This window comes from Bombina bombina, chromosome 2, assembly GCF_027579735.1.
Source record: "Bombina bombina isolate aBomBom1 chromosome 2, aBomBom1.pri, whole genome shotgun sequence".
In the NCBI taxonomy this organism is placed as follows: domain Eukaryota; kingdom Metazoa; phylum Chordata; class Amphibia; order Anura; family Bombinatoridae; genus Bombina; species Bombina bombina.
Genome location: NC_069500.1, coordinates 119877902 through 119949990, shown reverse-complemented (window position 1 = coordinate 119949990; position 72089 = coordinate 119877902).

Here is a 72089-nt window from a genome sequence, read left to right as displayed (position 1 = left end):
AAGGTCAGAAAAGCCATCATAGGAGCTGACAAAAGGGAAATGCATACCAAAACAATTCATAGGGCGCATATCATCCCTAGAGTATAAAGTAAGTGGGTGAAAGATGCGGATAATGTTTGCATCAAATGTCGACAGCCAAACCCTGAATATACACATTTACTCGAGACCTGCCCACGAATGACAAAATTTTGGGCCATGACGGAAAGATGGGTAAACAAGATAAGTTCTACTAGGGTCAAACTGGATGGAAGGGCCATAGTGCTCTTAGACTTTCCAGTTAAACTAGGCACACAGAAGCTACTTATATATAACATAATCCTCACAGCGAGGAAATTAATTCTCAAAGAATGGAGAAAGACAGACCCGCCAACACTAGTACAGCTCAAAAGGTTGCTGCTGCAGCAGATGACAATAAAGCAGTTTGACACTATGGGAGATGCTAAAGTAAGGGTCAAAGCATTCATAAGAAAATGGAAAAGCTGATTCTACAGCAGCCAGAACAGGTGCAAAAACAGATAATACACCCTTTTCGCAATTCAGAATACATACTAACAGCACAACTGAGAGGGGAATGGAAAACACTGTAAATCTTATAAACAGGAGAAAGCGAGTCCCAGGGGAAGGAGGAGTCCACTGCTAAGCAGCAAAATGTCAAGGTATTTAACCGCAGAGCACTGCTTGAAACTTAGTCACAGCTGGTAGGAGTTTCTAACAGTCTAAAAGACCTAAAATACTGAAGACAAAGAAATGTTGAAAAAGGGGGGAGGGTAAAGTATTTCATTGGCCTTATGCTGGGGGGAGGACAGCGGGGAAGTAGATAGTCATAAAGGTGAGATGGTTTTCGTCAAATGGGGGAGGGGGGGGGAATGAAAAGAAAGTGGGGGACAATTTGACGGCAAGAGTTAAATATATGTTTTTGGAATTATTTGATGCTTATCAGGTTTTATTGTTACCATCTGATATCAGTTTGTGAATGTTGTTGAATTGTCACCCAATAAAAACTTAATAAAAAAAAAAAATGTCAGGAAAGACCTACTAGAACAGCTGAACTTTATTTGGGGTTAATCAGAGGCACTTTAAATGATGACAGGTGTGTACTGACTCCTATTTAACATGATTTTGAATGTGATTGCTTAATTCTGAAAACAGCTACATCCCCAGTTATAAAAGGGTGTTCACACTTATGCAACCATATTATTTTATTTTTTAATTTTTATTTCCCTTTACCTTAAAGATTTCAGTTTGTTTTTCAATTGAGTTGTACAGTCTATAGGTCACATTAAAGGTGGAAAAAGTTTGGAAATTATTTATCTTTGTCTAATTTTTTTTACATCTATGGAGATTACTGTACTATTATGCTTATAACCAGCTGTGATAGAAACAGCTACACTTTAACATAACAGCAATACTGAATGAGCCAAGCGTGCTGTATATATACTTAATGGTAACCATCCATGACTACAGGTAGTATTCATTTGAACCACATTTGAGCACCATGCATTACGCATCTTTTAAGTTTTTATCTCTCCAAATTAGGCAACATTGCTAAGAGGGATGACTAGGTAGCACTGTCACTTTTTACACATACTATGCAAATGTATATAATTGAATTAGGATGTTTAATTTTCCATAATTTTGTATACCCGTAAGTGACGTAATTACACTTCCTGTTTCATGGAACGGTGGAACGCAGGCTTGCGTTCCAATACAGTTTTTTGGTGCCACAATGACTGGAGGGGGTAGGTAATATTTGGTTTGAAGGCATTATGAGCACTATATATATATGTGTACTGCACACACTGTTGTTATTCTGATGAAGGTGAGCTGTTCTCTGAAAATGTTCAATAAATTGTGTTAATTTTGTGAAAGTCCTGAGAGTGCATTCTTTGGAGGATATAATTATTGCACCCAGGCAAATGGCTTCCAGTGGGTTGATCTGAAGATTTGATTGAGGTTATATATATATATATATATATATATATATATATATATATATAAAACCAAAATACCATCAGATATGTGTATTTATAAATAAATATAACATATTCTGCCATCTGATGAACAATGGAATGTGAAATATTGATATTTCATAGCAAACATAGAGAATATTCCAAGCATAGGAATCTCATATACTCAATTAGATAATGAAAAACTCGTAGCCACATATATGTGAAGGAGGCTACAGTAATATCCAAAAAAGGACAAGCAGAGATAGGACCAACGATGTAAACACTTACAATATTATGGCAAAATGAGGCACCGGATGTATGCAACAAGAAAAAGCGTCCTTTATTAAAAGGTATACATGGAGACAAGGGAAAAACTGCTTGTAAACCCTTAGGGCAAAAGTGGAGTAGTGGTTTCCCACGTACCCTGATGCTGACGCGTTTCGGCTGGTGCCGTAGTCGTAGCTGAAGGGCTAAAGCATTTACTTCAATTTAAACATAAAAGTCAACTGTGATAGGTTAAAACATATGCTACGTGGCTAAAACACACCTCCACCAAAAAAAACTTTTGTATCTGCCCATTTTTCGGATGTCAACACTTTCATATTTTAACACAATGTAAGTTGCAAAATATAAAGCATTACTGTCATATACATAAAAGATGAAAGAAAAAACAGCACAGATAATGCTTTCAAAAATAGTAAGTGGACAAAGCCCAATTAGAATTATTTGCATATAATCCACAATATCAATATATCCATATATATCATGTGTTACATGTGGGGAATGAAGGTTTAAAATCCTATATTTCAATTAGTTTATCCAAACTTCTATATTAAATACCTGAACACTAGAGAAACCATGGGAATAAGGTCAAATATATTTATTTGCACATAAAGAGATGGAGCTTAAAAGAGGGATTGAACCATTAAGCTAAAATGCTCAATTCTCTGAATACACAGGCTAACACCAGAAATTGATCAGATCAAATTCTGAGTTAAATCCTTTAGGCACTCTAGTGTTCAACCTGTGTATCCAGAAAACCTCCCTCTTTAAAAGCAAAGTTTCTCTGTCCCCTCCCCTATTGTTAGTATTTACAACCTCAATAAAGGTTTTCCCTTGTCTCCATGTATACCTTTTAATAAAGGATGCTTTTTCTTGTTGCATACATCCGGTGCCTCATTTTGCCTTATTTGCTCACTTTCATGGATATGTTTAAGGCACGGATTTCAACATTGTAGCAGCCTCACTTCCCCCGCACCGCATCAGCACTTTGAATTCTGAAGCAGTTGGCTCTCCTTAGCTCGTTTGGCTTACCCGCCCCCCATCGTGACGTCACAAACCCGGAACTTGGCCGAGCATACGCTGGCGTGCTGTAGGGATCTACTCCATCGCTCGTCTTCAACGTCGCTGGGAGCACACATAGTTGTCGCGGGAGAGGACTTAAGGTGCCATAAGGTGGGTCCCCAGGATCAACACTTGTTAATCCAGCGTGTGAATTGGTGTGCATTGTTTGGTGGTTGTATATCTCCACGACGAGACTATTCAGGGGGCGGAGTGACAGGAGAGTGTGCCATACAGGGGGGATTCAGTGGAGGATATCGTCTCTACATCAGTGACTGGTCAGCAGGTGCTGCATAGTATTTGTGTTTCTTTACTTACAATATTATAGCTGTACACAATATTAGTTCAACGCAGCACCCATATCCAAGAGCAGTCCTGGCATCCACTGTAGTGGAATAGGGGACAGAAACTCGCCCTTCTGCCGGATTCAGCTCGCCAACACAAACTTGCCAGTTTGCTAGTACCCCTCCGAGTCCTATGTGCAGTGTGTGAACCACAGCTCGGGTGTGGAAATTTACTCACACGATCAGCTGTTTCCTCTTGGGTCAGACTTGCTTCCGGGTATGGCGTGTGACATCATGCAAGGGTGTGTGGAAAGGTGTGTAGCTCATGGCCAATCAGCTTCTCCTCTCAGAAAAAAACCTAGATATAGGTATCGCTGGATAGCAGCATTCGGCTGTCGAGTTTGAGGACACAAAACAGGATTCAACTGGAATGTGGGACTCCTTGTAATTCCGGTGCAATGTGAATAACAAAGAAGGAAGTAGAATCCATAAAGTTAAAAATCCATTTTCTTTATTCGTTTTGAACAGGATAAAAATCCATAACACCACACAGGAACAGAGATTGCAGGCTGGTCTGACTAGTTTCGGTGAAGTGCTGTAATCATAAACCTGCTAAAGACTGATAGGTAAACAGTTTAAAAAGGGTACTTTGCAAAGTTACTGTTTAATTAGATGGGAGGAAAAAAACCTCCCATTTAACCCCCAGCTGATTGGGTCAATATTCACCTCTATTATTATTATTATGAAAGAGTACAAGTACATTGAGGGACTAATTTCCAAAGTTTTATACAAGAAATCACCTTGAAGGAACATTTAAAAAACATGTTAACACAAATAGCTCATATATTGTTGATGTACATGAAGTTTTAAACATGACAAATATATATCAAATTCAAAGTGTCAATAAGGAAACAGCATCAAACATTACAAATGATAAAATAAGTCTAAAACATCACAAGACACCTGAATTATCTTATTCTGACTCAATATTGAGAAGTGTATGTATTCCCAACCATTTTTAGCTTAGTACTATGCACATCAGCCATATCCATGATGATGAATACATATGCTATATCTACCATATCAGTGGGTGTTGAATAGAACTAGATGATAGCTACCAAATATACAGAAATGTGTAAAGGGTACAAGTAAGCATAGTCAGAAGTCAAGTTATTAACTTTTGGGAAAGTATATGTATACATATATATATATATAGGGGGATGACTACATCTCTGTAAATTTTAAATATTAAGTTTTAATTTAAATTCAACTTTATGAACACAAGCATAAGAGTGAACAAGGAGGCATCACTGCAGTACACAATAAACTAATACTGATGTATATAACTCAGGTGTATTCGTAGAATTTGAAAAATATATAAATTTATTTAACGCTGATAATTTATGGGATCGAACTCGGAATTGAAGCCACCTGGGTACGTAATTTAAAAATCTAAAAGGCTTCTTGTCTTTCTAAGAGCGCGTCTTTGTTACCCCCTCTAGGTGGTTGCCTGATAGCCTCAATTGCCCGCCATTTGAAGGCTCTAACATCCCCATCATGCACCTCAATGAAATGTTGTGATAAAGCAGAACAAGGTTTATTGTTTTTTATATAATCAAAATGTACAGGTATTCTAGTTCGTATGTCTCTCATAGTCATGCCCACATATTGGCAACGATGATGGATGCATTCTATGAGGTACACAACGTAGGATGTAGAGCACTTCACGCATCCTTTAGTTTCAAAAGTCTTGTTAGTGACACATGAATAGAAACATTTTCCCTCTACAAGGGATTCACAAGCCTTACATCTGCCCCCCCCCCACATTTGTATGTGACATTCACACTAAGCCAAGTGGTAGGCTGTTGTTTCTGTGGGAGCTGAGTGGGGGACAAGATGTTACCTAAGGTTAGATTTCTAGAGTATACGCATTCGAACCCTTGCTCAACAGTATTCTTCAGATCTTTATCCCCATATAATATAGGGAAATATTTCTTTAGAATATCACAAATTTCATAGAACTCTGAAGAATACTGTGTGATAAACAAGGTACGTTCATCCTTAGAGATCTATGATTCTAAATATTTTGCCTGTCCATTCTAGCCACTTCCTTAGCCACATTGCTGATCAATTTTGGCCAATATTCCCTCTCAGTCAATCTGTTTTCAATATTGAAACTTTCTTCCACAAAATCAGTATCAGTATTGCGAATCCTTCAAGCTCGCAAAAGTTGTCCCTTTGCAATACCCTTGAAGACATGTTTGGGATGTGCACTTTTGTTATGGAGTATGGTGTTGCCTGAGATTGGCTTCCGATATAATTTGGTGAAAACTTTTCCGGACAAACTATTCCCCTCAAGGGTAATGTCCAAAAAAAATGATTTTAGATTGGTGCCATTCAAAGGTAAAACCAACTCCATTCTCACTGTTGTTCAGGAATTGCACAAACTGTCCTGCATTAGTTTCATCTGATGTCCAGACTAAGAGCAAGTCATCAATGAAACGTTTATAAAAATGAATGTATCTTAAGTAGGAGTTACTATCCGCATAGACAAAGCACCTCTCCAGCCATCCCATGAATATGTTTGCATATGATGGGGCGAATTTCAGGAAGACTTCTAGTCAATTTGTTGTTTTTTTCTGGTCCTAGGAAAGGTGAGAAAGCCTCTGCCATTTCTTTAGCATCTTGGTTAAAGCTTTTGATTCACAAGGCTTATTTTGAGGCGGGGCAGTCTCCGCCTCAGAAAATTGCAGCTCATTCTACTAGATCAGTCACCACTTCTTGTGCATTTAAGAATGTAGTTTCGGTTGATCAGATTTGCAAAGCAGCAGCTTGGTCTTCTTTGCATACATTTACTAAATTTTACCATTTTGATATATTTGCTTCTTCTGAAGCATTCTTTAGTAGAAAAGTTCTTCAGGCAGCTGTCTCATTTTGATTCTTCTGTTTATGATTTGTTTTTTTCGTGAAATTTATGAGAGACTTATTTTATGTGTGGATTTATTTTTTTTCAGTGGTAATAGCTGTTTTTATTTTTTCCCTTCCTCTCTAGTGACTCTTCTGTGGTCTTCCACATCTTGGGTATTTCTATCCCATATGTCACTAGCTCACGGACTCTTGCCAATTACATGAACAAAAACATAATTTATGTAAGAACTTACCTACCTGATAAATTAATTTCTTTCATATTGGCAAGAGTCCATGAGGCCCACCCTTTTTTATGGTGGTTATGATTTTTGTATAAAAGCACAATTCTATTGCTAGTTCCTCTTTTTGTATGCTTTTTTACTCCTTATTTTATCACCTCACTACTTGACTATTCGTTAAACTGAGTTTTGGGTGTGGTGGGAGGTGTATTTAAAGGCATTTTGAGGTTTGGGAAACTTTGCCCCTCCTGGTAGGATTGTATATTCCATACATCACTAGCTCATGGACTCTTGCCAATATGAAATAAATTAATTTATCAGGTAAGTTCTTAAATAAATTATGTTTTTTAACTTTATGGATTCTACTTCCTTCTTTGTTGCTCACATTAATATTTCATGTTAGGTTAGCACACTTGAGAAAATTCGATCAGGTTTGCACAACTTGGGGTTTTTTTCCCCACTTTTTGTGCTCCATTGAAGTCTATGGGGGAATATGTTAACACAAAGTCGAAAAATTCCAGCAGCACAGCAGTATGATAAAAAAGAGACTTTATTCAACAAAATGGCAACATGTACAAACATGGACAAATCGGCTGACGTGTTTCGCGCCCCCTTGTGGTGCTTCCTCATAGACTGAGGATAGAACACATATGACCTTCTTATATACTAGTTATAGATGATCACATATTAACTATTTAATGTCAAAACTTCATTACAACAAGAGCATTAAAAGAATATATTTGAAATAAAATATGCCACAGTTAACAAGTTCTCAATATGCAGAATGACAAATTAATGGTTAACGTATACTTATATTTATAGCTTTGCTTTATACTACACAATTTATCAACTATGCAATTAAACCACATATAGCAGGAATACACTACACTGCCTAGAATGTGTGTATATATGTATATCATGTGGCAAAGACCAGGTATTGGTACCACACAATATATGAAAAACCATAAAAAGCCTGTTACGATAAAGTAAGGTTCAAATAAGTCCTATACCGCATCATAATATCACAAGGCAAAAAATATATAAAAAATATTAATAAACAAAATAAGTGTAAGCAGGAGGTAAACAATATTAGCCCATGACTTTACATTCTCCATACAACACTTAATGGATACATGACCCATAGTGTTAATACATTGACGTAATAAAACTTGATGAACCAGCCGCTATATGCATAATTGTACATCCATGTACATATACGCATATAAGTACATGGCCTTTTCTCAAAGACATGTCTCTGATTAAGTCAGAAGCATGTGAACTACTATGTCAATTGAATATACACAAAAATATTTTAAACAAAATAACTAATCCCATTCTAAATTTAGGCCATTGGGATTTCTAGTTTTGTGTTGGTATATCCAATGCAATTCTTTTTTTCCCAGTATCTTGTATTTATTTCCACCTCTAGGTGGAATTTTTGCCACATCAATGATTTTTACAGAGAAGTCACCAATACTAGTAAAATACTATAGTAAAATGTGTGAGGGTAAAGTGTCTTGCCACTGTTGAATCTTTGCAGTAGATTGACCTCTCGTCGTTTTTCCAACATATTGGACATGGCAAATATTACACTATAACAAATAGACTGCAAATGTAGTCTTACAATTGGCATAAAAAACAATTTCATAAGTTGTTTTACAAGCAAATGATCTAAATGTATTCGTTACATCCATCATGCTACATGTTAAGGATGTTCTTACACCACATTTGAAGTTCCCTCTCCTTCTCAACCAATTATCACCCCTGGTACCCATTGTATTTGGAACCATACTAGGAGCTAAACTAGATGCCAGGGTTAATGGTTTTTTTGGGACAAATTTTGCATTTTCCAATGTGTCTTTGTGATATGTTGTCACTCCCAAGTATTGGCAAGTTTTTCTTGAGAATTTTAACTATCTGCGGAAATTGATTAGTGTATTCAGTCATAAATACAATGCTATCCCTAAAAGAACTAGGAGTACAGCTTTCAGCCTTTTTTCTTTTTACCATGGTACTGACTTACAACTTATTTTTTTCTAATTTTATTTGATCATAACCCCTGGCAATCAATCTTTTAGTGAGTTCATCTGCCTGCTGCAAGTATATCAAGTCATCATTAGTATTATGCCTCAATCTGATATACTGACCTCTTGGTTTGGCACGGATAAGGTGAGGAGGATGACATGAGCTCGCATGAAGAATAGTGTTCCCCGCTGTGGGTTTCTAAAAGATTTTGACACAATTTTTCTATTTACAACATCCCCTTCCAGTGTCACATCCAGAAAGTCAGTTTGTTTGGGATCATGTACTCCAACAAATTTCAAACACATGTCATATTAGGAAAGCAAGAAACAATTCATATCCAACATCATCTATGATCATAATGAGATCTTTATAATAATGAGATCTTTATAATAAAGAATCTTATCTGTATGTTCACTGCACTTATTGCTGTACATATACTTTATTTCCCAGAATCGTACATACAAATTGGTGAAACATGGAGCGAATTTGGTAAAATGTATCTTTAAATGTTAGGAAATTATGGGTTAGTACAAATTCTAAGATAGAACAGATAAATGCCTTGACATTGTCCTCATATGCTGAGAACTTATCCAAAAAATATCTTACGGCTTTTATGCCCAAAGCATGAGGAATACAGGTATATAGAGAAGCAATATCCACTACTACATAGGAATAATTTTCTTCCACTCTTGATCCCTCAAACTTTCAAGGAGATGAGACGAATCTCTAAGATAGCTATATAATCCTTTCACTATTGGCTGAAGGATAGAATCCAACCACTCATATAGGGGTTCGAGTAAGGATCCAATGCCCGATACAATGGGCCTCCCGGGCGGCTGTTAAGGATTCTTGTGAACCTTAGGCAAATAGGGAAATAAAGGTACAATGGGAATTTCTGGTATCAAAAATATTAGATCCTCCTGTTTAAATACCATCATCAAGTAATGTTAACAGTTGTCTTTTAAACACTAATGTGGGATTACCACTGAGAAGTCTGTATGTGGAAGAATCACTGAGTTGACATAGTGGCTCCTCAAAATAATCACTTTTATTCAAAATAACAATGTTCCCTCCTTTATCGGAGTTCCTAATAACTATGCCATGATTATTTTGCAGGGACTCTAACGCCAATTTTTCAGATTATTTCTCACTGGTTTTTTGGAGAATGCCAAATTTAGAATATCACTCTCAACAGATTTTTGGAAGCTATTAATAGCAGCTCCCCTAAACTGTATAGGGTAAAATTCTAACCCACATTTCTTAGGTCCCAAAGGATGAGACCGTTCACATAACGTGTCATAACCTTACTGTTGGTCAATCATAGTGCCCAATATACATGCATCCTGAAATGAGATTTCTTGTTGTATTGGGGATTGATAAACATTAAGATTAACTCTATTGTCATCAATATCTGGTTGCAGTGAAAAAAACCTTTTCTTTCATGTAATTGGCAAGAGTCCATGAGCGCTAGTGACGTATGGGATATACAATCCTACCAGGAGGGGCAAAGTTTCCAAAACCTCAAAATGCCTATAAATACACCCCTCACCACACCGACAATTCAGTTTTACAAACTTTACCTCCTATGGAGGTGGTGAAGTAAGTTTGTGCTTGATTTTCTTCTGAAATATGCACTTCTCAGCATTTTGAAGCCTGATTCCTTTCAGAGTACAGTGTTTGTCAAAGGGATGTGAAGTGAGTATCACCTATTGATTCTATGGTTTTCCCTTTACGGGAAATCTTTTCAAAGGTTCTCTGTTATCGGTCGTAGAGATTCACCTCCTACTTCCCTTTTCAGATCGACGATTTACTCTCATATTCCATTACCTCTACTGATACTTTTTCAGTACTGCTTTGGCTATCTGCTATATGTGGATGGGTGTCTTTCGGTAAGTATGTTTTCATTACTTAAGACACTCTCAGCTATGGTTTGGCACTTTATGTATTAATATAACGTTTTAAATATATGTATTGTACTTATATTTGCCATACGTCAGGTTTATGTATATTTCCATTTGCAGACTATCAGTTTCAAAATTGGGAAACATATTTTGGAAGTTATTTTTTTTACCTGGGGTATAGTCTTTTCTTCAAATTGACTGCTATTTCTGATATGATTTCAAAGGAATGGAATAGGCCTGGTACTTATTTTATTCCTTCTTATAGGTTTAAAAAGTTGTATCCTTTGCCAGCAGTTAGGTTGGAGTTTTGGGGAAAAATCTCCAAAGTTGATGGGGCTATTTCTACTCTTGCCAAACGTACTACTATTCCTATGGAAGATAGTACTTTTTTTTAAGGACCCTTTAGATAGGAAACTTGAATCTTATCTAAAGTTTATTTATTTTCTGGCTACATTCTTAGGCCTGCTATATCCATGGCTGATGTTGCAGCTGCATCAACTTTTTGGTTGGAAAGCTTAGCGCAACAGGAAAAAGATCCCGATTTGTCTAGCATTGTTCGCTTGCTTCAACATGCTAATCATTTTGATATCATCAACACTGATGTTAAATCTATGTCTTTAGCTATTTTAGCTAGAAGAGCTTTGTGGCTCAAATATTGGAATGCTGACATGGTATCTAAGTCTAGATTACTATCTCTTTCTTTCCAAGGTAACAATTTATTTGGTTCTCAGTTGGATTCAATTATTTCAACTGCCACTGCGGGGAAGGGAGATTTTTTACCTCAGGATAAAAGATTTAAGGGTAAATCTAATGCTCCTAATCGTTTTCGTTCTTTTCGACAGAATAAGGAACAGAAAGCCAATCCTTCCCCCAAAGAATCTGGTTCCAATTGGAAACCTTCAAGTTGGAATAAATCCAAGCTTTTTAAGAAACCAAAGCCAGCCCTCAAGTCCGCATAAAGGTGCGGCCTTCATTCCAGCTCAGCTGGTGGGGGGCAGATTACATTTTTTCCAAAACATTTGGGCAGATTCTGTCCACAATCAATGGATTCATAGTATTGTCTCTCAAGGGTATCGAATAGGTTTCAGAGTAAGACCTCCTGTGAGAAGATTTTTTCTCTCACACATTCCAGCAAATCCAGTGAAGGCCCAGGCTTTTCTGAAGTGTGTTTAAGATCTAGAGCTTTCAGGGGTAATCATACCAGTTCCGTTACAGGGACTGGGGTTTTAGTCAAATCTATTCATTGTCCCAAAAAAAGAAAATTCATTCAGGCCAGTTCTGGAGTGCCAACTTTCAAAATGGTGACTATTCTGCCTTTTGTTCAGCAAGGTCTTTATATGTCCAATATAGACTTACAGGATGTATATGTTCATATTCCGATTCATCCAGACCACTATCGGTTTCTGAGATTTTCTTTTCTAGACAAGCATTACCAATTTGTTGCTCTTCCATTTGTCTTAGCAACAGCTCCAAGAATTTTTTCAAAGGTTCTCGGTGCCCTACTCTCTGTAATCAGGGTATTGCGGTGTTTCCTTATTTGGACGATATCTTGGTACTAGCTCAGTCTTTACATTCTGCCGAATCTCACACAAATCAACAAGTGTTGTTTCTTCAAAGACATGGTTGGAGGATCAATTTACCAGAAAGTTCCTTGATTCCTCAGACAAGGGTCACCTTTTTAGCTTTCCAGATAGATTCAGTGTCCATGACTCTGTCTCTAACAGACAAGAGACAAATAAAATTGGTTTAATCTTGCCAAAACCTTCAGTCTCAATCTTTCCCTTTAGTGGCTATGTGCATGGAAGTTTTAGGTCTCATGACTGCAGCATGACGGACGCAATCCCCTTTGCTCGTTTTCATATGGGACCTCTTCAGCTTTGTATGGTGAATCAATGGTGTAGGGACTATACAAGGATATCATAATTAATATCATTAAATCCCAATGTTAGACTCTCTCTGACTTGGTGGTTAGATCACCATTGTATATTTCAAGGGGCCTCTTTTGTTTATCCAACCTGGACTGTAATCACAACAGATGCAAGACTTTCAATATTTTAGAACTCCGTGCTATTTTCAGGACTCTTCAGGTTTGGCCTCTGTTGAAGAGAGAACCATTCATTTGTTTTCAGACGGACAATATCACAACTGTGGCATATGTCAATCATCAGGGTGGGACTCACAGTCCCCTAGCTATGAAAGAACTATCTCTGATTCTTTCGTGGGCAGAATCTAGCTCTTGTCTAATTTCTGCAGTACATATCCCAGGTGTAGACAATTGAGAAGCTGATTATCTCAGCCGTCAGACTTTACATCCGGGGGAGTGGTATTTCCATCCAGATGGGGTTTTTCAGATTGTTCAGATGTGGGGTCTTTCAGAAATAGATCTGATGGCTTCCCATATAAACAAAAAACTTCCCAGGTACTTGCCTAGGTCCAGGGATCCTCAGGCGGAGTCAGTGGATGCATTAGTAGTTCCTTGGTTTTACTAACCTGATTATATCTTCCCACCTCTAGTTCTTCTTCCAAGAGTGATCTCCAAGATTAGCATGGAACAATTGTTTGTGTTTCTGGTAGTACCAGCATGGCCTCACAGGTTCTGGTATGCGGATCTTGTCCGGATGTCCAGTTGCCAACCTTGGCCACTTCCATTAAGACCAGACCTTCTGTCTCAAGGACCATTTTTCCATCAGGATCTTAAATCGTTAAATTTGAAGGAGTGGAAATTTCTTAGTCATAGAGGTTTCTCTGACTCAGTGATTGCTACTATGTTACAGGCTTGTAAATCTGTTTCTAGGAAGATTTATTATTGAGTTTGGAAGACTTGTATTTCATGGTGTTCTTCTCATAAATTCTCCTGGCATTCTTTTAGAATTCCTAGAATTTTACATTTTCTTCAGGATGGTTTGGATAAAGGTTTGTCTGCAAATTCCTTGAAGGGACTTTGTTTTATTTCACAGAAAGATTGCTAAGCTTCCTGATATTCACTGTTTTGTGCAGGCTTTGGTCCGTATCAAGCCTGTCATTAAATCAATATCTCCTCCTTGGAGACTTAATTTGGTTTTGAAGGCTTAACAGGCTCCTCATTTTGAGCCTATGCATTCTTTGGATATTAAATTACTTTCTTGGAAAGTGTTGTTCCTTTTGGCTATCTCTTCTGCTAGAAGAGTTTCCGAATTATCTGCTCTTTCTTGTGAGTCTCCTTTTCTGATTTTCCATCAGGATAAGGCAGTTTTGCGGACTTCACTTAAGTTTTTACCTAAAGTTGTGAATTCTAACAACATTAATAGGGATGTTGTTTCCTCTTTGTGTCCTAATCCTAAGAATTCTTTGGAGAGATCCTTACATTCTCTGGATGTTGTAAAAGCTTTGAAATATTATGTTGAAGCTACTAAAGATTTCAGGAAGACTTCTAGTCTATTTGTTGTCTTTTCTGGTCCTAGGAAAGGTCAGAAAGCTTCTGCCATTTCCTTGGCATCCTGGTTAAAGCTTTTGATTCATCAGGCTTATTTGGAGTCAGGTTAGGCCCCGCCTCAGAGAATCACAGCTCATTTTGCTAGATCAATTTCCACTTTGTGGGATTTTAAGAATGAAGCTTCAGTTGATCAGAATTGCAAAGCAGCAACTTGGTCTTCTTTGCATACATTTACTAAATTCTACTATTTTGATGTATTTGCCTCTTCGGAAGCAGTTTTTGGTTGAAAAGTTCTTCAGGCAGTTGTTTCATAGGTTCTCTGTTGTCGGTCGTAGAGATTCATCTCTTACCTCCCTTTTCAGATCGACGATATACTCTTATATATATATATATACCATTACCTCTGCTGATTTTAGTTTCAGTACTGGTTTGGCTTTCTACAACATGTAGATGAGTGTCCTGGGGTAAGTAAGTCTTATTTTCTGTGACACTCTAAGCTATGGTTGGGCACTTTTTTATAAAGTTCTAAATATATGTATTTAAACATTTATTTGCCTTGACTCAGGATGTTCAACATTCCTTATTTTCAGACAGTCAGTTTCATATTTGGATTAATGCATTTGAATAAAACAATTTTTTTCTTACCTTAAAATTTGACTTTTCCCTGTGGGCTGTTAGGCTCGCGGGGGCTGAAAATGCTTCATTTTATTGCGTCATTCTTGGCGCGGACTTTTTTGGCGCAAAAAAAAATAAAAAAAATTTTTCTGTTTCCGGCGTCATACGTGTCTCCGGAAGTTGCGTCATTTTTGACGTTCTTTTGCGCCAAAAATGTCGGCGTTCCGGATGTGGCGTCATTTTTGGCGCCAAAAACATTTAGGCGCCAAATAATGTGGGCGTCTTATTTGGCGCTAAAAAAATATGGGCGTCACTTTTGTCTCCACATTATTTAAGTCTCATTTTTTATTGCTTCTGGTTGCTAGAAGCTTGTTCACTGGCATTTTTTCTCATTCCTGAAACTGTCATTTAAGGAATTTGATCAATTTTGCTTTATATGTTGTTTTTTCTATTACATATTGCAAGATGTCCCATGTTGAAGCTGAGTCAGAAGATACTTCTGGAAAATCGCTGCCTGGTGCTGGAGCTACCAAAGCTAAGTGTATCTGCTGTAAACTTTTGGTAGCTGTTCCTCCAGATGTTGTTTGTATTGAATGTCATGACAAACTTGTTAATGCAGATAATATTTCCTTTAGTAAAGTTATATTACCTGTTGCTGTTCCATCAACATCTAATACTCAGAGTGTTCCTGATAACATAAGAGATTTTGTTTCTAAATCCATTAAGAAGGCTATGTCTGTTATTCCTCCTTCTAGTAAACGTAAAAAGTATTTTAAAACTTCTCATTTTTCAGATGAATTTTTAAATGAACATCATCATTCTGATTCTGATAATGGCTCTTCTGGTTCAGAGGATTCTGTCTCAGAGGTTGATGCTGATAAATCTTCATATTTATTTAAAATGGAATTTATTCGTTCTTTACTTAAAGAAGTCCTAATTGCATTAGAAATTGAGGATTCTGGTCCTCTTGATACTAAATCTAAACGTTTAGATAAGGTTTTTAAATCTCCTGTAGTTATTCCAGAAGTTTTTCCTGTTCCTGGTGCTATTTCTGAAGTAATTTCCAGGGAATGGAATCATTTGGGTAATTAATTTACTCCTTCTAAACATTTTAAGCAATTATATCCTGTGCCATCTGACAGATTAGAATTTTGGGACAAAATCCCTAAGGTTGATGGGGCTGTCTCTACTCTTGATAAGCGTACTACCATTCCTACGGCAGATGGTACTTCCTTTAAGGATCCTTTAGATAGGAAAATTGAATCCTTTCTAAGAAAAGCTTACTTGTGTTCAGGTAATCTTCTTAGACCTGCTATATCTTTGGCGGATGTTGCTGCAGCTTCAACTTTTTGGTTGGAAGCTTTAGCGCAACAAGTAACAGATCATAATTCTCATAGCATTATTCTTCTTCTTCAACATGCTAATAATTATATTTGTGATGCCATCTTTGATATCATTAGAGTTGATGTCAGGTATATGTCTCTAGCTATTTTAGCTAGAAGAGCTTTATGGCTTAAAACTTGGAATGCGGATATGTCTTCTAAGTCTACTCTGCTTTCCCTTTCTTTCCAGGGTAATAAATTATTTGGTTCTCAGTTGGATTCTATTATCTCAACTGTTACTGGAGGGAAAGGAACTTTTTTACCACAGGATAAAAAATCTAAAGGTAAATTTAGGTCTAATAATCGTTTTCGTTCCTTTCGTCACAACAAGGAACAAAAGCCTGATCCTTCATCCTCAGGAGCGGTATCAGTTTGGAAACCATCTCCAGTCTGGAATAAATCCAAGCCTTTTAGAAAATCAAAGCCAGCTCCTAAGTCCACATGAAGGTGCGGCCCTCATTCCAGCTCAGCTGGTAGGGGGCAGATTACATTTTTTCAAAGGAATTTGGATTAATTCCGTTCACAATCTTTGGATTCAGAATATTGTTTCAGAAGGGTACAGAATTGGCTTCAAGATAAGGCCTCCTGCAAAGAGATTTTTTCTTTCCCGTGTCCCAGTAAATCCAGCGAAGGCTCAAGCATTTCTGAAATGTGTTTCAGATCTAGAGTTGGCTGGAGTAATTATGCCAGTTCCAGTTCTGGAACAGGGGATGGGGTTTTATTCAAATCTCTTCATTGTACCAAAGAAGGAGAATTCCTTCAGACCAGTTTGGATCTAAAAATATTGAATCGTTATGTAAGGATACCAACATTCAAAATGGTAACTGTAAGGACTATCCTGCCTTTTGTTCAGCAAGGGCATTATATGTCTACAATAGATTTACAGGATGCATATCTGCATATTCCGATTCATCCAGATCACTATCAGTTTCTGAGATTCTCATTCCTAGACAAGCATTACCAGTTTGTGGCTCTGCCATTTGGCCTAGCAACAGCTCCAAGAATTTTTACAAAGGTTCTCGGTGCCCTTCTGTCTGTAATCAGAGAACAGGGTATTGTGGTATTTCCTTATTTGGACGATATCTTGGTACTTGCTCAGTCTTCACATTTAGCAGAATCTCATACGAATTGACTTGTGTTGTTTCTTCAAGATCATGGTTGGAGGATCAATTTACTAAAAAGTTCATTGATTCCTCAGACAAGGGTAACCTTTTTGGGTTTCCAGATAGATTCAGTGTCCATGACTCTATCTTTGACAGACAAGAGACGTCTAAAATTGATATCAGCTTGTCGAAACCTTCAGTCACAATCATTCCCTTCGGTAGCCTTATGCATGGAAATTCTAGGTCTTATGACTGCTGCATCGGACGCGATCCCCTTTGCTCGTTTTTCACATGCGACCTCTTCAGCTCTGTATGCTGAACCAGTGGTGCAGGGATTACACAAAGATATCTCAATTAATATCTTTAAAACCGATTGTACGACACTCTCTGACGTGGTGGACAGATCACCATCGGTTAGTTCAGGGGGCTTCTTTTGTTCTTCCGACCTGGACTGTAATCTCAACAGATGCAAGTCTTACAGGTTGGGGAGCTGTGTGGGGGTCTCTGACTGCACAAGGGGTTTGGGAATCTCAGGAGGTGAGATTACCGATCAATATTTTGGAACTCCGTGCAATTTTCAGAGCTCTTCAGTCTTGGCCTCTTCTAAAGAGAGAATCGTTCATTTGTTTTCAGACAGACAATGTCACATCTGTGGCATACATCAATCATCAAGGAGGGACTCACAGCCCTCTGGCTTGGGTAGTCATTATCCCATACGTCACTAGCTCATGGACTCTTGCTAATTACATGAAAGAAAACATAATTTATGTAAGAACTTACCTGATAAATTCATTTCTTTCATATTAGCAAGAGTCCATGAGGCCCACCCTTTTTTGTGGTGGTTATGATTTTTTTGTATAAAGCACAATTATTCCAATTCCTTATTTTTTATGCTTTCGCACTTTTTTCTTATCACCCCACTTCTTGGCTTTTCGTTTCGATTGTACGACACTCTCTGACGTGGTGGACAGATCACCATCGGTTAGTTCAGGGGGCTTCTTTTGTTCTTCCGACCTGGACTGTAATCTCAACAGATGCAAGTCTTACAGGTTGGGGAGCTGTGTGGGGGTCTCTGACGGCACAAGGGGTTTGGGAATCTCAGGAGGTGAGATTACCGATCAATATTTTGGAACTCCGTGCAATTTTCAGAGCTCTTCAGTCTTGGCCTCTTCTAAAGAGAGAATCGTTCATTTGTTTTCAGACAGACAATGTCACATCTGTGGCATACATCAATCATCAAGGAGGGACTCACAGCCCTCTGGCTATGAAAGAAGTATCTCGAATTCTGGTTTGGGCGGAATCCAGCTCCTGTCTAAATTCTGCGGTTCATATCCCAGGTATAGACAATTGGGAAGCGGATTATCTCAGTCGCCAAACGTTGCATCCGGGCGAATGGTCTCTTCTCCCAGAGGTATTTCTTCAGATTGTTCAAATGTGGGGACTTCCAGAAATAGATCTGATGGCCTCTCATCTAAACAAGAAACTTCCCAGGTATCTGTCCAGATCCAGGGATCCTCAAGTGGAAGCAGTGGATGCATTGTCACTTCCTTGGAAGTATCATCCTGCTTATATCTTTCCGCCTCTAGTTCTTCTTCCAAGAGTGATCTCCAAGATTCTGAAGGAATGCTCGTTTGTTCTGCTGGTAGCTCCAGCATTGCCTCACAGGTTTTGGTATGTGGATCTTGTCCGGATGGCCTCTTGCCAACCGTGGACTCTTCCGTTAAGACCAGACCTTCTGTCGCAAGGTCCTTTTTTCCATCAGGATCTCAAATCCTTAAATTTAAAGGTATGGAGATTGAACGCTTGATTCTTAGTCAAAGAGGTTTCTCTGACTCTGTGATTAATACTATGTTACAGGCTCGTAAATCTGTATCTAGGGAGATATATTATAGAGTCTGGAAGACTTATATTTCTTGGTGTCTTTCTCATCATTTTTCCTGGCATTCTTTTAGAATTCCGAGAATTTTACAGTTTCTTCAGGATGGTTTGGATAAAGGTTTGTCTGCAAGCTCCTCCGTTTGAACCTATGCATTCATTGGACATTAAATTACTTTCTTGGAAAGTTTTGTTCCTTTTGGCCATCTCTTCTGCCAGAAGAGTTTCTGAATTATCTGCTCTTTCTTGTGAGTCTCCTTTTCTTATTTTTCACCAGGATAAGTATCATCCTGCTTATATCTTTCCGCCTCTAGTTCTTCTTCCAAGAGTGATCTCCAAGATTCTGAAGGAATGCTCGTTTGTTCTGCTGGTAGCTCCAGCATGGCCTCACAGGTTTTGGTATGTGGATCTTGTCCGGATGGCCTCTTGCCAACCGTGGACTCTTCCGTTAAGACCAGACCTTCTGTCGCAAGGTCCTTTTTTCCATCAGGATCTCAAATCCTTAAATTTAAAGGTATGGAGATTGAACGCTTGATTCTTAGTCAAAGAGGTTTCTCTGACTCTGTGATTAATACTATGTTACAGGCTCGTAAATCTGTATCTAGGGAGATATATTATAGAGTCTGGAAGATTTGTATTTCATGGTGTTCTTCTCCTAAATTCTCCTGGCATTCTTTTAGAATTCCGAGAATTTTACAGTTTCTTCAGGATGGTTTGGATAAAGGTTTGTCTGCAAGCTCCTCCGTTTGAACCTATGCATTCATTGGACATTAAATTACTTTCTTGGAAAGTTTTGTTCCTTTTGGCCATCTCTTCTGCCAGAAGAGTTTCTGAGGTATCTGCTCTTTCTTGTGAGTCTCCTTTTCTGATTTTTCACCAGGATAAGGCGGTGTTGCGAACTTCTTTTGAATTTTTACCTAAGGTTGTGAAGTCCAACAACATTAGTAGAGAAATTGTGGTTCCTTCATTATGTCCTAATCCTAAGAATTCTAAGGAGAAATCATTGCATTCTTTGGATGTAGTTAGAGCTTTGAAATATTATGTTGAAGCCACTAAGAATTTCTGAAAGACTTCTAGTCTATTTGTTATCTTTTCCGGTTCTAGGAAAGGTCAGAAGGCCTCTGCCATTTCTTTGGCATCTTGGTTGAAATCTTTAATTCATCATGCTTATGTCGAGTCGGGTAAAACTCCGCCTCAAAGGATTACAGCTCATTCTACTAGGTCAGTTTCTACTTCCTGGGCGTTTAGGAATGAAGCTTCGGTTGATCAGATTTGCAAAGCAGCAACTTGGTCTTCTTTGCATACTTTTACTAAATTCTACCATTTTGATGAGTTTTCTTCTTCTGAAGCTGTTTTTGGTAGAAAAGTACTTCAGGCAGCTGTTTCAGTTTGAATCTTCTGCTTATGTTTTCAGTTTTTTTCATTATAAAATTTAAACTTTATTTTGGGTGTGGATTATTTTTTCAGCGGAATTGGCTGTCTTTATTTTATCCCTCCCTCTCTAGTGACTCTTGCGTGGAAAGATCCACATCTTGGGTAGTCATTATCCCATACGTCACTAGCTCATGGACTCTTGCTAATTACATGAAAGAAAACATAATTTATGTAAGAACTTACCTGATAAATTCATTTCTTTCATATTAGCAAGAGTCCATGAGGCCCACCCTTTTTTGTGGTGGTTATGATTTTTTTGTATAAAGCACAATTATTCCAATTCCTTATTTTTTATGCTTTCGCACTTTTTTCTTATCACCCCACTTCTTGGCTTTTCGTTAAACTGATTTGTGGGTGTGGTGAGGGGTGTATTTGTAGGCATTTTGAGGTTTGGGAAACTTTGCCCCTCCTGGTAGGAATGTATATCCCATACGTCACTAGCTCATGGACTCTTGCTAATATGAAAGAAATGAATTTATCAGGTAAGTTCTTACATAAATTATGTTTTTTCAATATAGGAATTGGGTCTCCATGTTTTTTTTCTGGAAAGTTGGCCATTGATAAACTTTGTTGGTTTCATAGTCCAATCTATCCCTGTGGAATTTCCCCCCTTTGCGCTCTGCAAGGATTGCATCAAGTTTATCCACATGTTCCTTCATTAATTTCTTCTGTTCCAGAAATTTTTCTTGTTCCTCAAATGTGTTGAGTTCCTTTTTAATATCTAACATCCTCTCTTTAAGGTTGGCCTTTTTCTGTAGTTTACACTGTATCAATATTTTTAATAACTTTAGTGAGCATTCGGAAAGAGCATCATTCCACTCTATGGAATTCCCGTGGAATTCTGTTGAACTCTACATAGTGCTTAAAAGCCTCTGTCTCATGTCAATCTTAGATCAGTAATCTATAATTTTTCAAAGGCTTTAAATTGTGATTCCATGCAGGGACTGAATTCTTCATGTCGTTTTGCTGAGAATACACATTTAAACAACTCCTTCCTTGCCTCTGCATTATAAAGAGAACTCGATAAAACCGTGTTATCCAAATCCATGTTTGTACTTTGCCTTATTGCATATATCAATGCAAATACTGCTTTAACCTATCAGAGTGTGATCAGGTGCTGCGTGTTTTGTATACAAACTTAAACGAGTACACACTACCTTCTAGGAATCCGAGTGTTTCGTTACAAATAGCACATCATTTGAGAATATCTCTAACTCGTGTTTTCGAAATGCGACATTAGTTACCCAGAGCATTTATACATTACTTTTTCTTGTCTTTTTAAATACAGTTCATGCACAAATAAACAACAAAGAAAAGATTTACATACTCCGATGTGATGTGTCAACATGTAATCTCAATCCTTTCCTCGGTCCCGAGTTGCGGATCTTATTGCCTGTAAAGGTGAGTGAGACATGCCCTAATCGATTCCAATCTTGTGAGGGCAATAATAGAAGCGGCCGCTCCAAACCCACCCATAGGCACCCGATGCAAGGCTCGAGGTGATGACGTCAGATGCCACCATGACAGTCAACCAACAAGACGGCAGATACAGCTGCTACTATCTCCAAACACAGAGGCAGGGTGCAATGCCAGGGATGCAGTGAATCAACTGCAGAAGCAAATCCAAAGTGGAAAAAGTCCAGCAGCACAGTAGTATAATAAAAAAGAGACTTTATTCAACAAAATGGCAAAACGTACAAACATGGACAAATCGTCTGACGTGTTTCGCGCCCCCTAGTGGCGCTTCCTCATACATTGAGGATAGTACAAACATGACCTTCTTATATACTAGTCACAGATGATCACATATTAACTATTTAATGTCAAAACTTCATTACAACAAGAATTTATAAAGAATATATTTGAAATCAAATATGCCACGGTTATTAACATGTTCTCAACATGCAGAATGACAAATTAATGGTTAAAGTATACTTAAATTTATAGCTTTGCTTTATACTACACAATCAATTAAACCACATATAGCAGGAATACACTACACTGCCTAGACTGTGTATATATGTATATCATCATGCGGCAAAGACCAGGTATTAGTACCACACAATATATGAAAACCATAAAAAGCCGGTTACAATAAAGTAAGGTTCAAATAAGTCCTATACCGCATCATAATATCACAAGGCAAAAAATATATATAATAATAAAAAAATAAGTGTTCTCGCTAATGTTATCATAACCAATTAAGCAGGAGGTAAACAATAATAGCCCATAACTTTACATTCCCCATACAAAAAGTAATGGATACATGATCCATAGTGTTAATACATTGGCATAATTAATTTGAAGAAACTTGATGAACCAGGTGTATGCATAATTGTACATCCATGAACATGTACATATACGCGTATAAGTACATGGCCTTTTCTCAAAGACATGTCTCTGATTAAGTCAGAAGCATGTGAACTACTATGTCAATTGAATATACACAAAAATATTTTAAACATAATAACTAATATCCCATTCTAAATTTAAGCCATTGGGAACTCTAGTTTTGAGTCGGTATATCCAATACAATTCCTTTTTTCCCAGTATCTTCTATTTATTTCCACCTCTACATTAACACAGTTGCTATATTATAACTTTGGCTTTTGTGTGCAAAAACTTTTTACTTTCAACTTGTACCCAACGTGCGCAAACCAAAGTTGAGAGGATTTAACGAGCCAGTGCAAACTAATGCTCCACTCATAATCTAACCCATAGCTGGTAGACTATTCTTTTCAGTATATAAATATTAATATAACTGTGAAATGGAAACGGTTTTCTTTTTTTAATCTAATAATGGAATGAGTCTTGCCGGCAGAAAAAAAATATTCCAGTGACAATAACTAAACTGGGGAGCGCATTGTCAGTATGATTTAAAGTTTTTATAGTTGAAATAGTATTTCCATTATATACTTACCATATCCTGGATTCAAAGTTTCTCACAAAGGAATTCAGTTAACTAAATTTCTGATGGTTTATGTAAAGGTACTTCTCATAACTAAATTGAGGAGATACCCAAACATTAATTCTAAATGCTAACCATAAACCAGGACTTCCAGCACTTATAGCAGATGTATGTCTGAACAAATTAGTTGCACAGGAACTTTATTCCTCACCCATGAATATTGCAAAAATCTGGTCTGTAATGGCTTCTCGATGATAAATAGACTTACCTTGCCCTAAAACCTAACCATGATTCTTATTTCAATCCTAAATTGGGTGACTTTTTGCTATGGTGATATATCGGCTGTATTGTAGTGGCCATAATAATGTTGCATTGATGACAAAAGTGGTCTGATATTTGTATCCATGATTTTCTGGCTACATTAATGTGGTCAGTTAAGTGATCCACCTTGGTTACTGTCTACAACATTCCCTAATACACTCGGAACCCCTAATGCAAACTTAAACATGGTAGAGCAAATATTAGGATATATACCAGGGGCACAAGAAATTGGGCGATTGTCTACATTGCTTACGTTAGTGTAAAGATGCACATTTGCTGCTAATACTTTGCAAATTATAACATTTAAAGGGTTATGAAATCCAACATTTTTCTTTTATGATTCAGATAGAGTATGCAACTTTCTAATTTACTTTTATTATGTTTTCTTCATTTACTTGATATCTTTTGTTGAAAAGCAGAGATATAAGCTCAGTAGCCGCTGTTCTGTCAGAATAAGCTACCCATCAGGAAAAGCTACCCTAGCACTGCGCATGCGCTATTTGAAGTCACTGCATTCCAAATCTGTATCACAAATATCTTTGGAATGCTGTGACCTCAGCCAGTGCATGCAGAGTTATGGGGAAACATTACAGCATATTTTATTTTTTAAGAAATACAGCAAATCCCATTATTTTTTAACACATGAAAATATCCATCAGAAGAAGCTAACTCTGTGACGGCGCATGTGGGTATGCAAACAGTCACAGAGTTATAGCTTTTTCTGACGGTGGAGAAATTCCTCAAGCTATGCCTCTGTGACTGTTTGCATACCCACATGCGCCGTCACAGAGTTAGCTTCTTCTGATGGATATTTTCATGTGTTAAAAAATAATGGGATTTGCTGTATTTCTTAAAAAATAAAATATGCTGTAATGTTTCCCCATTTGGGGTAACATTATTAAAACTTTTAATTATAATTTGTATTAAAAATTGACTTTTTTTCCTGTGGGCTATTAGGCTCGCGGGGGCCGAAAATGCTTCATTTTATTGCGTCATTCTTGGCGCGGATTTTTTTGGCGCAAAAATTTTCTTTGTCATTTCCGGCGTCGCACTTGTCGCCGGAAGTTGTTTGTGATTGCGTCATTTTTTTGACGTTTTGCGCCAAAAATGTCGGCGTCGCCGGATGTGGCGTCATTCTTGGCTAAAAAATATGGGCGTCATTATTGTCTCCACATTATTTAAGTCTCATAGTTTATTTGCTTCTGGTTGCTAGAAGCTTGTTCATTGGCATTTTTTCACATTCCTGAAACTGTCATTTAAGGAATTTGATAGATTTTGCTTTATATGTTGTTTTTTCTATTACATATTGCAAGATGTCTCAAATTGACCCTGGATCAGAAGCTACTTCTGGAAAAACGCTTGACTGAGTTCAGTCCTACCAAAGCTAAGTTCATTTATTTTAAATGTTATGAATGCTTATCTTTAGCTATGGTTTGTAATAGGTTATAATGATAAACTTTTACATGCAGAATCCATTAGTATTTATGCTTTATATATTGCCATTCTTTTTACATCTTATGTACAAGAAATATTTAGAAGATTTTTAAAAAATATTTTTCTGATTCTATTTTAAAGGCTTTGTCTGACTTTGTGCCTTCTAATAAAATTTTTAGGTCTTTTTTAAACTTCTTTTTTATTGAAGTTTCAAATGACCGACAACATACTGATTTATCCTTCTCTGATGATGTTTTTTCTCATTCAGAATTTTCTTCATCAGATATTGACACTAACAAATCTACTTTTTTATTAAAGTACATTTGTTCTTTGTTGAAAAGGTGTTGATTATTTTGGACAATAAGGTAACTAGTTCTTTTTCAAGACTAGCTAACACTATTTCTGCTTATTTATTCTTCTGTGTTTTCAGAGGTTTTTTTCCAATTCCTTATACTAGGGAATGGAATAGGCTGAGAATTTTCTTATATTCCTTCTTCAAAGGTTTTAAACTATTCTCTTTGCCGGCAGTTTAATTCAATTTGGAGGGTTCTCCAATTTATTGGGGTTATCTCTACTCCTACTAATTATGCTATTGTTTCTATAGCAAAATAGTATTTATTTTTCTTTAGATGGTTGTATCTTATTTATGGAAAATTATTTAGTTTCAGGTACCTTTCTTGGACCTGTGATTTATTTGGATGTTGCAATTGCTTCAGTTTTTCTGTTTACTTTAAGATCAAGTATCAGATTATGATTTATTTTAGCATTGTTAAAGGGACAACATTTACTAGACTAGGTGCTGTTGCATTTGTCTTGTTGTTTTGCATTTATTGATTATGCAAGTCCACTGTATTGTCTGGTCTTTTAACTGGACCATCATGCTAATAATTTCATTTGTATCTTCATTTTATTGAATATTTTCGCAAATGAGGTTTAATATATGTCTTTAGCTGTTTGAGCTAGAAGAATTTTGTGATTTCTAAAAATCCATATTTCTTTTGTTCCAAGATAATCAATTGTTTTATAATTGGATTCAATTGTTAACTGTTACTCTGGGCTTCAAGATTGAGTTCTAAGACTAAAACTTTAAGCTTATACTAATTTGGTTGTTCTTATTAAGGAATGAATTCCTGAATTCTTTCCCAAGTAACATGTTTTTAATTGGAATTTTTTTCAGTTTGAAATCAGCTCCCTTAAATTGCGATGTATGTGCCGTATTCCAGCTTGGCTGGCAAGGGGCAGGTTAAGACTTTTTTGAAATTTATTTGGTTCTATTCGGTCCAAATTTCTTTGATTTTATTCCAGTAAGGCTAACACTTTCTTTAAGTGTGTTTCGGTCCTATTTATTTTGGGTACTGTTGAAGCATGGCTGGTCACCCGTGGGGTTCAAGCGCTGCTCAGACCTGGAATCTTCTGGGGTATTTCTTCCAGTTCCATTTTTAGGAACTGGGTTTTGGAGTTTTTATTCAAACTATTCTGCCTGTTTTTGGTGTGATAGCATTATTTGTTTTCATTAGATACAATAAATGCATATTTTTTCTGTATTTATTCAGATTATTTTCTGAGGATGCGGAATCTCATATGATTCACTTTGTTCTTCAGGACATAGTTAGAGGATCTTTTTTTCAAAAGCTCTTGATTCCTCTCACAAGGGTCACCTTTTTTAGGTTTCCAGATAGTTTGTGTCACTGTCTTTGTCTCTTTTATCAGACAAGGGACAATTTTATTGGGTTCCGTCTGTCGGTACCTTTAGTCTCTATTATTTCCTTCAGTTGCTATATATGTATAGAAGTTTTAGGTCTTATGGCCACAGCATTGGATTCAATTCCCTTTGCTCATTTTCAATAGACAGAACCTTTCCAGTTGTTTATGCTGAATTATGGTGCAGGGATTCTAGGATTTCGCATTTTAAATCTTCAAATCCTGATATTTATCTCTCTTGATTTGGTGGTTAAGATCACCATCATTTAGTTCTCAACCTGGACCATGATCTCTACAGATGTGAGTCTTTTTGGTTGGGAGGCTGTCTGAGGATCTCTGTCAGCACAAGGGGTTTGGAAATCTCAGGAGGCGAGATTACCATATGATATTTTAGAACTCCGTGTTTTCTCAGAGTTTTTCAGTTAGTTTCTTTTTGAGGAAGAGACGTTTATTGTTTTTCAGACAATATCACAACTATGGTGTATGTCAATCATCAGGGTAGGACTATCAATCCTTAGGCTGTGACAGAAGTGTCTCGGATATTAGCTTAGGCTAAATCCAGCTCCTATCTAAATTCTGTGTTTTTTTCCCAGGTATAGATATTTGGGAAGCGGATTATCTCTGTTAATCAAGCTTTACATCCGGGAGAATGGTCTCTCATACCCAGATATGTTTTTCAATTTTTCAGATGTGAGCATTTCTAGAAATAGATCTGTTGGCATCTCATCTGAATAAAGAACTTCCCAGGGGCCTATTCAGGTCCGGGGATCCTCAGGCGGAAGTAGTGTATGCATTGACATTTCTTTGGAAATTATATTTTTGCCTATTTCTTTCCGCCTCTAGTTCTTCTTCCAAAATGATTTCCAAAATTCTTATGGAGTATTTGTTTGTTATGCTGGTGGCTCCAGCATGGCCTCTCAGGTTTTGGTATGCGGATTTCATTCGGATGGCCAGTTGCCAACCTTGGACACTTCCGTTTAAACCAGACCTTCTTTCTCAAGGCCCATTTTTTCCATCAGGATCTCAAATCATTAAATTTGAAGGGATGGAGATTGAACGCTTGGTTTCAGGCTTGTAAATCTGTCTCTAGAAAGATTTATTATTGAGTCTGGAAGACCTACTTTTCTTGGCATTCTTTTAAAATTCATAGAATTTTTTTTTTTATTTTTTTTTGGTTGGTTTGGATAAGGTTTTGTCTGCAGTTCTTTGTTAGGACAAATCTCTACTCTTTCTGTTCTTTTTTCACAGAAAGATTGCTAATCCTGATATTCATTGTTTTGTTCAGGCTTTGGTCCGTATCAAGCCTGTCATTAATTCAATTTCTCCTCTTTGGAGTCTCAATTTGGTGCTGAGGGCTGAGGGCTTGAAACTATGCATTTTCTGAACATTACATTACTTTCTTGGAAAAGTATTGTTCCTTTTGGTTATTTCTTCTGCTAGAAGAATTTTTGAGCTATCTGCTCTTTTTTGTGAATATCTTTTTCCGATTTTTCATCAGGATAAGGCAGTGTTACTTCCTGATAGTCATCATTTTTTTCAGGTTTTGATTCGTATCAAACCTGTCATTAAGCCAATTTTTTCTCCTTGGAGTCTTAATTGGGTTCTGAAGGTTTTTCAGGCTCTTCTATTTGAGCATATGCTTGCTCTGGACATTAATTATTTTCATGGAAAGTATTGTTCTTTTTGGACATCTCTTCAGCTAGAACAGCTTTTGAATTATCTGTTTCTTTCATGTAATTAGCAAGAGTCCATGAGCTAGTGACGTATGGGATATACATTCCTACCAGGAGGGGCAAAGTTTCCCAAACCTCAAAATGCCTATAAATACACCCCTCACCACACCCACAAATCAGTTTTACAAACTTTGCCTCCTATGGAGGTGGTGAAGTAAGTTTGTGCTAGATTCTACGTTGATATGCGCTCCGCAGCAGGTTGGAGCCCGGTTTTCCTCTCAGCGTGCAGTGAATGTCAGAGGGATGTGAGGAGAGTATTGCCTATTTGAATTCAATGATCTCCTTCTACGGGGTCTATTTCATAGGTTCTCTGTTATCGGTTGTAGAGATTCATCTCTTACCTCCCTTTTCAGATCGACGATATACTCTTATTTATATACCATTACCTCTGCTGATTTTCGTTTCAGTACTGGTTTGGCTTTCTACAACATGTAGATGAGTGTCCTGGGGTAAGTAAGTCTTATTTTCTGTGACACTCTAAGCTATGGTTGGGCACTTTTTTATAAAGTTCTAAATATGTGTATTCAAACATTTATTTGCCTTGACTCAGGATGTTCAACATTCCTTATTTCAGACAGTCAGTTTCATATTTGGGATAATGCATATGAATAAATCAATTTTTTTCTTACCTTAAAATTTGACTTTTTCCCTGTGGGCTGTTAGGCTCGTGGGGGCTGAAAATGCTTCATTTTATTGCGTCATTCTTGGCGTGGACTTTTTTGGCGCAAATTTTTTTTTCTGTTTCCGGTGTCATACGTGTCGCCGGAAGTTGCGTCATTTTTGATGTTCTTTTGCGCCAAAAGTGTCGGCGTTCCGGATGTGGCGTCATTTTTGGCGCCAAAAGCATTTAGGCGCCAAATAATGTGGGCGTCATTTTTGGTGCTAAAAAAATATGGGCGTCACTATTGTCTCCACATTATTTAAGTCTCATTATTTATTGCTTCTGGTTGCTAGAAGCTTGTTCACTGGCATTTTTTCGCATTCGTGAAACTGTCATTTAAGGAATTTGATCAATTTTGCTTTATATGTTGTTTTTTCTATTACATATTGCAAGATGTCCCACGTTGAAACTGAGTCAGAAGATACTTCTGGAAAATCGCTGCCTGGTGCTGGAGCTACCAAAGCTAAGTGTATCTGCTGTAAACCTATGGTATCTGTTCCTCCAGCTGTTGTTTGTACTGTTTGTCATGACAAACTTGTTAATGCAGATAATATTTCCTTTAGTACTGTTACATTACCTTTTGCTGTTCCGTCAACATCTAATACTCAGAGTGTTCCTGATAACATAAGAGATTTTGTTTCTAAATCCATTAAGAAGGCTATGTCTGTTATTCCTCCTTCTAGTAAACGTAAAAAGTCTTTTAAAACTTCTCATTTTTCAGATGAATTTTTAAATGAACATCATCATTCTGATTCTGATAATGGTACTTCTGGTTCAGAGGATTCTGTCTCAGAGGTTGATGCTGATAAATCTTCATATTTATTTAAAATGGAATTTATTCGTTCTTTACTTAAAGAAGTCCTAATTGCATTAGAAATTGAGGATTCTGGTCCTCTTGATACTAAATCTAAACGTTTAGATAAGGTTTTTAAATCTCCTGTAGTTATTCCAGAAGTTTTTCCTGTCCCTAGTGCTATTTCTGAAGTAATTTCCAGGGAATGGAATAATTTGGGTAATTAATTTACTCCTTCTAAACGTTTTAAGCAATTATATCCTGTGCCATCTGACAGATTAGAGTTTTGGGACAAAATCCCTAAGGTTGATGGGGCTGTCTCTACTCTTGCTAAGCGTACTACTATTCCTACGGCAGATGGTACTTCCTTTAAGGATCCTTTAGATAGGAAAATTGAATCCTTTCTAAGAAAAGCTTACTTGTGTTCAGGTAATCTTCTTAGACCTGCTATATCTTTAGCGGATGTTGCTGCAGCTTCAACTTTTTGGTTAGAAGCTTTAGCGCAACAAGTAACAGATCATAATTCTCATAGCATTATTCTTCTTCTTCAACATGCTAATAATTTTATTTGTGATGCCATCTTTGATATCATTAGAGTTGATGTCAGGTATATGTCTCTAGCTATTTTAGCTAGAAGAGCTTTATGGCTTAAAACATGGAATGCTGATATGTCTTCTAAGTCTACTCTGCTTTCCCTTTCTTTCCAGGGTAATAAATTGTTTGGTTCTCAGTTGATTCTATTATCTCAACTGTTACTGGAGGGAAAGGAACTTTTTTACCACAGGATAAAAAATCTAAAGGTAAATTTAGGTCTAATAATCGTTTTCGTTCCTTTCGTCACAATAAGGAACAAAAGCCTGATCCTTCACCCACAGGAGCGGTATCAGTTTGGAAACCATCTCCAGTCTGGAATAAATCCAAGCCTTTTAGAAAATCAAAGCCAGCTCCTAAGTCCACATGAAGGTGCGGCCCTCATTCCAGCTCAGCTGGTAGGGGGCAGATTACGTTTTTTCAAAGAAATTTGGATCAATTCCGTTCACAATCTTTGGATTCAGAACATTGTTTCAGAAGGGTACCGAATTGGCTTCAAGATAAGGCCTCCTGCAAAGAGATTTTTTCTTTCCCGTGTCCCAGTAAACCCAGCGAAGGCTCAAGCATTTCTGAAATGTGTTTCAGATCTGGAGTTGGCTGGAGTAATTATGCCAGTTCCAGTTCTGGAACAGGGACTGGGGTTTTATTCAAATCTCTTCATTGTACCAAAGAAGGAGAATTCCTTCAGACCAGTTCTGGATCTAAAAATATTGAATCGTTATGTAAGGATACCAACATTCAAAATGGTAACTGTAAGGACTATCCTGCCTTTTGTTCAGCAAGGGCATTATATGTCTACAATAGATTTACAGGATGCATATCTGCATATTCCGATTCATCCAGATCACTATCAGTTTCTGAGATTCTCTTTCCTAGACAAGCATTACCAGTTTGTGGCTCTGCCGTTTGGCCTAGCTACAGCTCCAAGAATTTTTACAAAAAGGTTCTCGGTGCCCTTCTGTCTGTAATCAGAGAACAGGGTATTATGGTATTTCCTTATTTGGACGATATCTTGGTACTTGCTCAGTCTTCACATTTAGCAGTATCTCATATGAATCGACTTGTGTTGTTTCTTCAACATCATGGTTGGAGGATCAATTTATCAAAAAGTTCATTGATTCCTCAGACACAGGTAACCTTTTTAGGTTTCCAGATAGATTCAGTGTCCATGACTCTATCTTTGACAGACAAGAGACGTCTAAAATTGATATCAGCTTGTCGAAACCTTCAGTCACAATCATTCCCTTCGGTAGCCTTATGCATGGAAATTCTAGGTCTTATGACTGCTGCATCGGACGCGATCCCCTTTGCTCGTTTTCACATGCGGCCTCTTCAGCTCTGTATGCTGAACCAGTGGTGCAGGGATTACACAAAGATATCTCAATTAATATCTTTAAAACCGATTGTACGACACTCTCTGACGTGGTGGACAGATCACCATCGTTTAGTTCAGGGGACTTCTTTTGTTCTTCCGACCTGGACTGTAATTTCAACAGATGCAAGTCTTACAGGTTGGGGAGCTGTGTGGGGGTCTCTGACAGCACAAGGGGTTTGGGAATCTCAGGAGGTGAGATTACCGATCAATATTTTGGAACTCCGTGCAATTTTCAGAGCTCTTCAGTCTTGGCCTCTTCTAAAGAGAGAATCGTTCATTTGTTTTCAGACAGACAATGTCACAACTGTGGCATACATCAATCATCAAGGAGGGACTCACAGTCCTCTGGCTATGAAAGAAGTATCTCGAATTCTGGTATGGGCGGAATCCAGCTCCTGTCTAGTTTCTGCGGTTCATATCCCAGGTATAGACAATTGGGAAGCGGATTATCTCAGTCGCCAAACGTTACATCCGGGCGAATGGTCTCTTCACCCAGAGGTATTTCTTCAGATTGTTCAAATGTGGGGACTTCCAGAAATAGATTTGATGGCCTCTCATCTAAACAAGAAACTTCCCAGGTATCTGTGCAGATCCAGGGATCCTCAAGCGGTAGCAGTGGATGCATTGTCACTTCCTTGGAAGTATCTGTCATATATTGACTCTCTATTACACTGTACCTTTAATTGGTTGTCTAGCTCCCTTTATAAGGAGCCTTTGTTCATGGCTTCATTGCTTGTAATTAAGATTCTCCTATTCAGTTTTGGAATTCTTTCAAGCCTCCTCCTTGTGGTTGTTCCTGTCTTCAGCATTCTGACAGCTTACGCTGATACCTGACCGCTCCGCCTCAGCACCGCCTCCTTCACTGAACGGACTTCGCGCTCAAACACACTAGTGCCGCTGCTGCAGCCTGAGGCTCCTCTCCCTCTCATCTCTGCGTGTAAGTACTTACCGCTTTGGATATCGAACTTAACATCAGATCTTCCTAATGACTTTCTTTGTACTCTGTTATTATATCTCACTTATTGGATTTGGAGTTAATTCAATCTGGAACATAAGACCAAGTTGTTTCATAAAATACTTCAAAGTACGCTAGCTGTATCAATTCTACCATCTTACGATAATATTATCTAAAGGGAAGTTTCTATCATCCTAGAGTGTATTAATCATTTGTTTTGTTGCCATACCATACTCTGCTTTAGTATACGATACTTCTTTATGACATTGCTAATATATCTATTCCAATATATTAGAATACCACACAGTAGTTCTGTGTTTGTTAAAGATAAACATCATACAACTACAAGGTGGTAAATTAAATCCTAGATGAATCATATGACTAAACAGAATTTTAGTTCAATGATTTGTTCAGGTACAAAACACTTTATTTCCTGAAATTGAATGAAACATATAAATTCTAATCTGCAAATTTGATCCTTTTGTTAAGCAGATTCAGTTTGAACTCTGACAGAATTACAAGCCATAAAAAGATGGATCAAGCAGAATTACCTTCACATGTCTATAATTTATCCCAGAGGGTTGATCAGCTCTCACAAGGGTTAAGACAACTTCAATTAGAGAATCAGACTTTAAAAGACATTCTTAAAGACACAGTAACTCCTAAACAGTTAACTGTGGATTCTACTAATGAGCCAAACGTATCACCACCAGAGAAATTTTTTGGTGACAGAAGTCAATTTCGAGACTTCAAAAACTCATGCTTATTACTCTTTACCCTAAGACCTAAAACTTATACCACAGACAAACAGAGAGTTCTAACAGTAATATCTTATCTTAGAGGAGAACCCAGAACATGGGCAAACTCCTATTTCGAGCAAAATGACCCAATTTTGGACAGACTGGAGGATTTTTTTCAAGCTATGGCACTTCTCTATGATGACCCATGCAAACAGATAACATCAGAAAATGCTATGAGAGCTCTTAGACAAGGGAAAAGGCCCGTGGAGGATTACATAGCAGAATTTAAGAGAGTGTCTAAGGATTCACAATGGAATAATATTTCATTGCGCAATCAATTTAGACTTGGGTTGTCAGATGCATTGAAGGATGAACTTTCACGAGTTGATATACCAGAAACTTTAGATAATCTGATGTCTTTATCCATCAATATAGATAGAAGGTTAAGGGAAAGAAAGAGAGAAAGGTTTAGTCAGGAAACAATAACAAAGAGAATAATTAATCCTATTAGTTCTCAACAGTATAAAACACCAGATGAACCTATGGAAATAGGTGTGATTAGGGGTCCTTTATCTATGGAAGAGAAAAGGAGAAGAAGGGACAACAATCTCTGCCTTTATTGTGCTGCAAAAGAACATGAGGTCAAGGAATGTCCTAACCTTTTGAAAACAAAGAAAGGTGAGAAACATAATATACCAAGATCTTTTGATATGAGAAGTGGTAATTCAACTTATTGTTTTTTACCTATTTCATTACAGTGGGGTTCAAAAAAGATTACTTTGAAGGCACTCATTGACTCCGGTGCAACAAGCAACTTCATTGATTATCATGTGGTGTGTAGACATGAGATACCAATAAAAGACATAAATCATCCTTATGTTTTAAGAGTTTTTGATGGTAGCCAAGCTTTAAATGGTTCAATCACACATCAAACACATAGGTTAGTTATGAGTACACAAGAAGGACATATTGAGAATATAACTTTTGACATCACACCTTCTCCTTTATTCCCAATTATTTTGGGGTTAAAGTGGTTACAACAACATCAACCAATTATAGATTGGTCCACAAATAAAATTCAATTTTCCTCTGATATTTGCAGAAATAGATGTCTGTCTAAGATCTGCATTATACAAGCAGATTCTGACAAAACATCTAACCATATACCAAAAATATATTCCTCTTTTCAAGATGTTTTTGACAAGAAGGAAGCAGAGTCATTGCCCCCTCATAGGGCTTTCGATTGTCCAATTGAATTGTTACCTGGTTCCCCAATTCCACATGGTCATATTTATCCCCTCTCTCAACCTGAACTCACACATCTTAAACAATATTTAGATGAAAATTTAAGAAAGGGGTTTATTAGACCATCCACCTCTGCAGCAGCAGCTGGAATGTTTTTTGTACGTAACAAAGATGGTACTCTCAGGCCAATCATTGATTACAGGCAATTAAACAAAGTTACAGTAAAGAACCGGTACCCCCTACCTTTAATTACAGAATTAATAGAAAGGTTGGGTAATGCAACAATTTTTACTAAGTTGGATTTAAGGGGAGCCTATAATTTGATTCGAATAAGAAAAGGAGATGAATGGCTCACAGCATTCCGTACTCGGTACGGATTGTACGAATACACTGTGATGCCATTCGGGCTCTGTAATGCCCCCGCGACATTCCAGTATTTTATAAATGAACTATTTAGAGATTTACTGGATGTCTGTATAATAATTTACCTGGATGATATTTTAATTTATTCAGAATCCTTAGAACAACATATCAAACATGTTACAACAGTTTTAACAAGACTCAGAGAGAATCAACTTTATGCTAAACCTGAAAAATGTATCTTCCACACACAAGATATTTCTTTTCTAGGTTACAAAATAACAGCTGAAGGTATCAACATGGAAGATACAAAAATATCAGCTATAACAGGTTGGCCAAGACCAACCACTGTAAAGGAATTACAAAGTTTTTTAGGATTTTCAAACTTCTACCGAAAATTTATTAATAATTTCTCACATATTGTCAAACCATTGACAAGACTCACAGGTAAACATGTACCTTTCAATTGGAGTACAGAAGCACAACAAGCATTCGATACTTTGAAACGTAGTTTTACTACAGCACCCATACTTCAATTCCCAGACCCCAATAAGCAGTTTGTACTTGAGGTGGATGCCTCTGAGTGTGCTTTAGGGGCTATTTTATCTCAAAGGAAGAGTCTGTTAGATCCTATGCATCCTGTAGCATATTTTTCAAGATCTCTGTCTCCAGCGGAAATTAATTATCCTATTGGAGAAAAGGAGCTCCTATCCATAAAATCTGCTTTTGAAAATTGGAGACACTTACTCGAGGGGACTGAGACACCAATTTTGGTTATTACAGACCACAAAAATTTAGAATATTTACAAACTAATCGGACTTTATCATCTAGACAGCTCAGATGGAGTTTGTTTTTCTCCAGGTTTAATTTCCACATTCAATATAGACCTGGTTCAAGGAATGGAAAAGCAGACGCTTTATCAAGACAGAAATTGCCAGATAATAAAAAATCTTCACCTACTACTATTCTACCAATTGGACATTTCATATCTTGTACTTTGAGTTCTGAACAAGAAAAAGAATATTCACAGGGAGGTAATTGCAACCCAGAAAGATTCAACCTTACGAAAGGTTCAGATGGGTTGTACTATTTCGGGAATTTATTGTACATACCTCCATCTTTACAAGGAAGTATTTTAAAACAAAACCATGATTCGATTCTAAATGGTCATCCGGGTGTTCAAAATACCTATCATCTACTAAAAAGGAAATACTGGTGGCCCAAAATGTGGAAATCAGTTGAGGAATATGTTCACACCTGTACAACTTGTGTTCAACATAAAAAGTAACATAAAAGGCCATATGGGTATTTGATGTCCTTACCCATTCCGGAACGTCCATGGAAGGAAGTCGCAATGGACTTCATTGTAGAGTTACCAACATCAAAAAATTTCACCACAATTTTAGTGGTAATTGACCTTTTTACTAAAATGGCACATTTTCTACCTATACAATCGTTACCTACTGCCTCACAAACAGCTGAGTTATTTCTGAACCATATAGTGAGATTACACGGTCTTCCAACTAGTGTTTTAACTGACCGTGGAAGTCAATTTACTTCGAAGTTCTGGCATTCACTTTGTCAAAGGTTGAATATTACAAGAAAATTAACCACTTCTTATCATCCACAAACTAATGGACAGTGCGAACGTACCAATCAGGCATTGGAACAATATTTGAGAATTCATTGTTCTCAACAACAAGAGAAGTGGGCAGATTTTCTAGCAACTGCTGAATTTGCCTATAACAATACTAAGAATACCTCCACTCAGTTGACTCCGTTCTTCGCAAATTACGGATTTAATCCGGAATATGAATTTCATGATAACATTCATGTACCATGTCCTGTAGTTAATGACTTGATTAACTCAATTGCACAATCTTTTAACCTTTTAAAAGAAAATATCCGAAAGGCACAATCCCAACAACAACATTATTACAACCTACGACGGCGACCAGCACCTAACTATAAAGTTGGAGAATTAGTATGGTTATCCACCCATCATTTGAAAATTCCGGCTACTAAAGCAAAGTTTAACCAATTATATGTTGGTCCATTTCCGATTACTAAAATTATTAATTCTAATGCAGTAACCCTGCAGTTACCTGAGAAATTCCGTATACATCCTTCATTTCACGTCTCACTGTTGAAACCGTACACACCTGTTCGGTCACAACCAGTCCCTTTGACTGTACCACCTGATACTTCATCATCGGAGGTGGATTATGAGGTCTCTGACATACTAGACTCAAGAGTGTATCGTGGGGACTTACAGTATCTTATTCGCTGGTCTGGTTATTCACCAGATGAGGACTCTTGGGAATCTGCTTCACAGGTCTCTGCCCCCCGCTTGGTGAAACTTTTCCATAGACGATATCCGGATAGACCCTCTTTTTGAAAACCTGGAGGTTTTCCTTGGGTGGGGGACCTGTCATATATTGACTCTCTATTACACTGTACCTTTAATTGGTTGTCTAGCTCCCTTTATAAGGAGCCTTTGTTCATGGCTTCATTGCTTGTAATTAAGATTCTCCTATTCAGTTTTGGAATTCTTTCAAGCCTCCTCCTTGTGGTTGTTCCTGTCTTCAGCATTCTGACAGCTTACGCTGACACCTGACCGCTCCGCCTCAGCACCGCCTCCTTCACTGAACGGACTTCGCGCTCAAACACACTAGTGCCGCTGCTGCAGCCTGAGGCTCCTCTCCCTCTCATCTCTGCGTTTAAGTACTTACCGCTTTGGATATCGAACTTAACATCAGATCTTCCTAATGACTTTCTTTGTACTCTGTTATTATATCTCACTTATTGGATTTGGAGTTAATTCAATCTGGAACATAAGACCAAGTTGTTTCATAAAATACTTCAAAGTACGCTAGCTGTATCAATTCTACCATCTTACGATAATATTATCTAAAGGGAAGTTTCTATCATCCTAGAGTGTATTAATCATTTGTTTTGTTGCCATACCATACTCTGCTTTAGTATACGATACTTCTTTATGACATTGCTAATATATCTATTCCAATATATTAGAATACCACACAGTAGTTCTGTGTTTGTTAAAGATAAACATCATACAACTACAAGGTGGTAAATTAAATCCTAGATGAATCATATGACTAAACAGAATTTTAGTTCAATGATTTGTTCAGGTACAAAACACTTTATTTCCTGAAATTGAATGAAACATATAAATTCTAATCTGCAAATTTGATCCTTTTGTTAAGCAGATTCAGTTTGAACTCTGACAGTATCATCCTGCCTATATCTTTCCGCCTCTAGTTCTTCTTCCAAGAGTAATCTCCAAGATTCTGAAGGAATGCTCATTTGTTCTGCTGGTAGCTCCAGCATAGCCTCACAGGTTTTGGTATGCGGATCTTGTCCGGATGGCCTCTTGCCAACCGTGGACTCTTCCGTTAAGGCCAGACCTTCTGTCGCAAGGTCCTTTTTTCCATCAGGATCTCAAATCCTTAAATTTAAAGGTATGGAGATTGAATGCTTGATTCTTAGTCAAAGAGGTTTCTCTGACTGTGATTAATACTATGTTACAGGCTCGTAAATCTGTATCTAGGGAGATATATTATAGAGTCTGGAAGACTTATATTTCTTGGTGTCTTTCTCATCATTTTTCCTGGCATTCTTTTAGAATTCCGAGAATTTTACAGTTTCTTCAGGATGGTTTGGATAAAGGTTTGTCTGCAAGTTCCTTGAAAGGACAAATCTCTGCTCTTTCTGTTCTTTTTCACAGAAAGATTGCTAATCTTCCTGATATTCATTGTTTTGTACAAGCTTTGGTTCGTATAAAACCTGTCATTAAGTCAATTTCTCCTCCTTGGAGTTTGAATTTGGTTCTGAGGGCTCTTCAAGCTCCTCCGTTTGAACCTATGCATTCATTGGACATTAAATTACTTTCTTGGAAAGTTTTGTTCCTTTTGGCCATCTCTTCTGCCAGAAGAGTTTCTGAATTATCTGCTCTTTCTTGTGAGTCTCCTTTTCTGATTTTTCACCAGGATAAGGCGGTGTTGCGAACTTCTTTTAAATTTTTACCTAAGGTTGTGAATTCCAACAACATTAGTAGAGAAATTGTGGTTCCTTCATTATGTCCTAATCCTAAGAATTCTAAGGAGAAATCATTGCATTCTTTGGATGTAGTTAGAGCTTTGAAATATTATGTTGAAGCTACTAAGAATTTCCGAAAGACTTCTAGTCTATTTGTTATCTTTTCCGGTTCTAGGAAAGGTCAGAAGGCCTCTGCCATTTCTTTGGCATCTTGGTTGAAATCTTTAATTCATCATGCTTATGTCGAGTCGGGTAAAACTCCGCCTCAAAGGATTACAGCTCATTCTACTAGGTCAGTTTCTACTTTCTGGGCATTTAGGAATGAAGCTTCGGTTGATCAGATTTGCAAAGCAGCAACTTGGTCTTCTTTGCATACTTTTACTAAATTCTACCATTTTGATGTGTTTTCTTCTTCTGAAGCTGTCTTTGGTAGAAAAGTACTTCAGGCAGCTGTTTCAGTTTGAATCTTCTGCTTATATTTTCAGTTTTTTTCTTTATAAGATTTAAACTTTATTTTTGGGTGTGGATTTTTTTCAGCGGAATTGGCTGTCTTTATTTTATCCCTCCCTCTCTAGTGACTCTTGCGTGGAAGATCCACATCTTGGGTAGTCATTATCCCATACGTCACTAGCTCATGGACTCTTGCTAATTACATGAAAGAAAACATAATTTATGTAAGAACTTACCTGATAAATTCATTTCTTTCATATTAGCAAGAGTCCATGAGGCCCACCCTTTTTGTGGTGGTTATGATTTTTTTGTATAAAGCACAATTATTCCAATTCCTTATATTTATGCTTCGCACTTTTTTCTTATCACCCCACTTCTTGGCTATTCGTTAAACTGATTTGTGGGTGTGGTGAGGGGTGTATTTATAGGCATTTTGAGGTTTGGGAAACTTTGCCCCTCCTGGTAGGAATGTATATCCCATACGTCACTAGCTCATGGACTCTTGCTAATATGAAAGAAATGAATTTATCAGGTAAGTTCTTACATAAATTATGTTTTTTTCTTGTGAATCTCTTTTTTCTGATTTTTTTCATCTGGAAAAGCTGGTTTTTGCTGTCCTCATTTCAATTCTTACCTAAAGTTGTAAATTCTAACAAACATTAGGAAGGAATTATTGTTTTCCTAAGACTTCTTTGGTGAGATTCTTACTTTCTATGTTGAAGCTATTCAGATTTCAGATAGACTTCTAGTCTATTTTTTTATCTTTTCTGGTTTTAGGGAGGTCAAAAGCTTCTGCCATTTATTTGGCATCTTGCTTAAACTTTTGATTCATCATGCTTATTTGGAGTCGGGTGGATTCCCGCCTTGGAGGATTATGGCTCATTCTACTAGGTAAGTTTCTACTTCCTGGGCTTTTTAAAGAATGAAGCTTCTGTTGATCAGATTTGCAAAGCAATGACTTGGTCTTCTTTGCATATTTTTACTATGTTCTACCATTTTGATGTTTTCTCTTCTTAGAAGCAGTTTTGATAGAATGGTACTTCAGGCAGCTATCTCAATTTGATTCTACTGCTTATAATTTCAGTTTTTTTCATTATAAAAATTGAAACTTTTTGGATTTGGGTAGTGGATTCATTTTTCAGTGGAATTGGCTGTCTTTATTTTATCCCTCCCTCTCTAGTGACTCTTGCGTGGAAGTTCCACATCTTGGGTATTTATTATCCCATACGTCACTAGCTCATGGACTCTTGCTAATTACATGAAAGAAAACATAATTTATGTAAGAACTTACCTGATAAATTAATTTCTTTCATATTAGCAAGAGTCCATGAGGCCCACCCTTTTTTGTGGTGGTTATGATTTTTTTGTATAAAGCACAATTATTCCAATTCCTTATTTTTTTGATGCTTTCGCTCTTTTCTTATCACCCCACTTCTTGGCTATTCGTTAAACAGAATTGTGGGTGTGGTGAGGGGTGTATTTATAGGCATTTTAAGGTTTGGGAAACTTTGCCCCTCCTGGTAGGAATGTATATCCCATACGTCACTAGCTCATGGACTCTTGCTAATATGAAAGAAATTAATTTATCAGGTAAGTTCTTACATAAATTATGTTTTTTTCAGTAGACAATTAAATACAAATTGTATTTTCCCCTTATAGTTTCTACCACCTGTTTTATTGTAAATGATCATGGAACATGTTCTAGGCCTAAGGATTAATATATATATGTATGTATGTATATATATATATATATATATATATATATATATATATATATATATATATATATATATATATATAAGAATTGATGCATGTATAGACAGGCTTAAAGATAGAATTGCAAATGTATTATAGTTTTATTTTGTAGTTTTTATAGGGTCATTTTCTTGGTATAAATATTATAAAATAGTCATCCTACGTAATACATATGGAAAGTATCAATTTGTTTTATCAAATTTTCCGCATTAGCAGATTGGATAGATGTTACTTATTATTTGTTGCTTGGCTGACAAACTCAAGATGTTAAAGCAAATTAATTTTGTGATTTCAGCTAATACTGTGACTAAATATTTAAAGGCATCTGCCTCCCAACCACACTCTGTGAGTTGCTTGAAGTATTTCTTCTACAAGATACGACGAGTCCACGGATTTCATCCTTACGTGTGGGATATTATCCTCCTGCTAACAGGAAGTGGCAAAGAGCACCACAGCAGAGCTGTATATATAGCTCCTCCCTTCCCCTCCACCTCCAGTCATTCTCTTTGTCTGTGTTATACTAGGAAGAGATAAAGTGAGGTGTTATTTTCTTCAATCAAGAAGTTTTTTATTTTAAATGGTACCGGTGTGTACTATTTTCCTCAGAGGGTTATAGAAGAAGATTTCTGCCCTGAGGTTGATGATCTTAGCAGCTGTAACTAAGATCCACGCTGGTTCCCATAAGACTTCTGAAGGTAACATAAGGACATCTTCAGTGTGGAGAACGGTTTCATGCTACAAGCAGCATTAAGGTATGTGCAGCCCTTTATTTCTGAGGAGACTTGGTATATCAGAACTGGCTGGCATTTATTTCCCTGTAAGGGAATGGGGTAAGCAGTAGACCTGTTATACAGAGGGGTGTTACTGGAGTCTCTTGTTTTTATTTTTCTAAGTGACATAAGGGCATGATATGACACTCTGGGAGAGGCATAAAGGCAGTAAACGATAAGGCAGTAAAACGATTGAGGTGTTTTTTTATTGAATAACCAGCATGGCTTGCTGGGATATGTTTGGGGTGTTTTTTTGTGTTCCACTTAGCTTGTGTGCAAAACCGCTTCTCCATGCGGTTGTGTTTGGGCCTACTCCGACATCGGCCATAAGGGGCGGGACTTTCAGATGCGCACTTCCTTCTGACAGAGAAGCAGCAAGCAGTAACTCCGGTTGCTCCTGGACAGTGGTTCTCTGGTCCGGAGTGTTGGCTAATCATTCCAAAGTACCCTGGGGGCAGGTAGGCGCTGCAGCAGAGCTGTGGCAAGGTGCAGAGGGTGTTTTTGTGTGGCCTATTTTGGCGCGCTCAGATGCGCATTTTCTTCAGGCTAGGCAGCAGCAAGCAGTAACTCCGGTGGCTCCTGGACTGTGCAAGCTGGTCTGAAGTGTTGGAAAGTTATTTCAAAGTACCCTGGGGGCAGGTAGGCGCCACAGCAGAGCTGTGGCGAGGTGCAGAGGGTATTTTTGTCTATAAATTGGCTAAATGTTGATATTAGTACTTTAGAGCCTTATTTCTGCCCTTGCTTCAGAGTGCAGTAATTTTTGGATAAACCAACGATCTTAGGTTAAATTTTGAGATAACGTAACATTATTTGATCATTTTGAAAAAATTGTTCACTTTTTCTTTTCTTAAAGGCACAGTACACGTTTTTTCTAAAGTTTATTTTATGCAATAAATAAGTGTTTAAACGACTTTTGTGCTATTACTAGTCTGTTCAACATGTCTGACATTGAGGATTCTCATTGTTCTATGTGTTTATAAGCTATTGTGCAACCCCCTCTAACATTGTGTAACTCTTGTACTGAAAGGGCCTTACAATGTAAAAAGCATATTTTAAATAAAGTGTGCCTAAGGATGATTCTCAGTCTGAAGAGAATCAGGATATGCCATCCAATTCTCCCCAAGTGTCACAACCTTTAACGCCCACACAAGCGACGCAAAGTAACATAGTAACATAGTAACATAGTAGATAAGGTTGAAAAAAGACTGAAGTCCATCGAGTTCAACCTATACAAATCTAAAATACTTACAAAAAGCTCCAGTTAAGCTTAAATAACCCCATTAAAATGTGACCCATTTAATACTAGCAATCATATCCATGAATTTTGTTTATATACAGAAATTTATCCAGACTATTTTTAAATGTATCTATGGTATTGGCATTCACTACCTCCTTTGGTAATGAGTTCCACAATTTTATTGCTCTTACAGTGAAAAAACGTTTCCGTTGCAGGAGATTAAATCTCCTTTCCTCCAACCTTAAATTATGACCTCTTGTCAGAACCAATTTTCTTGGAATAAAAAGAGCTTCTGCCATCTCTGTATATGGGCCTTGAATATATTTATATAAAGTAATCATGTCACCTCTCAAGCGCCTTTTTTCTAAAGAGAACAGACCCAGTTTGACTAGCCTCTCCTCATAGGTTAATTTCTCCAATCCCCTTATTAGCTTTGTGGCCCTTCTCTGAACTTTTTCTAGTTCTGCAATATCTTTTTTAGCAATCAGTCCCCAGAACTGCACTCCAAACTCAAGGTGAGGTCTTACCAGGGCTTTATATAATGACAGAATTATGCTTTCCTCCCTTGAATCAATGCCTCTTTTAATACATGCTAGTATCTTATTAGCTTTTGAAGCCGCTGCCCTGCATTGTGCACTCATCTTTAGCTTGTTATCTATTACTACTCCCAAATCCCTTTCCTCCTGTGTTTGGCTAAGTCTTGTCCCATTTAAAAAATACATAGCCTGCTTATTTTTACTTCCAAAATGTAGAACCTTACATTTTTCCGTATTAAATCTCATTTTCCATTCACTTGCCCATAGTTCTAATTTTAGCAAATCCCTTTGCAAAGAGAGTTCATCCTGCTCTGACCTAATGACCTTACTTAACTTAGTATCATCTGCAAAAATAAAGATGTCGCTATTTAATCCTTGCTCCAAGTCATTTATAAAAATATTAAAAAGAACAGGGCCCAGTACTGATCCCTGGGGGACGCCACTGATTACCTTTGTCCAATCTGAGTATGATCCATTTACTGCTACTCGTTGCTCCCTATCTTTTATCCAGTTATTTATCCATGAGCTAACATTTTCAGCTATTCCCAGTCCCTTAATTGTGTGCATTAATCTCTCATGTGGCACTGTATCAAATGCCTTTGCAAAATCTAAGTATATCACATCAACTGATTCCCCTTTATCTATATTTTTACTTACTTCCTCGTAGAATCTAATTAGATTAGTTTGACATGATCTATTTCTCCTAAAGCCATGCTGATTAGAACTCATAATCTTGTTTACACGAATATGCTCATCAATATAATCCCTTATAATCCCTTCAAATATCTTCCCCACTATTGATGTCAGACTAACTGGTCTATAGCTTCCTGGATCATCCCTGCTTCCCTTTTTGAAGAGTGGCACCACATCAGCTTTACGCCAATCCTGGGGTACCATGCCTGAGGATAATGAGTCTTGAAAAATTAAGAGTAAAGGTTTGTCTATAACAGTGCTAAGTTCACTTAACACCCTTGGGTGTATTCCATCTGGGCCTGGAGTTTTATTTACCTTAATATTTTTTAGTTTTTTCCTGATATCCTCTAAACAAAACCCAGTTAGTGGTATGGACTGGCATGTTCTATTCTGTTCCAAAGTATCATTCAATGGTTCCTCTCTTGTGTATACTGAAGAAAAAAACTGGTTTAGTACCTCAGCCTTCTCCCTGTCATTATTTATCATGCTACCCTCCACACATTTTAATGTACCTATATTATCCTTCTTAGATTTTTTGCTATTTATGTACTTAAAGAACCTTTTAGGGTTAGACTTAGAATCCTTGGCAATTAATTTTTCATTTTCAATTTTGGCTAATTTGATTGCTTTTTTGCATGCTTTGTTACATTCCTTATACATATTGTATGCTGAGTCTGTACTATTTTCTTTTAATAATTTAAATGCCCTACGTTTTTTCCTAATTTCTTTTAACACATTTTTATTTAGCCATAACGGCTTAGTTTTTTTATTTTTATTTTTATAACCATATGGTATGTATTGATATGTATATTTATTTAACAAATTTTTAAATATTATCCATTTATCCTCTGTATTTTTATTAGAAAATACATTGTCCCAATTTATATTATTTAATGATTTCCTTAAATCGTTGAATTTTGCTTTCTTGAAATTAAAAGTCTTAGTTAAGCCTTTAAAACACTGCATATGAAAAGAGATTTTAAATGTGACCATGTTATGATCACTGTTACCCAAATGTTCTTTAACTTCTATGTTTGATATTATATCTGTATTGTTTGATAGCACTAAATCCAATATAGCTTTACTTCTAGTTGGCTCCTCTATTAATTGTGACAAGAAGTTATCCCTGAGAACATTTAAAAATCTATCCCCCTTAGCTGAATTACTAGTTTCATTGGCCCAGTTTATATCAGGGTAGTTAAAATCTCCCATAATTACAGCACTGTTATTAGCAGCCTTACCTATTTGGATAAGTAGTTGAGTTTCCTCCGGGTCACTAATGTTGGGAGGCTTGTAGCATGTTCCTAGTAATATTTTTTTAGGATTTTTCCCCCCACTCTTTATTTCAACCCACAGGGTCTCTACATTGTCACTTGTATCATAAATATCTTCCCTTATTGTAGGTTTAAGGTCAGGTTTAATATACATGCAGATTCCTCCACCCCTTTTATTATTCCTGTCCCTCCTAAATAATGTATACCCCTCTAAGTTAACTACCCAGTCATGTGAATCATCCCACCAAGTTTCAGTTATACTGATAACATCATAGTCCTCTTCTGCAACTAAGAGCGTCAGCTCCCCCATTTTACCTGTCATGCTTCTTGCATTTGTTGTCATACATTTAATTTTCATGTGCTTTCTGCTGCTACTTGGTGTACTTTCCTCTATAATGTGACATTTCTTAAGTCATCCCTTCCTTGAGATATTAAGGGAGTGACATATTCAGACACTGATCTCTCTGTTCTATTTTGTTCTAATTGACCCTCCCCCCCCTTTGCCTAGTTTAAAAGGTTCTCTAAATGTGCTACCATCCTTTCCCCCAACACACCTGCACCCATGTCATTCAGGTACAATCCATCCTTACTGTACAATTTGTACCCTAGTGAAAAATCAGCCCAGTGTTCTAAAAAGTCAAACCCCTCATTTTTACACCATGTTTTTAGCCATGAATTAACAGACCTTAGCTCCTTCTGCCTTACTGAGTTAACACACGGCACTAGTAATATCTCAGAAAATATTACTTTGGAGGTCCTTGCTTTAAGCTTGCTACCTAACTCCCTGAAGTCATTTTTTAGGACTCTCCATCTCCCACTGATTTCTTCATTAGTACCAATATGCACCATGACTGCAGGATCAGACCCGCATCCCTCTAACAATCTTCTAGTGCGTCTAATTCTTTTACTCTTCAGAAGATGGCTGGAGTTATGTCAACTACCCTTACAGAGGTATTGTCTAAATTACCAGTGTTGCAAGGTAAACGCAGTAGGTCAGGTATTGATGTAAATACTGAATCCTCTGATGCTTTATTAGCTATTTCTGACGTTCCCTCACAGTGCTCTGAGTTGGGGATCAGGGAATTACTGTCTGAGGGTGAAATTTCTGATTCAGGAAATGTTTTATCTCAGACAGATTCTGATGCTATGTCATTTAAATTTAAGCTTGAACACCTCCGCCTGTTACTTAGGGAGGTTTTAGCGACTCTGGATGATTGTGACCCTATTGTGATTCCTCCAGAGAAATTGTGTAAAATGGATAAATATTTGGAAGTACCTACTTACACTGATGTTTTTCTGGTTCCTAAGAGAATTTCTGAAATTATTAGAAAGGAATGGGATAGACCAGGTATGCCGTTTTCTCCCCCTCCTAATTTTAAGAAAATGTTTCCCATATCAGATACCATTCGGGACTCATAGCAAACGGTCCCTAAGGTAGAGGGAGCTATATCTACCCTAGCTAAGCGTACTACTATACCCATTGAGGATAGTTGTGCTTTCAAAGACCCTATGGATAAGAAATTAGAGGGTCTACTAAAGAAATTATTAGCTAATCAGGGGTTTCTTTTACAACCTACGGCTTGCATTGTTCCAGTAACTACTGCAGCAGCTTTTTGGTTTGAGGCTCTAGAAGAGTCTCTTAAGGTTGAGACTCCATTAGATGACATCTTAGATAGAATTAAGGCTCTCAAGCTAGCTAATTCTTTTATTACTAATGCCGCTTTTCAAATTGCTAAATTAGCGGCAAAAAATGCAAGATTTGCTATTTTAGCACATAGAGCATTAGACCTAATCAGAACTGGAATAAGGGTAAACAATCCAAAAAGCCCGCTGCTGCTCCTAAGACAGCATGAAGGGACGGCCCCCAATCCGGGACTGGATCTAGTAGGGGGCAGACTCTCTTTCTTTGCTCAGGCTTGGGCAAGAGATGTTCAGGATCCCTGGGCACTAGAAATAGTGACCCACGGTTATCAATTGGAGTTCAAGGACTTTCTCCTAAGAGGGAGATTTCATCTTTCAAAGTTATCTGCAAACCAGATAAAAAGAGAGGCGTTCTTATGCTGTGTAAAAGACCTTTCTACTACGGGAGTAATTTGTCCAGTTCCAAAATTGGAACAGGGACAGGGGTTTTGCTCAAACCTATTTGTGGTTCCCAAAAAAGAGGGAACGTTCAGACCCATCTTAGATCTCAAGTGTCTAAACAAATTTCTAAGAGTTCCATCATTCAAGATGGAGACAATTCGAACAATTTTACCAATGATCCAGGAGGGTCAATATATGACTACCGTGGATTTAAAGAATGCTTACCTTCATATTCCAATCCACAAGGATCATCACCGGTTTCTAAGGTTTGCCTTCTTGGACAAACATTATCAGTTCGTGGCTCTTCCTTTCGGGTTGGCCACAGCACCCAGAATCTTCGCAAAGGTTCTAGGGTCTCTTTTGGTGGTTCTCAGACCGTGAGGAATAGCGGTGGCGCCTTATCTGGACGATATTCTGATTCAGGCATCAACATATCATCTGACAAAATCTCACACGGACACAGTTTTGTCTTTTCTGAGAACTCACGGCTGCAAGGTGAACATAGAGAAGAGTTCACTTGTCCCACAGACAAGGGTTCCTTTCTTTGGAACTCTGATAGACTCGGTAGCCATGAAAATATTTCTGACGGAGGTCAGAAAATCAAAGATTCTAAATACTTGCCGAGCACTTTAGTCCATTCCTCGGCCATCAGTGGCTCAGTGTATGGAGGTAATTGGATTAATGGTAGCGGCAATGGACATTGTTCCGTTTGCTCGCTTTCATCTCAGACCACTGCAACTGTGCATGCTCGGACAGTGGAATGGGGATTATGCAGATTTATCTCCTCAGATAAATCTGGATCAAGAGACCAGAAACTCTCTTCTTTGGTGGTTGTTGCTGGATCATCTCTCCCAGGGGACTTGTTTCCGCAGACCCTTATGGGTGATAGTGACAATGGACGCCAGCCTTCTGGGCTGGGGTGCAGTCTGGAATTCCCTGAAGGCTCAGGGTGTTTGGAGTCTCTACTTCCAATCAATATTCTGGAACTGAGAGCAATATTCAATGTGCTTCAGGCATGGCCTCAGTTGGCTTCGGCCAAATTCGATTCCAGTTGGACAACATCACGACTGTGGCCTATATCAATCATCAGGGGGGAACAAAGAGTTCCTTAGCGATGAGAGAGGTATCAAAGATAATCTGTTGGGCAGAGGCCCACTCTTGTCATCTGTCAGCAATCTACATCCCAGAAGTAGATAACTGGGAAGCGGATTTTCAACAGACTTTTCATCCGGGGGAGTGGGAACTCCACCTGGAGGTATTTGCCTCATTGATTCTCCGATGGAGCAGACCAGAATTGGATCTGATGGCATCTCGACAGAATGCCAAGCTTCCAAGATACGGATCCCAGTCAAGGGATCCTCGGGCCGAACTGATGGATGCCTTGGCAGTGCCTTGATTGTTCAGCTTAGCTTATGTGTTTGCACCGTTTCCTCTTCTTCCACGCGTGATTGCTCGAATCAGGAGAGAGCTTCAGTGATCCTGATAGCGCCTGCGTGGCCACGCAGGACTTGGTATGCGGATCTAGTGGACATGTCCTCTCTGCCACCATGGAAACTTCCTTTGAGACAGGACCTTCTCATTCAAGGTACTTTCCAACATCCAAATCTAATTTCTCTGCAGCTGACTGCATGGAGATTGAACGCTTGATTTTATCGAAGCGAGGATTCTCTGATTCGGTTATCAGTACTTTGATACAGGCTAGAAAGCCTGTCACTAGAAAAATCTATCATAAGATATGGCGTAAATATCTTTATTGGTGTGAATCCAAGGGTTACTCAGGGAGTAAAGTTAGGATTCCTAGGATTCTGTCTTTTCTCCAAGAAGGATTGGAGAAAGGGTTATCAGCAAGTTCCTTAAAGGACAAATTTCTGCATTGTCAATTTTGTTTCACAAACGTTTGGATGTGCCAGATGTTCAGTCTTTTTGTCAGGCTCTCTCTAGAATTAAGCCTGTATTTAGACCAATTACTCCTCCCTGGAGTTTAAATTTAGTTCTTATGCATTCCATAGATATTAAATTATTATCTTGGAAAGTTCTGTTTTTGGTTGCTATTTCTTCTACTCGAAGAGTTTCTGAGCTTTCAGCGTTAGTGTGATTCACCTTATCTCATATTTCATTCTGATAAGGTGGTGTTACGTACTAAACCTGGTTTTCTTCCCAAGGTTGTTTCCAATAAGAATATTAATCAGGAAATTGTTGTTCCTTCCTTGTGTCCTAATCCTCCTCCTAAGAAGGAGCGTCTGTTACATAATCTGGACGTGGTCCATGCCTTAAAGTTTTACTTACAGGCAACTAAGGATTTCCGTCAATCATCTTCATTATTCATTGTTTATTCTGGAAAGCGTAGGGGTCAGAAAGCTACGGCTACCTCTCTTTCTTTTTGGCTGAGATGTATCATCCGCCTGGCATATGAGACTGCTAGACAGCAGCCTCCTGAAAGAATTACGGCGCATTCTACTAGGGCTGTGGCTTCCACATGGGCCTTTAAAAATGATGCATCTTGTTGAACAGATTTGCAAGGCTGCGACTTGGTCATCCCTTCATACTTTTTCCAAATGTTCCAAATTTTATACTTTTGCTTCTTCTGAGGCTGTTTTTGGGAGAAAAGTTCTTCAAGCAGTGGTGACTTCTGTTTAGGTCTCTGTCTTGTCCCTCCCTTTCATCCGTGTCCTGTTGCTTTGGTATTGTATCCCACAAGTAAGGATGAAATCCGTGGACTCGTCGTATCTTGTAGAAGAAAAGGAAATTTATGCTTACCTGATAAATTGATTTCTTCTACGATATGACAAGTCCACAGCCCTCCCTGTCAATTTAAGACAGATTATATTTTTATTATTTACAACTTCAGTCACCTTTACACCTTTTAGCTTTTCCTTTCTCTTCCTATAACTTTGGTCGAATGACTAGAGGTGGAGGGGAAGGGAGGAGCTATATATACAGCTCTTCTGTGGTGCTCTTTGCCACTTCCTGTTAGCAGGAGGATAATATCCCACAAGTAAGGATGAAATCCGTGGACTCGTCGTATCGTAGAAGAAATCAATTTATCAGGTAAGCATTAATTTCCTTTTATTACACACAAATCAGTCATATGTAATATAATTATTTTAGAGGAAGTGTATATCTTATTGACCTGACAAATAATTTCATTTTAACGTTATTTTTCTTCTCAGGTGAACGATTCACATATACACTCTTCAAATGTCTTCCATTGACCATTATTTTTTTTTTTATAATTGCATAATTAACAAATAAATAATAAAAAGACAATGCTGTAGTGCTTACTTTGAGTATAATTTTTTTTTCTAGCAAATTTCAAATTGAATTTAAATTTTCTTTGGCTTCTATCATTTGACAGCTATCAGCCAATCAAAAATGCATTTAAGTATAAAATGTGCGCTCTTTAACATTCTCATTAGTAGCTGGTGCCTGAGAAAGTGTGCTTATTCAGATATTTTGCACATTTTGAAAATGGAAGTACATTTGTATGTTCTATCTGAATAATGAAAGTTTAATTATGACTTTAATGGCCCTTTGTTTAATAATTCAATGTAACATTTAAATTAGAGGCCCCCATTTATTAATATGTAAAAGCAGTATCTAAGCCCTTTTGAACCTTCAAGTTAAGGAGCAGCATTCTTGCGGGGTCATTCAACTGCTGCTCCTGATTGGTAGACTGACTAACTCACCGAACCAATCACCTGTTGGTACACAGTTATCTAGGGACTGTTATGCAAACATTAGAAACCAGAGCTTGTTAAATCCATCAAATCTAAGTGTACAAAATTAAAAACCTTGATAATAACGGCTTGCCATAATTGTCAACTTCCTATATTGAAAATGAAAATATAATGATTGTTTTTTGTTTTTCCTGGTGTTCCTAAGTTATTTTGAGAATCTTTCTAAGTTGCAAATATGTAATATTTCTGCAGTATATATTGGAGGAAGTAATATCTTGTTTTCCATTAGAAAAATCTGTCTTTATCTATTGGAAATGGTTAAAAAGAATCCAAACTAAATAACCGGAACATACAATAAATATTTCAGTTAACTCCCTAAGAAATCATTAAGAAAGGATTAGATTTACTGCTTCGCTCTTTACAAATGAAATGTGGAATTATTTACCAACATGTTAGAAGGTATTAAGAAGATTACCTTGATTAGAAGCTTGAACCAGTGTTGCAGGAGATGTATTGCAGGTGACAGGGCCGGCTTAACCGTGGGACCAAGTGAGTCCGATGGACCAGACAGCACTTCAGTGACTGAGTCAGTCACTGTCGGACACACACTCCTGTACTCTGTCTCCATAAGGGAAGTCACAGGTTTCAAGCAACATAACCTCAACATGCACAGAACCAGTCAGGGGCGACATTTAAGGTGGGACAAGTGCATCTCTTTCCTAGCTACTTTCCCACTTATTGAACAATTGTGCATAATCATTGGTTGTATGCAGTGAGGCTTAGTAAGGTCAGAGGCCAAGCTAGTTGCTTGGTATGCTAATCAGTAATGTTACAAATGTGGGGGTCGTCATTTGTGGACTCAGGCAGCACAATATATTAAGCTGGCCCTGGCAGGTGAAAGTAAAGAACTGCCCAGAGTTGTTTCTCTGTAGGGAAGTATGGTCAGGAAGCAAGCTATGATCAGATTCCAGAATATCCAATAATAATAACCAGGTTTCAGAACAGAAGGATCAGGAAAAAAGAGTAATCCAAAATTCCAGAAGTCAGCAACAAGTTCTACAGTTCAGAGTTCTAGGCACAGTGAAGGGTTAAGCAAGAGATGTAAACCAGGGCTGAAGTCAAAACCAGGATGGCAGGACAGGAACAAAAGCACCAGGACTTCCATACAGAATTAATATGCACTGAGGGATTTAATCAAAGACCTTTCTCTGCAGTTCTTGGCGTCGATTCTGCCATAAGGTCTCTTCTGACACTAAAGGTACAAATAACACTACTCTTTACACAGCTAAACCTATCCAAGCTGCTATAAAAAAAAAAAAAGTCCCCATAATGCTAAACTCTGCAGAAAGATCTGGCATCGGTATGCATACAGCGCAACCCTGGCCATTATACTGCACTAAGTCCCTTTGGTTTAGCACAGCGCTGGGTTCTAACTGCGCTCATCTTTGCATGGCCCCTGCCCCAGCCACACTTACCAGTCTCAGCTAAGCATGGCCTGGCTGCACACCGGTGACAACGTTGGTCCTATTAATGATTTCACTGAAATAAAATAAGTATACATATAAGGCAATAGGCCAGATTTACGTTACACTAATTTATCTGCAGTTTATATAAGTGATCATAAATTGCCTGTCACAATATGTCTAAAACCCAAAACTACAAAAAAAAGCAAGAGAAGACTGTAAAGTACTCATTAGGGAGGGAGCGGAGCTGCTACAGGTTACTTCCGCTTAGAACTGGAGGGGTGAGTGGGTTAAACCAAGGCTGGGAGAGGGGGGTATGTGTGGAGCCAACCAAAAAAACGGCGGACAACCGCGAAAGACTCAGCAAGGAAAAAACGGAAGGCTGCTGAGCAACAGGTAGAAAAAAGACTTTATTCCATTAAAATAGGAGAGACACAAAAATGACAAGGAGGGTAGTTAGCTATCTAACATGTTTCGCGCTGGTATGCGCTTACTCATAGATGCATCTATGAGTAAGCGCATACCAGTGCGAAACATGTTAGATAGCTAACTACCCTCCTTGTCATTTTTGTGTCTCTCCTATTTTAATGGAATAAAGTATTTTTTCTACCTGTTGCTCAGCAGCCTTCCGTTTTTTCCTAGTAAAGTACTCTTTATCTTAGATATATGTGTCTTGAACAAATTGACAATAAGCATTAGTTCTACCCACAATAAACTATATCAACAACCTGAGATATGCTCAAGATCTGAATCTTCAAGCAAGCTTTCCTAAGCTGCTGATATAACCCTTTGTTTTGCTCTCATTTTATCTAAGCTCCATAAAGATACAGTTTCTGAATTATTTGGGGATACATAAATGCTTGATGTATAGGTAAATAAATAAATAAATGAAAGGCAGATAAATATGAAGTTAAATTAGCAAAAGGCTGGCTAATGTCGAGGCCGTAAATGAGAGACAGGCTGGAATTTAATAGCAAGTAACTAGTTCAAAGCCATGGAATGTAGCTTGGATGTAACCCTTTGCTTCATAAAGGACAGGAGAAATAGAACATCTACTGGAGCTTAATTATATTGGTTTCAGTAGAAATACAAGAAATAGAGCAGGAATGATCAGCATAACCCAGGCTAAGCACAGGAAATCAGTCTAATCTGCAGCACCACAAATTTGGAATCCGAAAGACAGAAAAAGGGATTGTCCAAGGATAGACACAGGACCAGAAGCTGAGTGTCCAGAATACTAGGTTGAGTCACAAAAACAAGTTGTCAGCAGTAGAAGTTGCACCCATCTAAAAGGGACAGTCTACACCAGTATTTTTTATTGTTTTATAAGATAGATAATCCCTTTATTACCCATTCCCTAGTTTTGCATAACCAACACATTTATATTAATATACTTTTTACCTCTGTTATTATCTTGTATGTAAGCCTCTGCAAACTGCCCCCTTATTTCAGTTCTTTTGACAGACTTGCAGTTGAGCCAATTAGTGCTGACTCCTAGGTAACTCCAGCACAATGTTATCTATATGACACACATGAACTAACACCCTCTAGTGGTGAAAAACCTGCCAATATGCATTCATATAAGAGGCGGCCTTCAAGGTCTAAGAAATTAGCATATGAACCTCCTAGGTTTAGCTTTCAACTAAGAATACCAAGAGAACAAAGCAAATTGCTGATAAAAGTAAATTGGAAAGTTGTTTAAAATGACATGCCCTAGCTGAATCATGAAAGTTTATTTTGGACCAGACTGTCCCTTTAATAAACAATTCTATGCATCAGGATAAGGTCACAATGTGATGCATAAAATGCGGCAAACTTGGAAATAATCGATATAAGTAAGCAACAGAAAAGAGAAAAAAATGCAACATGAAAGATAAAGCAAGTGAGAAATAATAGAATTCCTACTCTAGAACTGAAGGTTTGGTGCCCAGAACCAGCCAGAAAATGACTTCTGCACAATATTAAAAGCTAGATGTTGATTCAGCCTGCATGTGGCTTCAAGGTGTGGGAGAAGTTTTTATGGTAATAAAGGAAAAACACAATGCAGTATATTTAGAATTCTTTCTAAATGTTCTCTTTTATGTAGTACACATTACTTTGATATTAAAATGATCTTCTTTAATCCACTGCATGAAACATGAATCAATATTACTAGCATTTATCTGATTCACTTCTGGCATAGTGAATGGATTTAAATTGATGTAATGTCATGGATATGTCACCTGGGATTTTACAATTATACAGGACTTTCAGTAATTTTCTAATCTTGTAGCAAAATGCAAACCTAACATCACTTCTCATTGATTTTAATTGGAGCACACTCTAGTTTCTGTTTTAAAATCTGTCACTGCATTTCATAGATAAGTTGACTCCATGTCCTGATTGTCACGTTTCTTTGTGATTTTTTGTGTACCATTATTAATTCATTCTCATCATACTTTGTTTAAAAATCTTTATAGTGTTCCCTTCAACACAATGGGACCTGCATGCAATTTATGACCATATGCTAAAGTCTTGGCACACTGGTTTATTTAAAAAAAACAAAAAAAAAACTGACAGAGATTACACCATGAAAATTAGTTTGTTATCTTAAAGCCACTGGTGGACCTAATGAACACAGGACCCTGATGTAAGATTTTTTTGCCCCCCTCCCAAGATAACTCAAGGGAATAGTAATAATACCAATCAATCTAAAAAAAAAGAAAAGAAAACAGAACACATGGGGGCCGATATATCAAGTGTTTGGCGGACATGATCCGCTGTAGCGTATCATGTCCACCAGACATTGATAAATGCCGACAGCATATGCTGTCGGCATTTATCATTGAACAAGCAGTTCTTGTGAACTGCTTGTGCAATGCTGCCCCCTGCAAATTAGCAGGGGGTGTCAATCAACCCGATCGTATGTGATCGGGCGGATTGATGTCCGCAGCCTTGGTGGCGGATGAGTTGAGAAGCAGCGGTCTTAAATCCTGTTTCCGGCGATCCTGAAGGTTCATGTGGAAACAGCAGGGGTATACGGCCCCATTCTGGCCGTGATAAATCGGCCCCTAAATATCATATATATATATATATATATATATATATATATATATATAAATAAATAAATAAAATCTTGAAGGCGTACTCTTACAAACGCATTTTTCACATAACCAGGGTTTAATGATCATTAACATTAGGCTAGATTACGAGTTTTGCGCCATGAGTAAAAAAGCAGCGTTATGGGTTATAACGCTGCTTTTTCACTACCGCTGCTATTACAAGTCTTGTAGGTACAGCTGTCCCGCACACTTTTTTGGCCTTAACGCAAATTAACTTACGCAATTTGCGTAAAGTCTTTTTTCAATGGGACTTCCATAGCGCCGATATTACAAGCTTTTTCTGGGAGGCCAAAAAGTGAGCGGTACAGCCTATCCCGCAAGATTTGTAACGCAATCTAAAGTCAGTAGTTATGAGTTTTACACTACAAAGCTGTAACTTAAAACTCATAACTAAAGTGCTAAAAAGTACACTAACTTACGCAATTTGCGTAAAGTCTTTTTTCAATGGGACTTCCATAGCGCCGATATTACAAGCTTTTTCTGGGAGGCCAAAAAGTGAGCGGTACAGCCTATCCCGCAAGATTTGTAACGCAATCTAAAGTCAGTAGTTATGAGTTTTACACTACAAAGCTGTAACTTAAAACTCATAACTAAAGTGCTAAAAAGTACACTAACACCCATAAACTGAATATTAACCCCTAAACCGAGGCCCTCCCGCATCGCAAGCACTAAAATAAAATTATTAACCCCTAATCTGCCGACCGGACATTGCCACCACTATAATAAACATATTAACCCCTAAACCGCCGCACTCCCGCATTGCAAACACTAGTTAAATATTATTAAACCCTAATCTGTCCCCCTAACATCACCACAACCTACTTATATTTATTAACCCCTAATCTGCCGCCCCCAACGTCACCGCCACTATACTAAATTTATTAACCCCTAAACCTAACCCTAACACCCCCAGCTTAAAAATAATTAAAATAAATCTAAATAAAACCTACTATTAATAACTAAATAATTCCTATTTAAAACTAAATACTTACCTGTAAAATAAACCCTAAGCTAGCTACAATATAATAATTAATAGTTATATTGTATCTAGCTTAGGGTTTATTTTTATTTTACAGGCAAGTTTGTATTTATTTTAACTAGGTAGAATAGTTACTAAATAGTTTTTAACTATTTACTAACTACCTAGCTAAAATAAATACAAATTTACCTGTAAAATAAAACCTAACCTGCCTTACACTAACACCTAACATTACACAGCAATTAAATAAATTACATTAATTAAATACAATTACCTAAATTAAAAAACAAACACTAAATTACACAAAATAAAAAAATAAATTCTAAGATATTTAAACTAATTACACCTATTTTAATAGCCCTATCAAAGTAAAAAAGCCCCCCAAAATAAAAAAAAACCTAGCCTAAACTAAACTACCAATAGCCCTTAAATAGGCCTTTTGAGGAGGAATTGCCCCAAAGAAATCAGCTCTTTTACCTGTAAAAAAAAATACAAACAACCCCCCAACAGTAAAACCCACCACCCACACAACCAACCCCCAAATAAAAACCTAAGCTCCCCATTGCCCTGAAAAGGGCATTTGGATGGGCATTGACCTTAAAAGGGCATTTAGCTCTTTTTCAATTGCCCAAACCCTAATCTAAGGGCTCCATGTACTAAGCAGTCAGCGAGCTACCCGCAACAAATCTCGCGTCAAAACTCGCAAACTGATATGTACAAAGTCGTCAACTATGTTCAAACTTGCATCTTTAAAATTGCGAGCGTACTTATCCGCCAAACCTCGCTACCTCTCCATTTTTCACTGTAATTAGACACATTTGACCACCAACTCGCCAAAAACGAATGTACTAAAAAATCTATTTGTCCGCTTGCGACAATTTCCACTCCCACCTCGTTATTTTTGCCTCGCCACCTTTTAGGTGGCGGGCAAGGTACAAAACAATAGGAAAGTCACTCTAGACGCCAGTTTAGACATATATAAAAGGCAGTAATATCAGCATTGTACTTACAGCATAACTGGCGTCTAATTTGTCTCTCATTTCCATGTACATAAATTTCGCCCAATTTGTCGACTGTAATTAAAGAGTAATCTATATTTTAAATTTGTATTGTATAGTTGTCAATCTTTCTAATTATTTTTATATTAATATTTATATTTATTATATCTTCTATTAGGAGATGGAGGCTACTCATGTACAGAATGTCTGTTGACTCCCTATAACAACCCACAGACCAGTCAAGTACTTTTCAATGAAGCTCACCGAACTACCAGGGGGATAATTGCTGATGCGAAAAGTGAGGATTCTTGGATTTTGAAGTGGTTTCAGATCAAGATGAATCCATATCCAAATTGTAAATAAATATTACAAAAATAACGCTCTGTAATCACTCTTCAAAAAATTTTGAACAATAATAAAGTTGTTTAGATAAGTTGAACTTTTATAGGAGCAAAATTCTATTCCCGCGACTACTATGATGTTCGTGACACCTTGCATGTCACGTGTTAATAATTGGCTAGACAATTCAACTGAAAGCTTAGTCACGGCGAGAGAGGCGTCAAATTTATCAATATTCCGCCACTGCTCGCGGCGGGCTAGATGTGTCTATTTATTGGGGGATTATTAGTACATAGCGACAGCGGACACCATTTCGCCCGCGGCGAGTAACTGCGAGTTTATCCGCGTCTACAATGACGGATGAATTGACGGCTTAGTACATGGAGCCCTAAAACTAAAACCCACCCAATAAACCCTTAAAGAAACCTAACACTAACCCCTGAAGATCCACTTACAGTTTTGAAAACCCAACATCCATCCTCAATGAAGCCAGGAGAAGTCTTCATCCAAGCCGGCAGAAGTGGTCCTCCAGACGGTCAGAAGTCTTCATCCAGACGGCATCTTCTATCTTCATCCATCCGGCGCGGAGCGGCTACATCTTCAAGACAACCGGCGCGGATCATCCTCTTCTTTCGATGTCTTCTTCTCGAATGAATGTTCCTTTAAATTACGTCATCCAAGATGGCGTCCCTTGAATTCCGATTGGCTGATAGAATTCTATAAGCCAATTGGAATTAAAGGTGAAAAAATCCTATTGGCTGATGCAATCAGTCAATAGGATTGAGCTTGCATTCTATTGGCTGGTTGGATCAGCCAGTAGGATTGAAGCTCAATCCTATTGGCTGATTGCATCAGCCAATAGGATTGTTTCACCTTTAATTCCGATTGGCTGATAGAATTCTATCAGCCAATCGGAATTCAAGGGACGCCATCTTGGATGACGTCATTTAAAGGAACATTCATTCGGGAAGAAGACATCGAAAGAAGTGGATGCTCCGCGCCGGATGTCTTGAAGATGAAGCCGCTCCGCGCCGGATGGATGAAGATAGAAGATGCCGTCTGGATGAAGACTTCTGCCCGTCTGGAGGACCACTTCTGCCGGCTTGGATGAAGACTTCTCCCGGCTTCATTGAGGACTTCTTGCCGCTTCGCTGAGGACTTCTCCCGGCTTCGTTGAGAATGGATGTCGGGTCTTCAAAACTGTAAGTGGATCTTCAGAAGTTAGTGTTAGGTTTTTTAAGGGTTTATTGGGTGGGTTTTAGTTTTAGCTTAGGGTTTGGGCAATTGAAAAAGAGCTAAATGCCCTTTTAAGGGCAATGCCCATCCAAATTTTTTATTTTGGGAGTTTTTTTTTATTTTGATAGGGCTATTAGATTAGGTGTAATTAGTTTAAATATCTGATAATTTATTTTTTATTTTGTGTAATTTAGTGGGGGGGTTCTTTGTAATTTAGGTAATTGTATTTAATTAATGTGATTTATTTATTTGTAGTGTAATATTACGTGTTAGTGTAAGACAGGTTAGGTTGTATTTTACAGGTAAATTTGTATTTATTTTAGCTAGGTAGTTAGTAAATAGTTAATAACTATTTACTAACTAGTCTACCTAGTTAAAATAAATACAAACTTGCCTGTAAAATATAAATAAACCCTAAGCTAGATACAATGTAACTATTAGTTATATTGTAGCTAGCTTAGGGTTTATTTCACAGGTAAGTATTTAGTTTTAAATAGGAATTATTTATGTAATGATAGTAATTTTTATTTCGATTTCTTTTAATTATATTTAAAGGGACAGTATACACTCATTTTCATATAACTGCATGTAATAGACACTACTATAAAGAATAAGATGCACAGATACTGATATAAAAATCCAGTATAAAACTGTTTAAAAACTTACTTAGAAGCTGTCAGTTTAGCTCTGTTGAAAAGGTAGCTGGAAAGCCCACTGCAAGTGGTAAATAAGACACTGCCCCCCTCCCCCTTCTTTTGCATATGAAAAGACCCTTTACACAAACAGGAGCAAGCTGGAGAAGGTAGCTGACAGTATTCACATAAAACTTTGGGGCTTGGTTAGGAGTCTGAAAATCAGAGCAATGTTATTTAAAAATAAGCAAAACTATGCATTTATTTTAAAAAAAACTTTATGGGCTATATAAAAAGATCATCTACAAAACATTTATGCAAAGAAAAAATGAGTGTATAATGTCCCTTTAAGTTAGGGTTAGACTTAGGTTTAGGGGTTTATAACTTTAGTGTAGTGGCGGCGACGTTGGGGGCGGCAGATTAGGGGTTAATAAATGTAGGTAGGTCGCGGCAATGTTAGGGGTGGCAGATTAGGGGCTAATAATATTTAACTAGTGTTTGCGATGCAGGAGTGCGGTGGTTTAGGGGTTAATATGTTTATTATAGTGACGGTGATGTCTGGAGCGGCAGATTAGGGGTTAATAAGTATAATGTAGGGGTTGGCGATGACGGGGGCAGCAGATTAGGGGTTAATAACTGTAAGATTAGGGGTGTTTAGACTCGGGGTTCATGTTAGGGTGGTAGGTATAAACATAAATTTCGTTTCCCCATAGGAATCAATGGGGCTGCATTACGGAGCTTTACGCTGCTTTTTTGCAGGTGTTAGGCTTTTTTTCAGTCGGCTCTCCGCATTGATGTCTATGGGGAAATGGTGCACGAGCACGTAAAACCAGCTCACCGCTGATTTAAGCAGCGCTGGTATTGGAGTGCGGTATGAAGCACAATTTTGCTCTACGCTCACTTCTTGCCTAATAATGGCGTTTTTATGAAAACCTGTAATACCAGCGCTGATTACATCAGCCAATAGGATTTTTTTCTACCTTAAATCCGATTGGCTGATAGAATCTAAGGGACGTCATCTTGGATGACGACACTTAAAGGTACCTTCATTCGTCTTTAGTCATCGGATGAAGAGGATGCTCCGCCTTGGATGTCTTGAAGATGGACCCACTCCGCTCCGCGCCGGATGGATGAAGATAGAAGATGCCATCTGGATGAAGTCTTCTGCCCGTCTTGAGGACCACTTCGCCCGGGTTGGATGAAGACTTCTTCCGGCTTCGTTGAGGACTTCGGCCCAGCTTGGATGAAGACTTCTCCCGGTAAGTCGATTTTCAGGGGGTTAGTGTTAGGTTTTTTTAAGGGTGTATTGGGTGGGTTTTATTTTTAGGTTAGGGTTTGCAAAAGAGCTAACTGCCTTTTTAAGGGCAATGGCCATCCAAATGCCCTTTTCAGGGCAAAGGGGAGCTTAGGTTTTTTAGATAGTATTTTATTTGGAGGGTTGGTTGTGTGGGTGGTGGGTTTTACTGTTGGAGGGGTTGTTTGTATTTTTTTTCTCCGGTAAAAGAGCTGATTACTTTGGGGCAATGCCCCTCAAAAGGCCCTTTTAAGGGCTATTGGTAGTTTAGTTTAGGCTAGGGATATTTTTTATTTTGGGGGGGCTTTTTTTATTTTGATTCTATTAGATTAGGTGTAATTAGTTTAAATATCTTGTAATTTGTTTATTATTTTCTGTAATTTAGTGTTTGTTTTTTTGTACTTTAGCTAATTTAATTTAATTGATTAAATTGTTGTTAATTTAGTTAATTTATTTAATGGGACACTGAACCCAATTTTTTTCTTTTGTAATTCATATAGAGCATGCAATTTTCAGCAACTTTCTAATTTACTCCTATTATCAATTTGTCTTCATTCTCTTGCTATCTTTATTTGAAAAAGAAGGCATCTAAGCTTTTTTTGGTTCATCACTCTGGATAGCACTTTTTTATCCACCAATCAGCAAGGACAACCCAGGTTGTTCACCAAAAATGGGCCGGCACCTAAACTTACATTCTTGCATTTCAAATAAAGATACCAAGAGAATGAAGAAAATTTGATAATAGGAGTAAATTATAAAGTTACTTCAAATGTCATGCTCTATCTGAATCACAAAAGAAAAAAATTGGGTTCAGTGTCCCTATAATTATAGTGTAGTGTTAGGTGTTATTGTAACAGGTTAGGTTTTATTTTACAGGTAAATTTGTATTTATTTTAGCTAGGTAGTTATTAAATAGTTTATAACTGTTTAACTATTCTACCTAGTTAAAATAAATACAAACTTGCCTGTAAAATAAAAATAAACCCTAAGATAGATCCAATGTAACTATTAGTTATATTGTAGCTAGCTTAAGGGTTATTTTACAGGTAAGTATTTAGTTTTAAATAGTAATAATTTAGGTAATAATTGTAGGTTTTATTTAGATTTATTTTAATTATATTTAAGTTAGGGGGGGTTAGGGGTTAATAACTTTGGTATAGTGGCAGCAACGTTGGGGGCGGCAGATTAGGGAAGGCAGATTAGAGGTTAATAATATTTAACTAATGTTTGCGAGGCGGGAGTGTGGCGGTTTAGGGGTTAATATGCTTATTCTAGTGGCGGCGATGTCCGGAGCGGCAGATTAGGGGTTAAAATGTTTAATATAGTGTTTGCGATGCGGGAGGGCCTTGGTTTAGGGGTTAATAGGTAGTTTATGGGTATTAGTGTACTTTTTAGCACTTTAGTTATGAGTTTTATGCTACAGCGTTTTAGCGTAAAATTCAGAACTACTGACTTTGTAAGAATTTACTCTTAAATAACCAAAGGATCTTATGTTAAAAGCTGTTCACGTCGCAAAATTAATATATACATATATCAATAATGGGCCCTGTGCAAACGAATTTCATATACCGTACTGTATATCTATTAAACCCTCCAGAAACAGACAACTATACTACCTTCAACTATTTAAACCATCACACATTTATTAAAGAACAGATAAATAACAAGATTACATGTTATTGTTTACAAGGTTAAACACATAAAAACAATTTAACAGAGAAATAATACATAAAATGAATATTACCCCGTTTGTTTCTTGTGGGAGTCCTGGTTACAGCTTGTATCGTTGGTGTTTCCCTTCCAAAAATGAACTCTGTCTACCATTATTTCTCCCTGAATCTTATACCCTTTAAAACTGCTGATAATACACTTTTGGCCATGTTCCAAACTAGGTATTGTGAGTTATTTGAAGCCCTTTGCAATACTTGTCACTCTCATATCCATATATGTTATATGCTTGCTTACTGACTAGGTCAGCATTATATCATGCCTGATGTAAAAATAGTCATAAGCACACACTAACCTTCTCTGTAACAATATGGACACCATTTATATACTCATTAAAATCTTACAACTTTAGAATGCATTACGAATCTTGCGGGATAGGGTGTACCGCTCACTTTTTGGCCTTCCAGGACAAGCTCGTAATACCGGCGCTATGGAAGTCCCATTGAAAATAGACTATACGCAAATTGCTTAAGTTGATTTGCGGTAAGGCCAAAAAAGTGTGCAGTGCCCCTAAATCTGCAAGACTGGTAATAGCAGTGGGCGTTAAAAAGCAGCGTTAGGACCTGTTAACTCTGCTTTTTCACCTTACTGCAAAACTCATAATCTAGCCAAATGTTTGTCTGTAGATATTTCAGCTAAAACTATAAACGCTACTTATTTTTTTACACCAATGTTCAAGAAGCGTGTAGTGAATCAAGGTCCCCTATTGCAATCACAAAACTTTCTTGGTAAGATTGATCAATCTTAAAAACTTATATGATCATCATGGAGAGATAGGGGTATATACTCACTCATTAGCTTCTACCATGTCAGTAGAAGCATGGTCTGCAGCTCAGATGTTATTTATATAAGGGTCACTGCAGCATAGTATACAGCTCAAGACCCGTGCTGCAAATACTGATTTGCTGAGGGGCCATTCACTCACCTGTGCAAATGTTCCTATTGCCGGTTCCAGATAGTCACTATTGATACGAATGCTTTGTGACTGTAATCTTCATATCACCACTCGATATTTCCAGCCTCATGGGTAGTTCCCTGTTGTAATATAATACCGGTGTTCTAAAATTTGTCTCGAAGCATAAAAATTCTGGACCTGCATTACTTCCGGTGACGTGACATCAGCTGTTGGAGGCGTGTGGCACTCACCACGCATGCGCACACAGCCCAACTCCTAATGATCAGCTTAATAAGCTGCATCAGAGGGTCGATGATTTCTACAGACTGGTTGCCTTCAGTGTGCATTCGCGCGCTGCCATAAAATGGGGGGAAAAAAACAAACACCTTTTAAAAATATAATAAAATATGTGAAGCACAAATTTTCAAATGTAACAGTATAGGACGCATACTATTAAAGTGAAGGTAAACTTTGATGATCGAAAGCCTCTTTTTTTAAAATACTATTAAAAACAGGGGCATTTTAGAAAGCAGCCGTTTTGACTAAAAACATACCTTTGTTTTTTTGACAGCCAGAGCAGCTTCCCCCACCCGGAGATCCTCTCTTCACATGTCATCAATGACTAATCCAGCTTCCTCCAATCACGGCATGGCCTCAGGCAATGACTACCCGGGGGGGGGGGGAAGCCGTGATTGAATTAAGCTGGATTTAGTGGCAACACATATATTCCAATTTTCCTTACATCTTATTGTAGTAGTTTAAAAATAAAATCACTGTGTGTAATGCACACATTTTAGATGATTAATCTCTTCCTATTATTTCTGAATATATTTAATTATCCAACAAATATATTGCTATAGGTAACATATAATGCATAAATCATACACATTTTCGTAATGTATAAAGTAGTATTTCCCTGTTAAAACCTGCTGCTTCCTAAATATTTACTAATCTTCCTATTCTAATGAAATATATATTTATTACCAGCAATGGATTATATTTCATATATCACAGTATTATGTTATCTAGCGTTATATAATGTGAAGCTGTGCATTACATGAAACAAACACGCTTCATAGATAACAATATAGCACATACTATTTTTTAAAATAGAAATACGTTTGGTATTGACATGGAAATGATTAAAATCCGTCATTGGTTCTGATTACGTTTTTACGCGATCTCGGATGCGCCATGTGGCTTAAGATGTCACATGCAAAGGATTAAAATCCGTCATTGGTTCTAATTACTTTTCTACGCAATCTCGAATGCGCTGTGTGGCATAAGACTTCACATGCAAAGGATTAAAATCCGTCATTGGTTTGGATTACAATTTTTACGCAATCTCGGATGCGCCATGTGGCATCAGACGTCACATGCAAGCGATTAAAATCCGTCATTGGTTTGAATTACGTTTTTACGCAATCTCAGATGTGCCATGTGTCAAAACGTCACATGCAAAGGTGTTGAATCTGTCCTTTGATTGGATTACGTTGTCCCGCAATATTGGATTTGCCACGTTTGTGAATGAGAACACAAGTTTAAAACCATGATTTTCTTGGATTATGGATTGTGTGAATCATGAAAATTGGTGAAACATAGATGATAAAGAGCAAATAAATATCTATTGATGGCTGTCTCGTGGAAGAAACAAATGAAGGAAGTGTTGTTGATCCTGATTCTATTTTGAGGCAAGTGTTAATCCATGAATGTTCAGCGATTATGCTCCATCTTATTTCATATGTTTGTCCACAATATTTCCCCATTAAAATAAATAAAATGTGTTATGTTTAATTTCCTACACTGAAAATTCCTGAACATGCGCATTTGAATTAATTTCCCAATATGCATTGACCTTTATGTCCTGATATTTCTTCTTAATGTTGATGCTCAATATCATGTCATGTATCAATTCCACATTGTTATTCTCTAAATATAGTAATGTGAGCATATATTTCAAATTATATTGTTAAAGGGTCATGAAACCCTAAATGTATCTGTCCTTAGGTATGTTAAACGTACAATTTTATCCCTGTTTGCAATTCTCTTCTCTTCTCAAATGTGCTTCAATCTCTTGGTATAATGTGTTGAAGGAGCATCAATACACTACTAGCTTTTAATTGAACACATGGGTGAGGCAATGACATTCAGTAAATATATTCATCCACGAATAAGCAGATCAAAGCTATGTTCTTTACTACTCCTGAGCTTTCTTAGATAAACCTTTCTGCAAAGGATAACAATTCAAAGAATATGAGTAAACGTAAATGTTGTTTAAAATGTTATGCTCTGTCAAAATCATGTAAGCGATTTTTTTTTATGCCCCTATTAAATGAAATAGATTTCCAAAATAAAAGACTTTAATCTCGCTTTAGAAATAAACACTTTATTTAACACATCTAGAGAAATATGGCATACTGGCTTATTATAACAATCACATATTTGCTTGTTTTAACAAGCACATATATATATATATATATATATATATATATATATATATACAGTATATTCCAACAAGCCCCAAGTTTTAGTATATGTTAACATATGTTCTTGTTTAAAGGGACAGTCATGTCAAACAAAAGATTCATTATTTAAATAGTAAATGCAATTTTAAACAACTTCCCAATGTACTTTTTTCACCAATTTTGCTTTGTTCTCTTGTTGTTGTTTGTTGAAAGCTAAACCTAGGAGGTTCATATAGTAATTTGTTAGACCTTGAAGAGTGCCTCTAATCTGAATGCATTTTGACCACTAGAGGGCATTAGTTAATGTGTTTCATATAGAATACATTGAGCTCATGCACGTATAGTTACCCTGGAGTGAGCACTGATTGTCTAAAATGCAGGTCTGTCAAGAGAACTGTAATAAGGGGTCAGTTTGCAGAGGCATGGATAAAAGGTAATCACAGAGGTAAAAACATGTATTTCTATTACAGCGTTGGACATGGGTAATAAAGGAATTATATTTCTTTTTAACCAACAATAATTCAAGTGTTGACTGTCCCTTTAAGCTGTGCTGTGGGCATCAACACAGTGATATACCATCATGTATAATTGTAATGCTCATTGTTTCATATTAGGACAACAGTTTGGACATCACATCACAAAAACTAATCAACAAGGACAGCATGTGATGATGTTGTCTCAAAACACTTGTAAAACACACTCTGCAAAACAATCTGCCTTCATGGACCTGGTCCCATAGAAACCTATTCAATACAGAGTGTGCTCCACAACTGTAAGAAGACAACATCATCATCACATACCTATCCTTTACACATTAAATAACTTAAAATTATATATATATACATATACAATTACTTCTTCTTTCTTCCCTTCTTCCCACAAGACAGAGGCTCTGGGGAGGGCAAATGGCCACTCCGACGAGTCCTCCTTGGAGATCATTGGTGAAGAAGGGGAGGAGGAGGAGTATGAGTGGTTGGGGATTCACCAAGCAGAGGAGGAGATGGAGGAGGCCCAGGAGCAGATGGTCCAGGATCTGAGGGTCTTCCCATTCCTAGTCTGCCTGCCACCTCCCGGAGGACCTGCAAGATATTATTTTGTCCTTTGAGCAGCTGGTTCATTGCGTTTGTCATGAACTGTCGGTATTCCTGTTGTTCCCTCTGGGAGCTCTGCATTTCTATCAGGAAGGCCCTCATCAGCTCCACTTCTGGTACCTCTGGGAGGATGTTCTCCTCAGGAGGATCTTGTGCATGGCGTGCTGCTGGTGCACGGTGGACTAATGCACGGGGGGCTGGTGCTGCATGGTGGGCTTCTTTGGGGGGGAAGGTGCAGGGATATCTTCCATTTCTCCCTGAGGTGGCGTGTCACCTTCTGAACCACTCTCATGCCTGGGTGAAGGAGGAACCTGTTGGTTCTAAGTTTCGCACATTATATATTATCACAGTTCCAAATAAAGATGTAAATGTTAGATTTGAAAGTGTATTAATGAGGCTGCCTTCATAATTGTATTGTAACCAAAATCAAACAATATAATTTACGTATTTGCAAACCCGTCTTTGAAATATCTAGATGATCAATAAGAATGTATTTTTGCATGCGTCTTAAATCTGTTTAAATGCACACCTAATCTGTAGACTAGCTACTAAATGTGATGTCTTTTCGTCCAGACCAACTTTCTCAAGGTAATTCTGAATGCGTGTCCGTAATAACATTTAAAAAAGCATAATTGCGTTAGTCATATCCCTAAATTCTTTTGCGTGTGAATGGGTTATGAGGTGGATGTAAAGAGATTATATAATGAGTTTACCAGCAGATGAGAAGTGCAGGTTCCCGGTATCAATTCCACCTTTGATACCGTCTACAGCCACCTCGGAGATATTGAAACCCAGCATGTCCTCCCAGTGGCTGTAGACAAATATCTGTTCCGGCCCGCCACTGGTTCCTGCATGGAATGCATTCTCCCTTGACATCTTCTTCTTGAGTTCACTTCTGCAGTCCCGGTAGTGGTGCTGTATTGATTTGACATCCCTCCTGCACTCCCCCACTGCGTTGACAGCATTTGTGATCTCCAGCCACAACTTTTTCTTATCTGAAGGGGTGGCCTTCAGTGCCAGCAGCCTCCTAGTCCTCTCCATATAGGCTGCTATGAGGACTTCCTCCATGGTATACCTCTCCTCCCTCTGCCTGGGCTTCCCATGTGATGTGAGCCTCTGTTGTCCAGAGTGTATTGCGCCCTGTTTGCGCTCCTGCCCTACACCACTGGGCCCAGCCACTTGTTCATCTTCAACAAAGTGGCTAGGTCCACCCGCCCCTTCCTCTCCCCCTTCCTCTCCCCTTCCCTGTCCCTCTCTCCTGCCTAACCTGCTCCTTAACCTCCTCCATAACCTGCTCCCTGACCTGCTGAGTAACCTTCTTGCGTAATAAGCTGTAAGATCTCCTCGCTGATCTCCTGCCTCGGCTCTCCCCTAGCCCTCCTTCCCACCATACTCGTTCAAATGTGAAAGTGCCCAAATGAAAGGGGGGTCAAAATAATGAGCTAAAAGTAAAAAGTACTCAAACTGTAAATGATTTTCAAAAAAATAGGATAAGGGTTATTAATTAACAGACAAATGTATATAAAAAAAAAGGATTAAATGAGGGTATATAAACAATAAGTTGGTGTAAATCAAACAAATTCAAACTATGGGATGGGTATGGGATTAAAGGGAATGGGGTATGGAGTGTATGTGTGTGTATGTAATGCTAATGATATGCGTATGTATGTATTGAATGTGTTTGCGTGTAAATGTGTTTATGCAATGTACCAAACAACAGCACTTGCACACTCACCCAGACAAACTCTCTCTCACTCACTATCTCTCTGTCTGTCACTAACTAACTCTCACTCTCTCTCACTAACTAACTCTCACTCACTAACTAACTCTCTGTCTCTCACTAACAAACTTTCCCTCACTAACTAACTCTCACTCACTCACTCTTTGTCTCTCACTAACTAACTCTCACTAACTAACTCTCACTCACTAACTCTCTGTCTCTCACTAACTAACTCGCTAACTCTCTGAAACCTCCAACGCCTAGACCTGCACCTATCTCGAAAAAGCAATACAGTCAAAGAAGCCATGTTTCTAGCTTGCTTATATACCCTATGTAAATTTTTAATGATGTACCGGTTTGGAGAGTAAAGGAGGTCCAGGTGTGCTTTAGTGATGATTTGCATGTGTGCAATGTGTATTAGTTGTTTTAATTTGCTCATGCTCATATGGAGTTTGTAAATGCCCATATGTATTTGTGGAATGTGTACAATGCAATGATGTCATAGTGATCGCTTTGCATAAGATTCTCCTAATTTAGTATCCCAAAATCTAAATGTGGATTTCTGTTCGTATAGTATTAGTTAAGTGTTGTAAATGTTTATTTTGTAATAATGTTTTGTAATCATCAATGCAAATGTTTTGTTTGTGTATCAGTGTGCAATTCCTTTTTCATGTTGTTTTGTTCCGTGATGCAAATTGCCACGTATTTTCGTAATCCTCGTTTAGTGTAAATGTTGTGTAGTATTAGTTGTAAAGGATTGTGAATGTTGAATGCGTATGTGCTATGTTGTGTGAGCGATTGTTGTTTGTCCATTTGATCTGATTTTAGTTTGTGTCCATGATGTTGTATGCGTGATACGACAGAGCAGTGTGTAGTTCTTGCGATATCGAGTGTTAGAAGAAAAATCCTTGTATTCTTTAATTTGCATTGATGTCTATGGGAGATTCCATTACGCGTTCCGTGATTCTGCTTTGGAAATAAATGCGGTACTCGTTTTACCGCGATGCGTAACAAGGTTCTTTTCAGACTTGTAATCCCGACGTTATGAAAGGTGCGCAATGAATATAACGCACACGCTCATTGAGAACAGCCATTACACCATAACTTGTAATCTAGCTGATTGTTATCTTTGATAGAGTTAGTATTGTGAGTGAAGTAATCAGCAATGGTTGCAGATATTTTAGCCAAAGTGTCTGGGTTATTCAAAAGGGTTTCATCTAATTTCCAGATAAATGGTTCTAATGGCACTTCTGGCCACAAGAATTTCAATTTCATGGCTGAGTCGTCTAATCTGCTGTAAGATTTATTGGGATGTGAAAAAAAAGTGTAATCCTTAGTATCTAGGTGTATAAATCTCCAAGTATCATAGAGATTTAGGTCTTTCAGACCATTCCACAGGGTTCTGGTAGTTTTATTAGATACTGAGATTTTGAGTTTGAACTATCTTTTGTGGGCTGCAGTGGGATATTAAAGCCTCCTGCAAGGAACACGGGGCCTGCAGCGAGATCCAGTATCTTCTTTAACATATTTATGAAGAACGGCTATTGGTTAGTATTTGGGCGTATATTTTTATTAGCATTATTGGCCGGCCATACAAAAGCCCTGTCAGTCCAAGGAACCTCCCTTCTTTGTCTTTTGTTAGGTGAGTTAACGTAAATGGAAGAGTGTTTTTAATGAATATGCTAACTCTGTTTTTTTTATTAGGTCTGGAGCTATGGAAGTGTGTGGTGTACACTTTCCCTACGTATTTGGGTTCTTTTTGATGTCTAAAGTGGGTCTTCTGCAAGAAGAGTATATCTACCTGTCTTTTTGCTAGATCTAATATCGCCTTAGAGCGTTTTTGGAGTGAATTTAGGCCTTTTGCATTTTGTGTTAACAGGGTCAGGTGATGTGTGGGTTTACATGCAAGTTGTGACATGGTTATCTATAAGATGTGGAATAGGTGTCAGGAATGTAGCATATAATATGGTACCAAATGAAAAAGCAATGATAAATGAAAAGCATTATTCTGCAATTTAAAAAGGTAACAAAGCAAACAGTGCAAACAAACAGTGCAAACAATCAAACAAATAACAAACAGATGTATACATTAGAAAACATAGACATTATCTTAAATACAAATCTCTTCCTAATGTAGGGCATAATGAGAGTACTGGCAGGGGAATTTGTATTGCAAGCCCTAAGTTTTATGAACCCTATTGAATGCAAAATCGGGGGGGGGGAGAAATCTATAAAGACATTTTCCACGTAAGGTTAATGTCAATTATGATGTTCGGGTGAGTACCTTTGACCTTAGAGTATCAAGGTGATGAAGTGAAATTGGCAGGACT